Source organism: Gymnoscopelus microlampas (genome assembly GCF_963454915.1).
Source record: "Gymnoscopelus microlampas genome assembly, chromosome: 23".
NCBI classification, from domain to species: Eukaryota; Metazoa; Chordata; class Actinopteri; order Myctophiformes; family Myctophidae; genus Gymnoscopelus; species Gymnoscopelus microlampas.
Window position 1 is genome coordinate 30200799 of NC_139960.1, and position 72089 is coordinate 30272887.

The 72089-nt window shown below is 43.3% G+C and overlaps 1 protein-coding gene across 2 annotated transcripts; it reads left to right on the forward strand.

Annotated features, from left to right (window-relative positions):
- Nucleotides 1–6740: 6740 nt before the first annotated feature.
- Nucleotides 6741–42512, forward strand: mdfic (MyoD family inhibitor domain containing). 2 transcript variants are annotated; one of them, XM_084050232.1, is made up of 5 exons: nt 6741–7062; nt 8247–8342; nt 11155–11280; nt 31649–31993; nt 38414–42512. In XM_084050232.1, exons 2-5 carry the CDS (start codon nt 8258–8260, stop codon nt 38662–38664), a joined length of 807 nt encoding a protein of 268 aa, XP_083906358.1. In that variant the 5' UTR covers nt 6741–7062; nt 8247–8257; the 3' UTR covers nt 38665–42512. The 2 variants fall into 2 exon arrangements, with proteins under 2 accessions (XP_083906358.1, XP_083906357.1); XM_084050231.1 differs by having other exon boundaries at nt 6742–7062; nt 8251–8342.
- The last annotated feature ends 29577 nt before the right edge of the window (nt 42513–72089 follow it).

Below are 72089 nucleotides of genomic sequence, written 5' to 3' on the forward strand. Positions count from 1 at the left end.
CAAGACACTTAACCCCTAAATGCTTCCCATGAGCTGGTTGGTGCCTGGTTTCCTCCACTGTAGGCATGTGAATGTGTGAATGTAACACACATTGTAAACCACTTTGGATAAAGATGCTATAGAAATGCAAACCATTTTACCCAGTCTCATCTCATCTATTCTATAAAATTCAAGTAGCCTGTCTGTCTGTCTGTCTGTCGGTCTGTAAGGATTATGCCCATGGACATGCCGGATGTCACAGTACGCAAATCGCCGTTGTTGGCAACAGTTTCTGTTGTATGTTGTATGTGATGTGACCAGAGCTCAATCGGCGAGAGAGAGAGAGAGAGAGAGAGAGAGAGAGAGAGAGAGAGAGAGAGAGAGAGAGAGAGAGAGAGAGAGAGAGAGAGAGAGAGAGAGAGAGAGAGAGAGGGAGGGAGGGAGAGTGAAAGGGAGCGAGAGAGAGAGAGAGAGAGAGAGAGAGAGAGAGAGAGGGAGGGAGGGAGAGTGAAAGGGAGCGAGAGAGCGTATTTCACCCACACAATAACCCGACCATACTGGGTTCTGAAACCTGAACACGCTGACCGTTGTCAGCGTAGTAACCCCGGCAACGCTGGGCAAACTGATAATATGGCACATTTCTATAAATTATGCAAATATATGTGAGTGTGTGTGTGTGTGTGTGTGTGTGTGTGTGTGTGTGTGTGTGTGTGTGTGTGTGTGTCTTCGTGTCTGCGTATATCGAGAATCATTAGACCACTCGGCTTCAAATTTGGCATGCATATTTTGCTGGGGACCCAAGGGAGGGCAGAAACCAGCTAACTCCAAACTTTCAGCAAATGAAAAAACAAAACAAAAAGTGGAGTTAGGAGGTTTTGTTCATCATAGATAAGAACAGCTGAATGGACCTCCAAGCTCACAATGAGGTTGGAGGTCAAAAGGGGGTGGAGCCTAGAGTCAGCAAAACCAGCTAACTCCACGCCTCTTTGGTGGATTTCGCTGGTTTAGCAGAAAGTTTGAGGATCCAATGGAGTTAGCCGGTTTTGTCAGAAGCGCTTTTTAATTGGTTCAATTTTATGAAAAAAAATGGAAAAGCACAAAAATAGACAGCAACGATATGCAAATGTCACTGTGCATGTGCATGTGTGCGTTTGTGCTAGCGTGTTTGTGCGTGCGTGCGTGTGTGTGTGTGTGTGTGAAACGTCTTGTCCTTTTCTTTCGCGGCTCGTTCGACTGAGGGGTCTCTGGTCGAAGTGGTTGTCTTTTGTTCCCTCGGTTCAATGTGGGCCATCAAAGCCCTCTGAGACTGCAACAGTGATTCATACACTCCAGTTGAGTTGAGAAGTGCATGCAGTGTTGATATACAGCAGAACACTTGCATGTGCACGTGTGTGGCAACAGTGTCAGAGGCCCAGGGAAGGACAGAGACATCCACAACGTGTTGCGCTTTGGCGGACAGGCAGAGGCAGCACTCCTTTTCCTTCTCCAGCTTAGAGAGGATTAGTCTCGTCAGCGGTGCGTGCGTCGCCAGCAGCCGAGCCCCGCGCAGCTCTCTCGGCTCCCTCTCTCTCTCTCCGCTTCTCCTCGCTCCCCCGCTCAGCTCGCCCGCCACTGCCACTACACACTCCAGCAATCAGGCAGGCTGCCAAACAACACAGATGAAGTCAACAGAGGGACGCTCCTCTCTCTCCCCGTGTCTTCTGAGATGTGACTGCGACAGATGCAACGACAACACCGCCGCTTGACACGCGGTGACAGCCTGCCGTGTGTACACACTTGGACTTATTTTGAAGAGGGGAGAAGAAGATGGAGGAGGTCGCGTGCGTGTGTGTGGGTGTGTGTGTGTGTGTGTGTGTGTGTGTGTGTGTGTGTGTGTGTGTGTGTGTGTGTGTGTGTGTGCGTGTGCGTGTGCGTGTGCGTATGGCACACTATACACATGATCACACACACAAGATAATGTTTGTCAGCAGCGACGGCGGTGTCACCACTGCATGGGAAGAGGGAAAAGGGAGACGAGAGGAACACGAGACGGTGTGGTTGTTGATGTTGCGGTGCTGTCACGTTCTCGCGGGAGCATGCAGGAAGCTCAAACGATCTCTGCACAGGAGGACCCCCCCCGACACACACACACACACACAGTATACTGTAAAGCAGCATGTTTTCAAGTCGTGCTACGAAACGATTCAATCGATGGCCATGGAAGCCCATTACGCAGCAAAATCACAATCTCATTTACTATAATGCCATTCTTTCCTGGCGTCCCTATTTTTGGTCCCCCTCTACACCAGTGGTTCTCAAACTTTTTTTTATTTCAAGGACCCCTATAACTCTGAGAGTGTACAAATGGCATTGTACACAGATCCGTAACCCAAGGATCCCAGAGGGTCCTTGGAACAATAAAAGGTTGGAGAAAAAAAAAAGTGAGACTGACCATCCTGACTGCAACTGGACTCATTTTGGACCACTGTCACTGTGGTCCAGGACTTTGAGAACCGCAGCTCTACACCAAATCACTTGGCGGAAAATAGCAGATTTACAAGCTCACAACAGCACGTCATGTTGCTACAAGCGTTGAGAGCTTGTAGATCTTCTATTTTCACCTATAGTGTTCACCCGGGTAGCGACGCTAGAGTTCGCGTGGTGGTTAAACCATCGCACCTTTCATCAACGGAAACCCCTCCCACCTCCATACCTCTCAAAATCTGCGTCCGCATTGCTTCCCAAATAGGCAGGTGGAATGAAAGCACTGCATGATGGTAAACGGAGTTCCAATGGGTGGTGGCGGGGTGGGGTGGGGGGGATGGGGATGGGGTGGGGTGGGATGGCGGGGGTGAGGGGGTGTCTGTATCCAGGTAATTACTGTCTAAGGGTGCACAGAGGCCCTCTGTGATTACACATCAGGCCTGTAATGGATTCAACACTTATAAACGGAATGGAAAGAGAGAGAGAGGGGGGGGGGGGGGGGCGTGTGTGCCGCATTCTGCCTAATTTATGCTCCGCGTGCGACGGTGTCGCACGCTGAAACATCAGATACACAAGCTCACGACGCGTTGCGGATGTGCCGGGTTGTGAGCTTGTATATCGCTATTGTCGGCGTGCGGCAGAGTCATACGGCGAATTCTAAATCTGGCTTTACTCTTGCTCTTTCCCGTTGCAAGGCGAGGGGACGCGGGTGGGCAGGCAGGGGGAGGGAGGCAAGGTGCGGTGGGGTGGGGTGGGGCGGTTGGAAGGTAGGCATATCTGCAAGATGGATTACGCAGGGTTTGCCGAGTTCACCATTGACACAGATTCATCGTAAATCATTATGCCGGGGACCCGGAGTGATTTCTGCATTAGGAGCTGAAAATGGAGTTCAGCCAGTCAATGAGGGAGGGCATATTTCACATCAATCACCTCCACACTTCCATGTTACCCGGGCTTAAATCTCACTTATACTGTTACCAATAGGGTTCAATGGCTATGATGGCAATCAGAAAGACACTACACTAACAATAGCCCAGTGACTTGCTGTATATAGGGGACACTGCATGGGCCTCCCGCACCATTTATCTAAAGTGAATTATATATGAACTGAAACGGAGGGATCTAAGACGATGATGTTGTATATCTCCCAGGGACCAAAGAACTGCCGTTATCTAGGTTAAAGTTTGAGTGTGTATATTATCACGGCTGTTTCTAGGTTGTACCAAAGTACCATTTTAGTTAACTGCATGAAGGAACTGCATGTCTGTTAACTAACTTGGAAAGTCAGTCCCTGGAGCAGGTTCTCTCATATGGGATTAGCATGCTCATCATAGGGCTGTTATGGCAGAATTTTTAGTGCTTGGATTCAAACAGATACCTTTTTTTATCCGGGCCCTATATTTTTTAGATGATTTGGGCCTAAAACGAAGGAAAGGTGTATTGGAATTGGTCCATACGATCGCCTCCAGACACATGGCATTGGAATGACAATCTTGCATTTCAAACTATGCCAAACATTGTAGCTACTTTTTACTCCACTGAAATTATTTGGCAACTTTAGTTAGAATACTAGTTACTTTGCAAATTTACAAAACATACACTAACTGATAAATGATGATTTATTATTAATGCAACCCCCGCTATGCATGATGGGACAAATAGCTTAGTAGGACAGCAGAGTGCTATCTCTGAATGTGTGCCATTCAATTGGTGTTTTCTCTGGTTAAGATTTTTAACTTGATCTTCAGTTCTATAAGCTGTAGTATCAAAACTATTCACTCAATCTAATTATTAATTTCATTATTTTGCTATGATTCCCTGCTTTCATATGAAATGAAGAAAAGAAAATGCAGATAATGCAAAAATCCTAGACAACTCAGCTCTATTCAAAATGGGTCACATAGGTTAAGCTGCCAAGCAGTAGCCTACATGAAATAATCAAAACCAGCCCCACCTTTACTGCCTTTAATTAAAGTGAAGAACACATGAATGCATTACTAATGATAATCCAATACTATGATTGTGAATTCTACATAATGAGTCATTTTATGTTGGGTATTATATATTTGTATGTCAATAAGTTGAGTAAAATGATACGGTAACACTTGATATGCATCCCATGTCTATAATACATTATAAATATACTTACAATAAATCATAATCGGCTTATAACACTGATTTTTGAATGCATTATAATCACTATTATAATGCAGTATAGTATGATTATTATGTCACTGTAAGTGGTCATTGGGTGCTTTAATTACCTTCTGGAATGTAATTACTTTACTTAAAACACACAATGACCACTTATAGTGAGTTATAAGACTGATTATAATACATTATAAGATTATTATTTTAATGTATTTCAACTATGATAATACACTAAAACACCAAAAAAGGTCTGTGAATGTCCAACAATTATGACGTATTAAAATACTTGACCTTATAAGTCATTGTATAATCGTTTATAATGTGTTATGATTACCGGTATTCTTGTTGACCAAATATCCATACCTGCCAACTGATGATGTCACTAGTAGGCGGATTTCTGAACTGTCCATAGACCTACACTGAGACACAGAGTGAGTAGACAAAAGTGGTACCATATTATAATTGGGGTAACAGGATTGGTGGGCACCAAGGAAGTGTGGTGTTAAATTGGCAATTTTCCCCCCAAAAGTAAAATATTTGGAAAATATTGTTAAGTAAAGTAAAGTATACAGTATATGATTAGAATATGCTTAAACATTCGACAATTAAGGTATAATATTTATTATATATACAATTGCTACAAATTGCTACAAAAGCTGTATATCCAGTCATTTTTTGGGGCATAAGAAGTTGAAGGATAAAATTAAGTCTGATAATGATGTACCGTGCATGTTCACATAATGTATTCTTTACAATACTTAAGACCTTTTTTTCTTTTTACATTTTGGACAAAATAGCCAATTTTACATCGAGGTGCCCACCTATCCTGTATTCATAATGAGCATTGCATTAGTGGGGATCATTTATATGAGGATAGATTGAAAATGGGTCAAATGGTCCTTTAAGTAAATAATAATAATAATAATAATAATAATAATAATAATAATAATAATCTGAGTTCTTCCACCACTAGTGATACCAATACTTTTATACACTTAAGTAAAAATCTGAATGCAGTAACAACTGATACTATAGTTTGTTAATTGTTACTTTTACTAAATGGAAAAAAAGTGACTTTTCAACATTGTGGTAGGCTAATAGCTACTTAACTTAAGGGCAGTGATGTAAAGTAACTAAGTATATTTACTCAAGTACTGTACTTAAGTACACTTTTGAGGATTTTTTACTTTACTGGACTGGAGTATTTAAAATTGCAATACTTCTACTCCACTACATCTCTGAGGCAAATATTGTACTTTTTACTCCACTATACAATTATTTGACAGCTTTAGTTACTAGTTACTTTATATATTTTGATTATTATCACAAAACAGTAATCCCTTCAGGCCTATATATATTTACGCCATTTGAAAATAGCTGATCTACAAGCTCGCAATGTGAGGCATTGTGAGATTGTAGATCTGCTAAATTTTCTAAAGATTTTCATACAATTTTATACATTTGAAAACGTGTGAAATGGGACATTCTGCATAATGAGTAGACTACTTTCTACTTTTTGTACTATAAGTATATTTTGATACCAATACTTTTGTACTTTTACACAAATACATTTTTAATTACAGACTGTTACTTGTAACAGAGTATTTCTACAATGCATTATACATACTTCTACTTAAGTAAAACAATGTAGTACTTTTTCCACCACTGCTTAAGGCAGGGGTCTTCAACAGGGGGTCCGGGACCCCTAGGGGGTCCTCAGAGTTACTACAGGGGGTCCGCCAAATCTTTGTGTGATTTGATTCTTCTTTTTACCATAACCACTTGAACCCTAGCATCCCTCTTCTGAGGAGAACTTTAGCCAAAAATAGCAGATCTACAAGCTCACGACGCCTCACGCTGCGAGGCGTTGTGGGCTTGTAGATCTGATTAGAGGTATAGGTGTAGAGGGAAAAAAGAGCAGACCAAGTAAACAAAAAAAGTATAATCTGGAACACGATTTTATACACTATAAAGGGGGTCCCTGCTTCATCTCACTCTCAGCTAGGGGGTCCTTGGCCTGAAAACGTTGAAGACCCATGGCTTAAGGGGAAAAAGGAAAGAAAAGAAAAAAGAAATCAGAGTAGCCCAGTCCCTCCAGCGCATGCTGTGTAATGACTGTGTGCATCTGGCGGGGTGCTGGTTCGCTGCTGGCTGCAGGAATCCGGATATGATGAAAATGTTTTAGTCCAACAAGTATCCTAAAAGACCACAGCAAACCACCTAGCGTTGCTGCACGCCCTAGAGAAATCCCAGGGATTATTTATTATGGTTACCAGCCTTCATCGACAACTGGAATAAACGGGATCTATTGTTGTTCTCGGCGCAGTAATCGTGGGGGAAAAAAAAGTTTTGTACACAACTTTTTCCCTGAGCTACTTTAAGGCAAAAGTTTTCCCGGGAAGAAGCGTTGTTTTACCGCGGGGCTGCTAGGATGGGTGATCAGAGCCAGAGCTGAAGCATGTTTGAAAGGTAAAGGCTGCTTTATAATAATAAACACACATGTTCTGATTTATTAGCATTGATCCTGACTTGTTGTCCGTCGTACGACGGCGCCGCTCGCCGAAATTAACGGATCTACACAAGCTGACGCGCAGTGGAAAGTAACAAAGTACATTTACTCAAGTGCTGTACTTAAGTAACATGTTGAGGTACTTTTACTTTACTGTGACTGTGAATGTTTCCCCCATTTTCTGTATTTGTACTTCAATCCACTACACAGCTCAGAGGCAAATATTGTGCTTTTTACTCAATTGTAAAAAGCACCTCAATTGTTTGACAACTTTAGTTACTTTGAAGATTTTTACAAAACATACATAACTTCAGCCCGCCCCTATTTAAACTTTGGCTTTTTGAAAATAGACGATAAATAAGTTCACAATGCGTCGCGATGCAACGCGCTACATACATTTTAGACATTTATAATAACTTGAAGAGAGAGTACTTTCTACTGTTGTTACTTTATGCACATTATTACCAATACTTTTGTACTTTTACTCAAGTACATTTTGAATCCCGGACTTGTTACAGAATACTTCTACACTGCAGTATTGATACTTTTACTTAAGTAAAACAATTGAGTACTTTTTCCACCACTGAACGGATCTACTTGTAAGCTGACGTACGCGTTGTCAGCTTGTGGATCAGTTATTTTTAGCTCTAATAAGTCGCATGATGAATTGATTGACCGCGATCAATCACTGCTGTTGTTCAACACGTTTATTTATGTAAAGCCAGACGGGGAAGGGAAAAAATCCACCAAGTTTTAACGACATACTGCAGATTGACGTCACTTTCTCCAACAACTCTCTCTCTCTCTCTCTCTCTCTCACACACACACACACACACACACACACACACACACACACACACACACTGCTTTAATATGGTGATCGACCGACCTGATCAGCACCCTTTTCGCGTTGCTTTACTTTTTGTGCGCCTTTTTGAGGTGTGATCAAGTCCAGTTCACTTTCACACAGCGCTGAAGGGAAGATTAAGGGAGGAACTTATTCAAGTCTCTTTGTGTGTGTGTGTGTGTGTGTGTGTGTGTGTGTGTGTGTGTGTGTGTGTGTGTGTGTGTGTGTGTGTGTGTGTGTGTGTGTGTGTTTGTGTGGCTGGGTATGTGTGTGTGTGGGGGTGGGTGACTTGACAAGACAGCTGTCTCATGTCCAAAGAGACGGTCCTACCTCCACCAGGGCAGCAGGACCCTAACCAGGAGGAGACAAACCCCCTTCTGTCCAACTCACAAGGTAAGTGCCAGCAGTGGTGGGAAAAGTATTCACATTTTTTACTTAAGTAAAAGTATCAACACTGCAATGTAGAAACACTCTGTTACAAGTGTACAGTACAACATTTATTTGAGTAAAAGTACAAAAGTATTGGTGTCAGATTCAGAATGTACTTAAAGTACCAAAAGTAGAAAGTAGTCATTATGCAGAATGTCCCATTTCACAAGTGTGTTTTTTAAAATCTTTTAAAAATAGCAGATCTACAAGCTCACAATGCTTCACACCGCATTGCATTGTGAGCTTGTATATTGGCTTTTTTTCAAATGGCTGAAATGTATATGGGGCTGAAGTGGTAAATGTTTTGTAATAATAATCCATATCTACAAAGTAACTAGTATTAACTAATGTTTTCAAATAAGTGTAGTGGAGTAAAAGTACAATATTTGCCTCTTGTGATGTAGTGGAGTGGAAGTAAAAGTACTGAAAACTGAAATACCCCGGTAAAGTGAAAATACCTTAAAATTGTACTTAAGTACAGTACTTGAGTAAATGTACTTAGTCACTTTACACTAATGAGTGCCAGCAGGGTCATCCCTATGTTCCCTGGGTTCTATGTTCCCCTCTTACCTTAGGGTTAGGGTTAGGGTCATAAGCAGGGAACATACTGTAGATACGCTCCCTTGCCAGGACAGTTCTCTGAACTGGGTTTTGAATTGGACATTACAGTACAGGCCTATTAAAATGTGAGCTCAGCTGATGATGATAATGCTTTGCTTTTGTTGCTGTTGATCATCATCATCAGTGTGAATCATGTCTCCCTGAGTGAGTTACTGTAGTTAGTGTACACTGTGTTCCTTTCAAACGACTTTTTCCCACGCCTGAGAATATACGGAAACATAGTTATAAACACTTAGATTTATGTTGCCTATGTGGCCAAGTAGTGTGGGTGGGCGGGCGGGCGGGGGTTTATGCGAATAGTATACACTGGATGAAATTATAAAGCAGTACGATTCGCATGTCAACATGAATACATTCATGAAGAGGAATAACAACAACCTTGTAAGGTCCTCCTTTGAAATTATTATTCCTTTAGCTTTAGTACACATATATCTACTGTGCTGTATATAGCGCCATTAGCCATGAATCATGATGTTTTCCTTCTCTCCCCCAATAAAGATTGAAGTAACCGACTATAACCATGGCCAATTATAGTTTTTAATTAACTTTCTAGTTGCCCGGTGCGATTATCACATGTAAAATAAGCTTGCGTTCCCTCCCCACGCCCCCTACTCACACCCCCCTTTTTTCATTTTTCTTCAAACAAGCAATGGACCATTCACCATACTATTTATACTGAGTATCATTACGGCACTGTCAAAAAATAGCAAAGTAGGACAAAGTAAGCAATCAGTGCGACTGGTGGATTGCGAATGGATTTTCACTGGACCTTCAAAAGGCGCTCTCAGTTAAGACTGGACCCCCCCTCCGCCTCTCTCTCTCCCCCCCTCTCTCTCTGGGGACTGTGGATGTACTGAGAATAGACCAATTTATTTCTAACTGTGATCACTAAATACCGCGATGCATCACACAGCACTGCTGCCACCGCCACCACTGGCGATGCTGCTATAGGCATCTGTGCATCGATCTCGGCCGTCACACCGGGGCTAAAGATTCACCATACATCAGCCCCGGGCTGAGATTGTGCCATATCTATCTCGAGCTAGTGAGGCCTGCGTGCTCCGTTCCAACTCCACCCGCCATCCATCATTGCTTACAAAACAAGAGCCCGTTGCAGCGTCGGAAACAAATGCATCAACACTCCCGGCTTTGGTGAACGCTGTTGTTAATGTTTTGCTGAATCATTGCTCACTGTATTTCCCTTTTTTTTTCTCTCTCTCCTGTGATCTTTGCAAGGGGAAGCAAGTATTAGACTAGAGCTCCAAACACAAGAGAAACTCAGCATACTGAAACCACAAGCAGGATCTGTGAGCAGGCGTCTGGCACTGAACCAGTGAATAAAGTCATTGTGGCTGCCTTATTTACTGAACAAAGCCGCATTGTGCAGTGAATCAAGAGCCAGTCAAGTTCTGGTGTCAAGATGTCCAAAAAACAAGGATTCGAATAGGAGAAGTGACTGAAGCTGTCTCTCTTGGGTTTTCTGTGCGCAGCTATCAGGGCCCATGGTTTCGTTGCGTACTTACTTTTTCCAGTTTAGATGAATGCTGCCTTTATGGCTGTAAAAAGCGCTTGGCAGGTAGAGCACGCCCGGGAGCAGAACGAGAGCAAATAAGATCCAGAAATCTGGCGCTTTTACCTGAACCGCCCCACCATGTTGTGCAACTATATTCGCCAAGGGCCTGTGTTTTATCTGGCAAAAAGAACATCCAAGCAGTGCACAGGCCTGCACCTCTCTGGCTTGTCTAGCCGCTGTCTCTGACATTATGTCCGCAGTGGAGGTTGACCCCGTGCTCAAGAGTTTACATCTGTTTTGGAAGAAGGGCTGTAATGCCCCTTAATTTAGAACAGTCACGTTTTTAATGGGATAACATTGAAATAAACAACTGCAGGAGTTTGTTTTTCCACTTTGCTTGTCCCCACTGTTACCCCATTGCTGTTGTCTCTGTCACGCACACACATAGGTCACCCTTCTCTGTCACTCTCTCTCCCTTATGCACCATAACATAACATAACATAACATAACATAACATAACATAACATAACATAACATAACATAACATAACATAACATAACATAACATAACATAACACCATTCATAAGCTAATGTCCAGACAATTTTGCTCCTTCACTCCGGTGTCTGTTCCTTTGATCCCAGATGCCCGTGACACTGACTCATCAGGAACTGAAACGCCACCCAAAACCACATCACCCAGGGACGCCGCCACTGGAGGACCGAGTCCTGTCACAGAGGGGACGCCTGGCCATTGTGAGCCTGTACGAAGTAAGTGTTAACGAGCTGGAACAAAGCCGTGGGTAGATGACAGGATGTCCTGTGTGTGTTATTTCAGTGACAACGACAGTGACCAGCTACACAGCACAAAGACTGACACATTCACCTTGTTTAGTGAGATGACAATATGCTTATGTACAAACTGTTGGAGCTGGGAGCTTAGCAACGTTTGTGTGCTTTCGTGACATTAAACAGGCCTCGCCCGTCCAGGTGTCACATTCTGACGGCGTCTGCAGAGCAGGGCATGTACTCTACGTTCCGAAGCGCCATCGGCAGTCCAACCAAAACATTAGGCTTGGCATTTTCCAAATAAAAGTATCAAGATAGCATTGGAGCCCTGTGGCATGGCTTGTGAGCACTAGCATGCAAGCTCTCTCATTCTAGCTTAATGACCAAGACTTGGCCGGGTCTCTGCGCACGGCTTCTCCGTCCAACCCTCAGCGCTGTGTTGTGGGAGGGAGGAAATCCTGTCGTGGTTTTGGCCTCTGACTCTCTGCAGACCACTGATTGCAGTTTAGCCACAGTGTTTTGTAGGCGATACCAAATATTTACCTATTGGAGCAGAGTACCCCTGCCTTGGCTGAAGGTGTTTTGATTCGCCATGTGGGGACAGGTGGTTACGCCAGTCTTGAGAAGCACTGCTTCTTTTGCACGATGCAGTCTTCTGCATGTGTTCCTCTTGTGTGAAACTCTATAACCGCCTCTAAAACTGAGGTACTTTGGCTATATATCAGATGCTATGGGAATGGTTCCTACTTCTTCTCACTGCTGTCCGCATCTGCATCTTGTCTTAATTTTTGTTCTCATGAAATTAATATGGGAAACTTAATTGCGTTGATGGGAAACTTCTCACTGTTTTGTATTCCAAGAGCATGGAAAAGTAGCTTGTTACACCCTATTTCCACAAGCCCCCTTGTAACTCTGAAATAATAGAAGCAACCTGCTCTGTCTGGAATGTTATAACATTCACCACCATCCGCACCAACACAACAAACGGCAGTCGCCTCCCGTCACGTCAAGCTCTGAGCTCGGACGCGTTGCTTTCTCGGTCACGGGCGCGGAACGCACACTGAAGCAATAATAACTGGAGCGGTGAGTTAGTTGAGTCTCGCTCCCCCTGTGTCTCGTTATGACTAGATGCACTGTGACTTGATGCTGAACATATAGATTGCAGGTCAGACAAGGTAGCAGCCTGGAAAAGTTTTGCGCTTTATTGTTGCCTAAGAGAGGTGTCAAGCGAGGCTAATAGCGGCTGATTGCTTCCATCCCTGTGACCGCGTTAGCTATAATCAGACTTGTGTTAGCGTTTGACACAACAGCTCTTTTTGTTTCTAGGTTGTTAACTTTTTCCAAGGCGCCTTTTTCCTGCCTCTTCTATTTATTCATTTATTTATTTATTTTCTTTCTTCTATTTTTTTGATCTTCTGCTTAATGACTTGCCAGAGGCTTGTTTACTGAAGCAGCGAGGAAAAGAGATTTGGTTGCAAAACGATGGGAAGAAAAGTGTTTCTATCAGGAGGTCTCACTAAGCGTGGCAGGTGTAGTGTGGAGCGTTGCACTCGTTGCGGGAGGCGTCGAGTTCTTTCATCTCGGGAGATAAGCCTGTGACAACACTTTTGCTTTGTACAGTAAGTGATGCCCCCCTTTCAAGACACGCAACGCTCACAGGCACATAATGGCTGGTAAGCGAAGCTCCCGCGAAGAGGATTGCGCTACCACTTGTTTGAGAAAATTGCAAGAACATGAACTGGGCTTTTCAGATAATACGTTTGTACACTTATGTCACATACCGGGTGTAGTATGTAACAAATGGGGAGTCCACACATCAGTAAAATGTAAAAAAGAAAAAGTAATTTGTTTAAACTTAGCTCAAACAAAAGGCAACTGCTCTTGTTTTTAAGGTTTTAGGTTAAGGTTTTAACAACTAGTTTTTCTTTGCCCCCCTTGCTTGTTTTTAAATAATTATTTTTAAGACCCTTCTTTTCTCGTTTTTTTGCAAATGTTTGTCTTCTGTACTGTAGCACTTTGAGGTTTGTTCAAATGTAAAGTGCAATTCAAATAATTTATTTTATTATTATTATTATTGCTCACTGGAGGAGAAGAGACAGTGTTAGTTTCCCCAGTCACCCCCAGGTGAGGCCCAGTGGCTGACGACCTACCTCAGTAACCCCACTCTGTCAATCACCTCCCCTGCTGGGAATGAGCCGGCCCCAGACAGGCAGAGTGGGGATGCCGTTGCGCTACAAACCTACAGTACAAGCTCACAACACGTGGGCTTGTAGTTTGGCTTTTTTCCGTTGTTCGTCGTACAATGACATACTGTATGTAGACTTATAGAGCTTAACCCATTAAGACCGGCGGGAACGCATCTGTGTCATTTTAGATTTCTTTGGCTATTAAAAAATAGCAGATATACAAGTTCATAATGCGGCACCGAGTGCTGCACTATGAGCTTGTAGATCTGCTATTTTAGAAAAAACTTTAATATTTGTGCAAATCTTTGAACATATATTTTTTAAAGCGAACATTTTTAACTCAAATTTTTGCTTTTGGGGATTCTACAAATGTCTTCTAAATCCTAACAGTTAAAAAAAAAAAGAACTTTTGTTGCTATATATGTTCTCAAACTTTTTTCAAGTCAAGCACCCCCAAAATGATATGTGTTTGTCCATGGATCTCCCCATCTCAAAATATTTTGTTCCAGGGACCCCCAGAAGCAAAGATTTGAGTTAAAAATGTATATATATATTAATCACAATCACATTTTTTTCTAAAAAGCAGATCTACTAGCTCATAGCGCAGCACTCGGTGCCCGCGCTATGAGCTTGTATATCTGCTATTTTTGAATAGCCCAAAGAAATTTGAAAAATTACACAGATGTGTTCCCGGTCCTAATGGATTAACCCATTTAGACCTGAGGCCGATTCTAAAAACGCCTTCTAAAACCTAACCTAAGATTTCTGAAAATGTTCAAATTCTTACAAAAAAAATGAATACAAAATTATGTTGCTATATGTATAGCAACAACTAATGAGACAGAGGTGGCTCCCGGATTCAAAGGTATAACAACGTATAGTTCGCAGCAGGTCTAAATGGGTTAACCCATTAAGACCTGGAACTGTGCCATTTTTAGATTTGAGCTAAAAAGCATTATTTTACACTTTGGGCTATTCAAAAATAGCAGATATACAAGCTCATAGCGCGGCACCGAGTGCCGCGCTACGAGCTTGTAGATCTGCTATTTTTGAAAAATCATGAAAATGTGTGCAAATCTTTGAATATATATATATATATTTAAAGCGAACATTTTTAACTCAAATTGTTGCTTCTGGGGGGGCCCTGGAACAAAAATATTTTGATGGGGGTCCGCGGCCAAATACATATAATTTTGGGGGTCCTTGACATGAAAAAGATTGAGCACCACTGATATAGAAACATACGTTTTTCAGAAAACTGTTGAGATTTAGGAGGCATGTAGAATTGGCTTCAGGTCTCGGTTAAGTGGTAAATGAAAGTTAGATGTAAACTTGGCGCTGAGGGCGGTGCCGTTGACTTTGTGTCATGAAGCAGGCGGTGTCTGTGTGGATTGGTGGGTTGCCGCTGACCATGTGGATTGCATTGCTGCTGGGGATAATTGAGAGGCTTCTTCACCGCAGAAACAGGAAATCAATAGGAGATCATCTGCCTGCCCACATCCTGCCCCCCTCCATCTGTTTTCCTTCCCTGCCGTCTGTTTCTACGGCTCGCGCCTTCTGCGATGTTTCTGCTTATTTCTGTCGGAACAAGTGGGAGGCCTTACACCGCAGGGGGTTTCAAAATTTTTTTGTGCCCAAGGCACACCCCAATGGGGTCAAAGTCAAAATCTTAAAGGAGAATTCCAGTCATTTTAGATGTTTTCTTTGATGTGTCGCTAATCACTCACCAACATACAAAGGGCCGTTGATTTTTTTCCAGAGAAGCCCCTGTTGTCCATTGTGGAGACCCCTTCCCCTGGCATGATGGAGTAATGTGTATAAATGAAAATCGCCTATTTTAGCACCTCCAAAGTTCGTTTTTTTCCCACTAATCCTCATTATGCAGTGTACTGACACTCAAACATGCACTAAATGTCCCTTATGAGCTGCCGTTCATGCAGAACGACATGGAGCTGGTTGCTTGTTTCTCTCACAGTATCTGGCAACACCGAGGACAAGCTTCACGTCGTTCTGCATGAACGGCAGCTCATAAGGGACATTCAGTGCATGTTTGAGTGTCAGTACACTGCAAAATGAGGATTAGTGGGAAAAAAACGAACTTTGGAGGTGCTAAAATAGGCGATTTTCATTTATACACATTACTCCATTATGCCAGGGGAAGGGGTCTCCCCAATGGACAACAGGGGCTTCTCTGGAAAAATTCAACGGCCCTTTGTATGTTGGTGAGTGATTAGCGACACATCAAAGAAAACATCTAAAATGACTGGAATTCTCCTTTAAGGCACACCTTTATTCATAGCGGGGATAACCGATCAACAAGGTCACGATCCGTCGCCATGCCACACATTGTGAGCTTGTAGATTGGCTATTTTTACATTTCTGCCTATCATGACATGCCCAAAATAGGAATGACAGGTTGAAAGTGGTTAAAATACAGTATATACTTTTAGGGTAGAATTTGCCTCTGTATTGGGAAATGAATATATATTTAAATATTATATATATATGTGTGTGGTTGTCAAAGACTTCTTTCGTGACACCGTTTGGGAACCATTTCCTTAGCGGGAGGCTGTATATGCTGTAGGAAACATACTGTTCTACTTAACCACAGAGCAATTTCTGTTTACATGAGGCAACACAATGTTGTTCGGGGAGTAATTAAACCATGCCTCCACCATGCAAAACCTCAAACAAAGCAGCACACAAAAAAACTGCTTACAGTGCGACCTACAAAGGGATCACTTCAAGGCATAAGCATGCTATTTAGAATTTCCCTCTGCCAGTTTAGCAGGTGGAACGTATGCACAGGTATTGAGAGCTCAGCCAGGACTCGTTTATGTTTTTTTTCTCCATGTCTGTAATGGTGGGGATGGCAATTAACCGACTGGAAATTTACCTGACGAAATGCTGGCGACGGCTGGCTGTGGCTGCTTGGGAGCTTTTGGCTTCGCTGCCGGTTGGCAGGTAACCAGACATCATTTGAGAGCTCCGGTCCATTCCTAAAAGCCCAGTTGGCTTGTAAAATAGTGAGAGGGGCTAGTTAAATTTGGGGATTAGCAAGCCACTGTGGTGGCCTGTTGACAGACAGCAAAAAAAGTTCCCTGCCCTAGCTTTACCTGTAAATTCAGTCCAAAACAAGTTACAGCTGCAATCCGTAAGTTTGTTAACCGAGATTTGAACCCATGTCTGTTTGCACGAGAGACCAAATTTCTGCTGCTCACCCGAGAGGCTGTCCTCTCTCGGCCAAGGGAGATATTGCGCTTATGAGCTTCAGGCAACACTACTTGTCAACCAGTAGGTACCCTACCTGACACCATGTACATCTCAAGTAAAGAGTAGAGAGACCATCTCCAACATCTGCAGATGTACTAGTCATATTATATTTCATCCATTAAAATAAGTTCTGGATTGCAGTTTTATTTTAAATGTCCTTTTTTTGTACTGAGATGAACTGAAGTTAAGGCAGACTATGGTTTGCTAATTAGCGACATTAGCTGGTATATTGTTTTCCTGGCGTGGAAACCTGCACACTTGTGGCTCTGTGTGTGGCACAAGATTGTGCTGCTGAACGACAGCATGGATGCAGTGTGATGTCGAGTTTTGAGATGCCATGTTCCCTTGCCACTGAGCTGTCAGCCACGTTGAGCCTGTCAACAATGACAAAAATGTTAGCTTCCTGCCAGGTCTCCTGGCTGTAAGGCCCTTGTCATGCTCACTCCTTGTCCCCAGTATCCTGAGGGAGGACAGAAAATCTCATGAGTGCTAAGAGACATTCCTCAAGAGACCTCCCCGGATTTCTCAAGGAGCCGCTATCGCCTGCATCCAGGGCCACAGGCTCTTCTGGGCCCCTGCCTAGGAAATAAATTGCCACGAGGCCACGTCAAATATATAGGGATTTTTTTTAATCGTCACATTATTCACTGGATTGTCAAAATTCCTCTTCTTTTTTTCTCCAAATGCGTTTCCTCAATTGTGGGTAAAGATGACCTTACTGGTGCTGAAGAACAAGTCCTCTCCCTTTTATCTGAGGGAAATTCTGTCATGTGAATGGAAGGTCAAATAACATGGCACTTGTCTTTGAAAAGGAAGACATTACGCTGGCCTTTGTCTGTGTCACTGATTGGAGTCTTTACCAGCAGGCCTTCAAGGTTATTACCTATACACTGTCAAATACATAGTGTTCCTTTGACTCAGAGGGTGTGCAAATGGAACCAAATGGACCCAAAGGGTCCTTTTGTACACCCTTAAATGAACACGGAGGACTTTGCTGTGTAGGTGCAGAAAATGACCTTTTTAGAAGTGAATGTGACACATAAAAAATCCACTAAAAGATGGATTGTTTAATAGATGACTATCATATAATTGCATGAATCTGGCAAAAAGATGCTGCAGCAATTAAAAATGATATCCGCAGCCATATAGTGTTATGATATTGCAGCTGATTTTAATTTTTGTTATATGGCTCTTAAGTGACATAAAACAAAGGGCAAATGTTTTATCCTCATCATCTTAATACCTTTTCTGCGCAATACAAATAGAATCCAACTTCCTGAACCGTCAGATACTCTCTCAGTAATATTCCGATGTCAGCATGCCGGCTCATTAACACTTTTATTTTGTATGTGAAATGAGCGGTGTGAGTTTTTTGTTATGCAAGATTCATATCTTTATCGTAATCCTCAGACCCCTGTCTTTACAGAAATAATGTGTCTGGGGCGTATTATAAACCAAGCTGCAATTTTCGAGTGATTACTTAGCGAGGGGTCAGGGAATCAAAAATGGTATAAATAGGGTGAAATGCTAGTGCAGGGGTTGATTAAAATGGTCATTGTAATTCTACCTCTGTTGTAATTATTTTCTCATTGTCTTGCTGCAGATAGATTTCATATGGGAAATTTCAAGCATGCTAATTAGCATATTTTACCCAAAGTGCCCGAGCCTATTCACTGACGGATATTTTATTTTTTCATGGTATGAAGAGAATCATAATACTTGTGTTGAATGATTAGATATGCTACGTCCCTCCATGTTTTGGGCTGAACTCTTTCAAGTGCTTCCAAGCATTCTGACACAGTGTAACACGGGCATGTTGATTGTGAGGGAAGACTGTGTTTTTCTCTTGATTACGACGCGAATTTGGATATTCAAAAGAGTCTGTCTATCTGTCCGGGGCCCCTAGACTACTCAGGATGCACTTGTTAACGCTGTACATATTCTGAACGGTCAAGTTATTCCACCTGTGCAAGCCTTTATGTTTTAGTTATTTTGTGGGAGATTTTTACGGGAATTATACTTTCTGTGAAATGACCCAAGTTCAAATTCAAGATGCTTTTTTCTTTCTTTCTTTTTTCGGCAGAGCATAACACATAGTACACTGGCTCTCAACTTGGGGTAATTTAGGGGGTTCCAGGGGGTCCCCGGCTAAATGATTCATAGTTGGGGACCAAATGGGCCCTTACAGATCTGTAACTCAGAGAGTGTACAGGTGGAACCAAATGGACCCTCTTGGTTCTCTCAAGAGTTAAATTAACATTGAGGATTTTACAGTGTAGATTTGAGTACCCAGAGATAAAAATGTTAACAAATGGAGGTCCTTGAAATTAAAACAGTTGAAATAAGCAAGATACATATACACACAAGACTCATGAACTCAAGGGCAGCATGCTTGTTATGAAATGTAATGCCTGTGAAGTCATGTTCTTATCTAACTGGGGTGCATAGAACAGGTCAGGCGAGTAGCTGTGAGCACCAGCAGCAGCATGTTATTGTTTTCATTTCTGTATGAGATCAACTCTCATCTGTCATCTAGAATTCATTCTTTGTCTTGGTTCCTGTCCAAGTCTTGAATTGCATGGCGTGGAGTACCTCTGGCACAGAGAGAAACGCAACTTTCAGCAAAACAATCCTGATTTCTGCAATATTTGATCGAGATCTTCTTGCCGCACTACTGTCTTGAGAGAGAGAGAGAAAAAAAAAATCAGCCACTTCAAATGACAGCAGCACAAGGGTGGGATTACTTGGCCCCTAACAGGGTTTTGGCTCCAACATTAAGGTTAAAACCCTTTTCTATTACTGAGATCTCTTCTGATGTTGGACCCCCCTCCTCCCACCCCTCCAACCCTCCCATGATCCTCTTTGGCCCCTTCGTGTTTGCAGGTTCAGTGACTCTTCGCTAGGTCATTCTGTCAGGGACCCTCCCTGATCGCTGAGGGGTGACCAAGGCGGCGGGCGAACTGGCTCCCATCCAAATGCGTGCGCGCGCACACACACACACACACACACACACACACACACACACACACACACACACACACACACACACACACACACACACACACACACACACACACACACACACACACACACACACACACACACACACACACACACACACACACGCACACACACGCAGGCTGCACACATCCGACTCATAGCTGATGCCCTGGCTAGTGAGATCGACACCACACACACACACACACACACACACACACACACACACACACACACACACACACACACACACACACACACACACACACACACACACACACGCCCTCATCCCCCCCCTCTCCTCGCAGACTGGGAGCTTCAGAAAAATCGATACGGCCGTCTCCCCGTTTAAAAAGCCACTCAGAGAGAGCAGACGAGCGGCCCCCCTGTCCCTTAGCTTGATCTCCCCGGCTTAGAGGCCTTGATTGGCACCCCGAAGATGCGAGGCGCTGACCCACAGCTGTCCCATTAGCAGAGGGTTAATGCAGAGATTGATACTGAGCAAATAAAGGAACTGGGTCCGGGGCGGTGGTTTTTGATAGACTGTCCCAACACCCCCCCCCCCCACACACACTCACACTCCACTCCCCCTCACCCCTTGTCTTCACGGACCCACACAGACTGCTGTCAGCCAAGTGGAGCTGTGGTTTCTAGGAGAACATCGGTGCTTGTTTTTCATCTCTCTGTATCAAGCTAGAAGGGATCGGGTCAGTGGAACATAGGTCAGTCTTGTGCATTTTAAAGGTTTCAGATGGTTCTGGAATTTTCTTTGGACTTGTACTGTGTTAACCTTGGACTTGCACTGTGTTAAATGCGTTTAGTTACTCAGAGAGTTTACAAATGTAACCAAATGGACCGATACGGGCCCATTTAGTTTAAGAGAGTTTTGTAAACTCTCTGGAGTTAAATGTACACTCAGGATTTTACTGTGTGAGGTGTGGCTATTTTGTGTGTGTTTGCATAATTTATTTTCAGCATTCAAGAAGAGTACCATTCTTTGTTTTAGTTCCTCTGCATTGTATCAACAATAAGAAAAGAAAGGTGAATAAATAGCCTAGTACAGTATATATACATAATATGTATGTCCTGGTGTGCATCTGTGTACATCTGCTAACTCAGCCCGCGCATACAGCCTGCTGTTTGCATTTCAAACAAGACCGTCGTCCCTTCCTGTGGAACTTCTACTTGGAGGAAAAGGGAGATTTTGAAATCGGCGGAATCTGTGAGTCACCAATGTAACTGAAAATACACCCATTCCCTTCTTCCCGCCCTCCCCTCTCTCTCTCTCCCTCCCTCTCCCTTCCTCGCCCTCCCTCGTTCCTCCTCTCGCCTTCCTTTTTTGCTCCTCCCTCGTTGCCGGGTTTTTGTTTGGAGTTGTCGGTGAGGAGGAGAGGGTGGAGCAGATCTTTTTTCATTCTGGCTCCCTGACAGCTCCCAAAGGCCTGCTGTGAGTCACGTCATAGCTGACGGTTGTAGAGCGATGTGGTAGCTCCTCCACCGCATGTAAAAAAGCCCCTGAATCTATGCAGGCTTTTTAAAGACGCCGCAGCTGCGATTTCGGCTTTTTTACGGCATTCCTCTCACAGATAGAGGAAGAGAGATAGAGAGAGGGAGTGAGAAAAAAAAACAAAAGGTTTGTTGACACTCATTGCTGAAACAGTGTCAGAGAGCCAGAGAGAGAGACAGCAGCCGAGTTGTTTGAAAGTCCTTGACCTGTGGCCAACGCCACTTTAGCGACACTCAAATTAGCAGCAAGCTAAATTCCACACAACGATGAGGGGGACAGACTTCAAATGGCAGAGGGACAGATGGGGTAGAGGTGGAGCACAGTAAAATCCATAGTGTTAATTTAACCCAAAGAGATGTAACCACACATGTAACCAAATGGACCGTTCACAGGTCCATTTGCACTCTCTGGGACTGGGATGTGAATGGATGAATTAACACTGTGAATTTTACGAGTATGCCCCCCACACATACATACACATTATACACACACTTGGCATGATTAGTTTAAGAGAAAATGGCAGGTCATTGGAGGCTTTAAGATAGCAGTCTGATGTGGGAAAAATGATCGTTTTTGGAAATTGGGATTTCCAAAAACCTGATGAAACCTCAAGTCTGCCACAACTAAAACCCCCACCCTTCCCCTGCAAGTACCCCCCCCCCCCCCCCACACACACACACACACACACACACACACACAACCACCCCCCCCCCCCCCACACACACACACACACACACAACCACCACACACAGGACCACTGAAAGGTTCAGGTTGTCACGTCAAGCTCTTGTCTTTCGACTCGTCCTCTATGCCATAACATGTAATTAATCAGAACAAGGTCCGAGGGGGCTATCCCCCCCTCGACGCAATCAACGACAACATTGACAAAAAAAATTAAATGAGTAAATCACTGACGCCTCCCTTTGCTTGTCACATGGAAGGATGGTGCAGGTGTGTGTGTGTGTGTGTGGGTGGGGGAGTAGTTTGAAATGATGTTAAACATTATCATCAAGTGTCAGTTCCCTTTAAGCTGGAAGGAAGTCTTAAGTCCACATTTGAATTGTTGTCGCAGAGAGAGAGAGATAAAAAAGTAAAATTGGTTGCAATGGAAACTGAAACATACTGTATGAATATGGGGTCTTCAACGTTTTTACGAGAGAGATGTATATATTGTATGAATTGTTTTGCAGATTAAAATGACATTTTTTCATAGATTTCATAGATAGCTTCATAGACTTGTGTAGGGTTGTGTTGAATTCATGTTAATCTGTATTTTCAGACAGTTAACCACTTAAACCCTCAATACTTAGAAAACCTGTACTTGGTCTGCTCGTCCCCCCCCTACACCAAACCTCTTTGCCGAACAACGCCTTGCGCTGCGCTGTTGTTTCGGCTGATGTTCCACTAAGAAAAGGGATGCTAGGGTTCAAGTGGTTATTGTAAAAAAAGAAAAGAAAGGTTCCCGTCACACAAAGATTTGGTGGCCCCCCTGTAGTAACTCTGAGGACCCCATAGGGGTCCCGGACGCCCTGCTGAAGACACCTGATATAAACTACAACGTAAAATGGACCCTCTTGGGTGCATTGTTTTTACACTTGAATGAATGCTCAGAATGTGTTGAATTAATGCTCAGAATTGTCACATATTGACCACTTAAACGCTACAGTATATACTTTGTTGACCGGGGTCCCCCAAGGGTTAATACTCGGTCCTCTTCTTCTTTCACTTCTTTTCTCTTTGTCAAAAATAGGCGCCCAATTCGACAGAAAAATTATAATAAAGTATATTATATATATATACGTGTATATTGTATATTATCAATATGATAATATCGTCTCCAATATCAAGGTGTTTGGTCAAAATGATTCTCAGTGGCACCTGATGGGATGCTCGTGGCGAAGGGATGGAGGAGAAAATGAGATGCGAGCAAGAGACGCGATATGTGTCCCGCTGAAATGAGATGCTGCACGAGATGATCTGCGAGGGGCAAAGACGTGGACGGCTAATAGAGTTAAGAGCTCTGTCACAGAGCGTGTCACTGCTGCTGATAGGGTGTCACACACACACACACACACACACACACACACACACACACACACACACACACACACAGAGATGGTGTGTCAGTAATGCTGATAGGGTCCTGATATCGGAGCAGGTAATTTGGCTTGTCCTCAACAGCCCCATCATCATCACCACCATCATTGTCTGCCTTGGATAAATTTGTGTGTGTGTGTGTGTGTGTGACTTTGACATGGCCACGCTACATATGGCAGCGTCAATCCCTCCCCCGGCCCTCACTTCTGTTGGAACAGGCGACATCCTGCTAACATGCATCAGGTGGTTGTCCACCCTGTATAAACCTTGCACATTGAGACAGATAAAGCCGCTGTCAGGGCAGAGAGAGATCAGTTCATCGGGGCACGTATGAAAGGCGAGCTTGGCTGTATTTGATTGCGTGGGTCTGGAGGCACGTGACATGGGTTTTGTAAACAAAGACTCATTCATTTTCCTCCACGGTGCCAGAGCTCCAACGACCACAAATGGCCGTGTTCGCACTTGCAGGTGGGAAGGCGGTGGAGGTCTTTGTCACTGCGCGAGTGACTCCAGCCGGTTGCTCGGGGTGCCTGGAAGGGACAGTGTGTTCCTCCACACGCTCTATGCCCATGAAACTTATGTCTACACCAGCCGCGTAGCGTGGAATCTAATGTTGACCGGGCCAGGATCTGTATCTGTTTTGCTCTGCAGAAACAACAAAACAAAACAAACCATATTAACTAAACGTGTTAACCACTTGAATCCTGGCGTCACTATCCCGGGGCGAACATATGGTGAAAATAGCTGATCTACAAGCTCCCAATATGTCTTCTATCGCTTTTAGATATATTTTTCAGCGAAGATACTTAGTGCAAAGTGAAAACAGGAGGGAGCCTAGTTTAGAGCCCTGGGGGACTCAGCTGGTCAACAGCAATAGGCTTTAATCAGCCAGTGACAGGATCTGCATTTCTGTGCCTTATTTTGAAGTGTGTTTTGGTCTTGTGTTTCCTGTCTTCCATTGTAGTTGTTACTTGTCTTGTCTCTCCACCTTCTGATTATTGTTCATTTGTGTCACCTGTGTCACCGGTTTCTTCCACCCAATCCCTGTGTTTATTGTCCTTGAGTTCACCTGTCTCTTGTTATTTCCCAGTGTACCTGTACCTGTCTGTTTCCTTGAATGTTTGTTGGTTTGTTTGTCAGATTGTTTGTCTTTGTAAGCTGTTTCATAGTCAGTTCTTGTTGCCACTTTTGCTCTCCTGTAGTCAGGATTTTTTTGGTCTTCCTTGCATTTGGGTACAACTAGACCACCTTGACAACCAGTGCAAGTTTACAAACAAGGAAATGAAGAGAGAAACTCTCACATGATCATAAACGACCCTCACACAATGGCCCAAACCCTCACAAATAAAAGAAGGTAAAAGTAGGAAAAGAAAAAGTAGAACATCATTAAAGGAGCACTTTTCAACCTTATCTTCATATAATTGGTCCTCATTAATGCTCATAAGATGGCATCTTTTCTTACTACTCGCTCTGTGTCTCAGAGGAGGGCTGTGGACAGTAAAGAAATCGGCTTACAAATGACATTGGTAGGCAGGTTTGGTCATTTCAAACAAGATTTAGCTTTTCCATTAAGATAAAGGCTGTAGTTTCTGTTAGCTTGGAACTCCCATCGATGATGCCATTAGTAGGCACGTTTCTGAACTGTCCACAGCCCACCTCTGAGAGTAGACGGACATGGAATTGTGCCATCTTATAATGAGCATTAGTGAGGACTAATTATATGAAGATAACGTTGAAAATGAAGTTCTCCTTAACACTTTGAATGCATAATGTTGGACGGGACCAGAGATTGCAAAGAACAAAGACATCAGAGCGTGTCGCTAATAATCCTCTGTTCAGACAATTTCATAAAGGGGGAAAAAAGAAAAAAGCACATTGTGCGATGTCAGCCACAGTTTAAGGAAGTGTCTGGCCTCGGCGGCGTTGCATCGCAGACAGTTGATCGGCGGGCCCGGCGTGAGCATCAGCCCGCTCCCTCTCCGTGCGCCTCGTCCTTGCGCACAATAAAGGAAGTCCTTGTGGCAGAGTTGGGAAGGTCAAACGGTAAACGAGGCTTTGATATGCCCAAGGAAAATTTCAATCAGAGCCCTTTGTAATAACATTCATTGTGCTATTTTTTACCCCCCCCCCCTCTCTCCATTTCTCTCTCTCTCTCTCTCTCTCTCTCTCTCTCTCTCTCTCTCTCTCTCTCTCTCTGTGCAGTATAATTCCCCTGGTTTTGCGTCTATAAATATGGACAGGGGAAGATGTATAATTTCTAATGAGAAAATAGATCCCTTTGGATTGAAAGGCAGGGGCCGTCTCCAACCGCCGCTGTTTGTTGGGGAGGATAGACGATACCCGGGGCTGTTTGGGAGGGTGGTAGGGGGGGGGGGGGTGCTAGGTGGTGGTGGTGGTGGCAGGGAGGGGGGTGGAGGATGACGGTTATGCCGGGCTAGGTCACTGCACATTTACAAATTAGCATTTCAATCAGGCAGGTACACGGGCAGCCGAGCAGAAAATATACATGTTTTTCCTTTTTTTTCTTAATACAAGGCACAAGAAAATAAACAAAACGGCGACCCATAGCCGCGTTAGCGTGGAATTAGAATTTCATGGTTTCCCGGTTATTTTATTTTGTTGTGCTTTTTTTCCCCATTCAGTGTGTTCTTAACCCACACACTCGGAGCATTGTGTAATAACGGCTATTACGAGATGAGAACAAGATTTGGATTTGGCTGTTTAGTCGGCTGACATGATGTGACATTTGAATTACTGTACGCACCTCATGATGGGCATTCTAATAGGCCTAGGCAAACACTTTTTGTCGTTTCTGTCGTTCTCTGTCTCTTTTCTCTCCCGTCTTTTTCTCTCTGGGTCTTTCTCTCTTTCTCTGTGTCTTGACTCTCTCTGGGGCATTAATATTAAAAAGGGCTGGGCCATACAAACACAGAGCTTGTGGTTTGTTCAATCCGTTCACTGCCTTTACCTGTGACTCCGAGCGCGGCAAAATGTGCAAATGAGAAATGTGCGCGCTGCCCTGTTTGACCTCTGTGTTATATTTTCAGGTTCCAGACTATTTTAGAATTCTTGTTTATACAGCTCTGTTTCAGCTGACGTGCATACATACATATTCCTCCCTGGTAGGTCTGTCTGTGTGTGTCCTGTGTGTGTGTGTGTGTGTGTGTATTTGCCTGTGGATGTGTATATTGCGTGTGAATGTGTGTGCGTGCACCTGTGTCCTGTTTGTGTGCATATGTTCATGTGTGTGCTTGTGAACATGCCTATATATATATATATATATATATATATATTTATACACACACACACACACACACACACACACACACACACACACACACACACACACACACACACACACACACACACAGTATACACACACACACTACTTCCCCATGCATGTGTCTTTGGGGTGCAATTTCTCACTCCCTCCTGTAGGACCTATTTTTCCACGACAAAAACGGAGGTGTTTATGCTCAGTTTTACATACAGAGCGATCCCCCGCGCTCTCTCGGCGACGCAGCCGTGCGCCCCCCCAGCCCCCCACCCCCGTGTGGCGCAGCCGCCGAAGACTCGGTGACAAATGGCAATTATATTTGTGTGTTCTCTGCGAATCCATCAAACACTGGCCTTTTAAAAATGCTCCCCAGATATTTGAGGCTGTCAGCCACCAGTAGCGGCGACCAAATTGGGATGCAGCTTAGACAGTGGAAGAGGCACTCACCCCCTGGTTTCCCCCTGTGATGTGTGTGACAGTGTGTGTAGGGGAAATACCATGTATTATTCAACTACAAATGTACACCCTCAACTGTTGTTGATGCGCTCGAAATAGGGCGGTTACTAGTCCAATTTGAAGTGTGTGTGTGTGTGTGTGTGTGTGTGTGTGTCTGCATGCGTTTCCCTTCCTCGAAAACATGGTGTTTTAATGCAACCTGTCAGGCCGTGTGCAGACAGTTATCTCAGGACACCTGCCCAGCACTACAAGCTTTTGCGGAAAACCGCACAACTGCTCAATTTTAAATTGCTTATGATTTTTTCAAACTTGTTGGCAGTGGTCTGTATCAAACTTGGATGCACGATTGCACGGCCTGCACATTTCCCAGTGCGAGGGCCGAAACGCTGCAAATACATTACGTACAGCGTAGTGTGTCCATACTGTTAAACATTAATCAGGCTGGATCAACCCAGAGGTTCATCTGGTTTTAGCTTTTTTTCCCTCCATGTTCATGTGAAGGAGTTAATCACATGAACCCTAGCGTCTCAATTCTGAGCATGTCATAATATGATGTACAAGCTCACAGTGTGTCACAACGGGACACGTGAGCTTGTAGATCGCCTATTCTCGGCAAAGATATTTGTTGTAGAGGAAAAAAAGGACATGGACCAAGTATAGACTTCTGGGGAACCCCGGTCAACGAAATATATAGAGTTTTAAGTGGTTTAATATAATGATGTGTACATGTCACTCAATATTGTTTCAAATTGAACAAAAAGTGAAAATGTATACAGGCATTAACGACTGTAGGTGTATGGGCTTTTAGTTTGAATGTGTCAAATGTTTCAACTTCCCAAGTGATTTTGATTTCCTGCCACTTTCAAGAGAACTCAACTGATCTATTCTGATCTGCAGGCTTTACTTTGCACGTAATACAAGCAAAAGGAATTCAGTTAATTTGTACAGCGTGCTACAGCACTGTACCTTATACATTCATTGTCAAATAAAATGCTCTATAGGCTAACAGTTGGCACGATACACCATACTGAAAAGTAAAGTTTTTTTTTTTCTTTCTGTCTCAGCAGAAAAAAAACTTTTCAAAGCTTTTTGAGTTGGGAACCTTTCTTGTATGCAGCACGATCCCAACGTCGCTGTACTCTTTGCTTTGTTCCATTTCTGTCTTCATTTGTCTCACGGTGACTGTTCGAGTCCGTCATTGCCATCTCTGACACTATCGTCATTATCGTGATCAATGGTTATGAATGTGACTCGCCCATTGTCCATTCATCTCAGTCAGCGAGTTAAAAACTCTAGCTCTGTGTCCGATGGGCTGTGTCCAGGAAGCTTCTCCCCGGAAGCACACATTTCTTGCGGATTTATGCCTAATTTCTACTTAGTAGTTAGAAAATAGCCCATCTACAAGCTGCAATTACAGTAGGTGTAAATGAAGCCTTAATCTGACGTGTGTGTGTGTGTGTGTGTGTGTGTGTGTGTGTGTGTGTGTGTGTGTGTGTGTGTGTGTGTGTGTGTGTGTGTGTGTGTGTGTGTGAGACCTGAGCTGCCAATGTACGCACTTTACCTAATAACTATTTATACGTTGGCTAAATTGAAAGCTAGAATTTCTCAAAATGAAAGGTAATTACTCTTCGGCAACGTCTACTCTTGCCTTGTTGTGTATGTGTGCCTGTGAGGATATACGATTGGCTCTCCTACCCTCTAAATGAGAAAAGAGCCTGTGTTTTTACATAAGCAACTATGGGTCATTGATTTTCTGAGTTACTTTCATCCTTCAGGAGAGAGTTTGGCGCCATGCAAGCCTGCACACTTTTTTTTTCTATTTATGATTTTTCTATTCATGACCTTAAAATAAGATGTAACGAGAGACAATTCTCTCTACTGTGGTGTGGCCCATATTAGATCAATGGTGTTTATATTATAAAAATTGACCAAGTGTCAACAAAAAAGCAACTTATAATTGGAAAGAAATGAAAAAAGCAACAAAGAATAGGCCTCTCTCTAAGTCACAGGAGAATGCACAACTTAGTTAAGTAGCGGATACGTGTACTGTATGCGTGGGACCGTTATGTCCTCCAGCCTTAAAAAAGCAATGTGTTTTGTTTTCTTTTCAAGCACTGAAGAAGAAGGGGGGTTTAAGCGAGAGTGAAACATGTACCGAGTTGTGGCCAATGGCATCACAACTGCAAAAACGATAACAAGAGGTTTATTTGTTTACTAAATGGATCCCCAGTGCGGGCCGGATGACTTGTCTCTTTGTTAGCGATCCTTACAGTAGGTCTCCCCTACGACACCACCACCACCACCACCTCCTCCTCTCACACGCATGTCACGGGCAGGCTGCCTGTGAGGCTGCGTCTTGGGGATAGATGGGTCCATCAACCTGGACTTGAATCACTGCATAATGAATTCTGTCTTGCGCGGGCCCCCCGATCGTCTTAATTCAAATCCCACTGAATTCCGATCCCTAAAGTCTATATTTGTTTATCGAGGCAGCAGTGTGAGGCTGTCTTGTTTTTTCTTAATTGCATTGTTTTACATCCAACATCCTCATTTTCCTTCTCCCGGGGTGATGTGTTTGTTAAAAAATTAAATTGGAAAAAGCCCACAAGGCCCCGATTCCCACACTCTCTGATTCTTTCTCTTTTCCGCTCTCTCTCTCTCTGTCTTTCTCATTGTCTTGTAACTGTAATTGCACTTGTTGGTGGGCTGGGAGGAAGGAACCCAGATGAAGGGGTGGGTTTATGGCATCGCATTCTGCCTTGCTGCTCCACGTTTGCATGTACTTCGGAAGAGTTTCTGCTGAAATACTTTTGTCAATCAAAAGTTGTTGTTTCTGTTCTATTCCTCAGGTTTTGTTCCTGGCCTTTTCAGTCCGACTGTGTCAGGCAAAAAAAGAAAAGGGAAAAAAAAGGCAGCGTTTGGCTGAAGAAGAGGCGCATACAAAGAATACACAGAATAGACAAAATGAATAAGTGAGAGCGACTTAAAAAGGGGGATGAATAATTCACGAAAAGCTCAATAAGTCAACCCCACACGCGGAACACACACACACACACACACACACACACACACACACACACACACACACACACACACACACACACACACACACACACACACACACACGGTGGCTGTGATGTGGAAGGAAGGTAATGTGGGAGTAAGTCCCAGTAGAGCTGAATGTGCAGGTGTTCCTCTCCGGAAAATGCCACCTCCGTCGCTCGCTCACTCGCGTTCCCTCGCTTCCTCTCCTCTCTTATCACACACTCAGGTCGCTGTCTCCTGGCTTCCCATGGCAGTCACACGCACGCACGCACACACACACACACACACACACACACACACACACACACACACACACACACACACACACACACACACACACACACACACACACACACATACACTCTCAGAAGGACTATTTGAGGCCATCTCGCTACTTTGTGAGGAAAGCAAAATCATTAATGTAGCTTAGGTAGGATCTATTTTGTATATGCACACCATCATAGACTGGTTCTCTCTCTCATTCTTTGCTTCATCCTCTTTTTCAGCCTTTATCTTTTTTGTCGTTCACTTTTCTTTTCTCACTCTTACGCGCATCAAAATGCCTCTCACCTGCAGCGGTGGCTTTCTGTGTGCCTGTCACATGCAAGGTTCCTACACTGCGTCGGTCGGAAACATATATGCGGTGTGATTGGTTTTATATGATCTTACCACCCACCCCCCCGCCTCCCCCCCCCCCCAAGAACGAGTTTGCAAGTTGTGATTTAGATTCAAGAATTCGTAGGTGCATGTACGTGCTGCATCGTCTTCATCGCACGCCATTTTTAAATCAAACGTCTACAGTGAAATGCACAGCAAAGTTCTCCTAGCCTCAAGCAAGTTGAAGTCAAGTTTTATATTATATTAAGCATTAAACTGAATGTTTAATATTGTAAAAATGTCCTCATGCAGGGTTACTGGTACGGTACAGTCTTGTATAAGAAAAAAAAGTTTCTATTTAATCTACCGATAGATTACATTTAAGTGAACATTTTACATGATCTTGTGGTTGAGAACCGTCTGGTTTGCTTCCTCCTGTATTTGGGTTTGAACTTGCGTACAATAGGAACACTTTGGATACTGCCAGAGTATCTCTTAATGCTTAAGTAAAATTAAGCACCTCTCCTGGGCTTCTGTACGGTGTTTAAGTCAAGGTCACACTGCGCAGGAGAGACGGACTGAAAGAGAGGAACATGAGAGAGACGGATAGAGAGAGATAAATGGAGGCCGAGAGGAAGAGACCAATGGATAGAGAAAGAGGGATAGATCAGTGGTTCTCAAACTTTTTACATTTTTAGGACCCCTATAACTATGAGAGTACTACAAATGGAGCATTTTGGCTCCTTTTGTACACTCTCAAGAGTTACAGTACAGACCATTTAGAACCCCCCTCAAGGAACCCTGAGGGTCCCTGGACCACACTTTGAGAACCACTCAGATAGAAAGACACAAACATACACATGGCACAGAAAAAAAGGCTGTTTTCAGTAACCCTCTTCCTACCTTTCCTTCCAGCCCAACCTCGAAACAAGACCCTAAACGGCCTCCGGCACAACAACGGCACCGCCACCCCGATGGCAACGGCCTCCCCCCAACTGAGCAATGGGGTCCAGCCCGTCTCCGGGGGAGGCGCGCACGCGTGTACCTGCACCTGCGGCGCCAATGTCCCGGTGGCGGCAGGCGGGACGGGAGTCCCCAGCGCAAGGCCGACTATGGAGCAGCCCAGGCGGCAGCCCACCTCCATGCCCGTCTCGCAGAAGATGCAAAAGAAGCTCAGGTCCAGCCTGTCGGTCAACAGCGACAGCAGCCGACGCAGCAAAGGAAGCTCCACGGGATCCCAGAGGCCTCCCCTGCCGGAGGGTGAGTACCCGCCACGGCAGTTAGCACACGCAAGTGAGAGGAAATGTAGAATATGGAGGGGTATTGCGTTAAGTGCAAAACACTATAGGATTAATGCAGTGCAAACTACAGTAAGTAGAAACCAGACATGCAAGCACACTCACATTAATGCAGGGACTACCACAGGTGCAATATCCTAGACATCCAAACGCACAGCTGATGCTAACTAACACTCACCGGCTTCTCTCGCTCCTCTCGCTGCACGCCTGCTTTTGGACACAAATTCATTCCATTCAGTATCACACCGCGGGAACACTCTGTTGCCCAGAAATGTGCAGTTTCAATTTCCCGTTTTAAACCAGGTGAGCCGTTTTGTCCTTGTTACTGCGACTCCTGGAGACAGAGACTCCAGAAATGATCTCGTCCGACCTCATAAGCCATTGACACATTTTTATCTCCTCTCACCTTTTTAATGATGGGAGTGCGAGACGTTTTATATCTTTCCACCTAACCTAGGTTTTGTATATTCCTCAACAACAGCCCGGCGAGTCCCCTGTCACCATGCAGACATGACTTTGTCAGGTGCAAGTGCTGAGGTGAGTCTGGTAATGAAGGCCATTGGGTGGTCTATTACCATCGGGCTGAAAGGTGTGACCCTCTAACAAGGCCTAGGAGCATGGGGGGCCCATTAAGTGTCACGAGCGGCTCTGAATCGGCCCCTCATGGCCCATCGCACCTCTCCACGCCCTTGATGAAACCCCCCACCCTCGCTATATCCCATCTGCACCACCTCAGCCTTTATTAACAGGATTCTCATTGCATGCCCCCCCAACCACCCTCCCATGACTGTACTGCGAGTGTACTTGTCTTTCTGTGCCAAGCTCATGCGTGTGCCTGTATGTCTGTTTTTCTGTGTACTTGTGTCAATGTGCATGAGGGGGCTAGCCCACAAACTAAGATGACATTATTGAAAAACCTATTCTGGGTGGACTGAGACACACACCATAAAACAAAAGGAAAAAGCAGAGGGCAGTCGGACGTTTATTTGAGAGAGTTTTGCTTGAAATTATGCATCGACTCACCAGTTAACAAGACGGGTAAGGCAAGCAGATACAAGCACGCAGCTCATTGTCGGGATGCGTCCTCCAGACATATTCCACTGGTGGCATGTTGTCGACGTCTTAATTGGCCACGGAGAGAGGAGAGAGACCGCACAGAAGAAAAGAAACAAAACAACAGCAGCAGTCCAATAAGTCTGCCTCATTATAGCTTTTGTGTTGCTTATTTGCAGATGCGCCGGCCTTCCTTCCTTCCGCGAATCAATATGTTCGCTCTCAAGTAGTTATTTCCCCCCGGAAAACAGCCAAGCTGTTGTGTTTGAATGTTTACACGGATTAACATAATCTGTTTGCCTGTGAAATTAGCCTCCTAAACAGCATCCCCCATCCCCCTCCCACCACCACCACCACCCTTCCACTCATCACAGGAAATAAAAGGCGCCAGCTAGCGGGCCCCCCTTCCCACCCTACGCACGTTTCTTGGCACACGTTCCAATCTGCGATAACACTCCTGCTACCGAGTAATTTCCCCCTGTATTTCCTGTGTTTAGCGGCTTGGGGTCGGTGGTCTTGGCTCTTTGATGATTCTGTTTGTGTGTGCGTGTGTGTATTTGTCTGTGTGTGTAATCAATTAAGGTCTCTGAGCTCCTTTAGCTTCATTTAGGGACTATTAGGGGAACGCTCGTCTCTTTGCAGAGGCATTATAGCTTTGAGTGTGATGTCGCAGCCTGTTTGTGTACACGTGTATATATATACACACATGTATATTTGTGTGTGTGTGTGTGTGTGTGTGTGTGTGTGCGCACGCCCTAACATTATGCTTCATAGACTGGCTTGTTGTAAACCCATAGTTCCACTACCTAGGCCTGTGCCCCGTCTCCATTTATACCCATGTGGGGTCACCATGGCTTTTAACCAAATTAACCATTCAATTCAGATTAAGATTAACATAATAAATTCTTTCAAATTATCTCTCTGTGTGTCTCTCTCTCTCTCTCTCTCTCTCTCTCTCTCTCTCTCTCTCTCTCTCTCTCTCTCTCTCTTGCTTTCTCCATCCATCTCTCCTGCTCTCTCTGTCTGTCTTTCTCTCTGTCTTTCTCTCTCTATCTCTCTCTCTCTCTCTCTCTCTCTCTCTCTCTCTCTCTCTCTCTCCGTCTCTCTCCCTTTTTGAGTTTGAATGCGTTTGCACAGCTTGCCGCTCTGAGGCCCATTCTGCTTGTTTTGTGTCAAGCACGCCGCCGGCTCTCCACTTTTCTCCGCGTCTAGCTTCCCAGACACCTCCAGAGTGTTTTCCTCCGAGGCACACGGTCTGCTGTGCTTAAATCTGCTTATTCTTTTGGCCCCGGCAACCGATTCTCGGCGTCAACCCCACCGCTCGCCAAGGTGATGTTTAAGCGGCGCCGCAGGTGCGTCTCGTCTCGTTCATCCGTCCGTCTTTCTGTCCATCCGTCCGTCGACCCCTTTCCCGTGTCACGCTTCATGGAGATGCGCATGGCATCCAGCTCTCTTGCGTGCAAGTACACGATCCGCTCCCCCCCCTCTCAACAGCAGGGCTCTCCACAATTCAGACTAATCGCCGCTGTTGAATTATACATCCAAGTGAATAGCTGAGCTGGCCCTGCCTATGAACTGTGTTTATACGACATTCACAGTCTGCTGTTGTGTTCTGATGACTGCTGGCATGGTTATACCCTGTGGGGCCGTCAAAGTTTGTTACTTTGACGTTTTTTCCACCCATAGCCGGGGCCCAGCCATGGCCGGATCTTTTATGTTGTCTTCATAACATTTCTACAGCCACTTAAAAAGCATTTGAGCTATGTTGTTTTGTATAGTTTTTTTTCTTATTTTTTTTAATGATTTCTTTTCCTGGCATTTCTGCTTATTTCTGCTAGTCACAGTGAGATAGAGACAGGAAATGCGGAACAGAGAGAGGGGATGACATGCAGTAAAGAGCCTCTGGTCAGATTTGAGAGGGAGAGGGAGAGAGATATTAAGTGAAGATGGACTGGAAATGGGGGGAGATGGACAGCAAAGGTCCTCGGGACCCGCGACGCGCTGTCAGGCCACTCTAGAGCCTAGGTGTCCAGACCGCTACGCCAGCCATCCAGGCCGGCTTGTTGATATATTTATTAACTTTTTTTGTATGTGCTCTTACCGTGTCAACCCCTTACTTTCACAGATTTTACAAGTATTAAAAAAAATGTCTAACATGGGGGAAATAGCCGATCTACGTGTTGCACCTACTGTAGTCGTCGTACGACAATGTTTATAGGGCTTAAATGGTTACAATATAATATAGGACCAGACTCATTTCATGTTCCACGCGCTTCCACACACTCCTGGTCAACTTCTGCAGCCGAAAGCACTGGCAAAAAAAAGAAGAAAAAACTCGCTGTACTTTGATTAATCAAACATGAGCATCCAGCGGTCTTCTTCTGCGTGTCTTCCTCTCTCTGCACTCTCTCTCGCTCTCTCTCTCTCTCTCTCCCTTTCGCCTTTCCCTTCAACCCAATCAGTAACAGCCCCTTCTGACAGCTGAAGATGGGCTGATGAAAGTTATGCAAATGCTGCCTGTTTGTAAAGCTATTTTTCCCGCATGCATCCACTCCACATCGTGTCTGTTTAACACACCAAAGTAGCGGCGCTTGCTTGCACTGGCTTCGGGGGGGAAAAAGAAGGGAAAAAAAAAAAACAGGTAGATTGCTGCGAGAGAAGGTTTTTGGGTGCCTCTGTCATGTGAAATCTACCCTGATTTCAGTTATTTAGATGAAGCTGTACAAGGCCGATGCAGTACTCGCATAAACCGATGATACGTGGAATCATGTACATAAATTAATCTCTGTACATTTCACTTGGACTGCTAATATGCAAATATTGATTATTTTCTAAGTAATTATTTTCTTGGTTACGTTTATTGGCAATCATCGAAAAGCTGCTATTTCTCTGTTTTTGCTAATTTTACCAAATTAACAACAAACAAATACAATCACATATTGTTTTATTGTTTCTTTTCCATAATTGATTAAATTGATTAACGGTTGCATCCCTCTGTTAAAGCTTGCTACGTTTGCATGGATTTCAGAAGCCTCCTGTGGGGTTTTGTGGGGGCAACGATACACAGTAGTAGTTTACCAGTAGTGTTTATGTCTGTCTCATCTTGTGTAGTAACCATTTCATGTGGTTTAATATCCTGTTTTTTTTTTAGTAGTACACGTATATTTATTGATGTTGTGCATGTGCTTTACATGAGTTTCATTCTGAAATGAGATCTCACAGTTTTTAACAAAGTGACACCTTATGAGACGATCGATATTACAGCACCAAACCAGATTGTGATACATTTTTGAAGCTGCAATCCGTAATTTGTATGTCCTACTTGCTCAGGCAGTCCTCTCTTGGCGAGGGGAGATATTGCTTTTATGATCTTCAGGCAGCACTGCTAGCCAACCAGTACCCTAACTGACACCAGACACTAAATGACTCAATGGAAGAGTAGCAAGACAAGTGTTCAACCACTGTAGTTAATTATATTGTTACTACTCTATCATACATATTGATTCAAATAACGTTTTATTCATTAAATCAAGTTCCAGATTGCAGCTTCTAAAGGACAGTAGTGAACAAGTACTTATGTATTTATACATTTTAAAATCACATTTTGGAATGGAACTCTGCATATAAATGCAACATCCTGTTCCTGCATGGCAATGAATAACACACTAACTGTACTGTGAGTAGGAGGTTGTCAGCAGCACACAGAACAGCTTCATAAAAAGAACAAAGAGGTGGATTTATCCTGTTTTTTTTATGGTTTTCAGAATGCATTTTGAATGCAACATGCGCCTAATCACAAAGAATTCAGCCATTAAATGCATGGTGATTTGAATGGTTAATAGCCCCATTGGTAATTTAGCGGGGACCTCTTCATGGGCGTGAAGACAACAGGAGTGCTCAGGCCTAGCACACATATAAGAGGGTCTAGATGAAGGTTAGATGTTAATCAGCAAAGCGTGCGTCGCCGGGCATTAGCGCGCCAATTTACCAGGACGCCGCTAATCACCTTTAGGTGATCAAGCCGGCCAGGTTGCATGATAATGCCACAATTACTTAACAGTCCGCTAATCAAAGCAGCAGGGGTGGAATTCATTTCTTTGAATTTCCCCTGATTCTGCCAACCCTCCAACCTGGATGGATGGCCCTCGCCCCTTTTCCTTCCATAGACCTCCCTTTGTTCCTTCCAGTTACCTTGACCTATAGCAATGCATGCTTGTGCGCATATTTACCAAATATGTTGGTGTTGTGTACACCAACGTTATCATCGTTTTGTATTGTACATTTTTTGATTTTGGTAAATTTTGGTTTAGTTCAATTTGACAGATAGTTGAAATATTATTATTATTATTATGTGGGGGTTTTAGTTAGGGGCTAGATTTAAAAATTCAGAATAGTCATTACAAAGGCAGTTGACTCAGTCATGTAAACATCCTTCTCAATCAGACATGTTAGTTTGTTTTACTAAATTGATTGAATTAAAGACTAAAACTAAAGACATTTTCTGTCTAGTTTTAATTTTTATTTCAGTTAACTAAAATGATTGTTTCACCTCTAGTTTTACCTTTTGGTGTATTTTTAATTAACTCTAATAACCTTGGTGTGCACACGCTCCTGCTCACATTTCGGTCAAAGATCTTTCTCAACAACAGACCCATCAAAGTAATCAAGTGGCACACAGTTCATTGAACATTCTGTTCATGTCCAATTCCCTCCAGTGCACATTATGCATCCTGTGTATTACACAGATACTTATGAACCAAATCAATAATTTTATGATATGAAATATTGGGTCTAAATATCCTCTTGTGCTATGAAACACTCTTCCTAACTAGCTCAATCTAAGAAAGAGAGAAGATTAGACAACTCCAGACTTAAGAATCAGATTTTATGTACCATGACGTGTCGCTGCTTTCTTCCGCCCTTAATGGTCTCCTTTTTTTTCTTTTCTAGCATCGTTTCTCCAGCCCATTTCTTTCACTTTTTAACCGCTTCTTAATGTTTTCATAACTTTGTATGATTTCTTTGCCCCAATGTCACTTTCTTGATACATTTCATCACACGTTATGAAATATGCTTTATATTACAATATATTTTACTTATTTTGTATGCTTTTTAGCCACTTAAACCCTGTATTGTTGACTGGGGTCCCCCAGGGGTCAACTCAGCTCCCTCAATTTTTCCCAAACAAATGTCCTCGCCAAAAATTGACGATGTACAAGCCTATCATGACATGCCCAGAGCAGGCAGGCTATGGTTGATTTCATGTGGTTAATGATTTATTAACCCTTGTTGTCTCCCTTGTTGTCCCGGGTGGGATTCGGGCGATCAGATTGCTGCGTCCACTGCATCCTGGCCTGCCTGTTCTGCGAGTTCCTGACTCTGTGCAACATGGTGGTGACACAGGCCTCCTGCGGAACCTGCACGTCGGAGGGCTGTTGCTGCTGCTGCGCGGCCGACGACCTGGGCGACGACTGCAACTGCCCCTGCGACATGGACTGCGGCATCATGGACGCATGCTGCGAGTCCTCCGACTGCCTGGAGATCTGCATGGAGTGCTGCGGCATCTGCTTCCCCACATAGGGAGGTCCTCCTCCCTGCTGGAATGACGGAACGACAGGGGTGCTTGTTTGGGGAATCAGGGTTTGGACCCTGCCGGGGATTTTTAAACGGACCTTGAAACGAACGGAAGGACGGGTGTGATTGAACGAGCGAACATCGGTGCTGCTCTTGATCGAGTACAATGGCAAAGCAGAGAATGAGAGAGAGAGACGCATGGGTCGATGTGGGCGCTTGTGGATGCGTTGATGATTATTGAGTGTGTCATGTGTGCGTGTGGTGATATCGTGTTGTGTATATGTGCGTGGTTTTGTCTGTTGTATGCGTGTGCAATAAAGCCTACTCGGAAAGATCTGTTAACACACACTGTGCCTCTCAGACAAAGTCCGGCTTCGCAGGGGCCATGAGAAACCTTTGATAACGTAAAAAAAAAAAAATCTTCAGTTACAGTATATACCGCATAGTATGTTCGAATATGTTGTATGAACATTTCATGTTAGTGTTGTATGTTTTTCATGTTGACAAGTATGCTAACCGATGCTTAAAGTTATTATAATAGACTGCCTTAAAGATTATTGCTACTATTTCAGGAATACTGTTCAAGACAGTTACATCTGTGCCTGTGTCCTTTGACTGTCAATATTCAATATTCATACACTCAACAGCAGTATTAATTAGGGCTGCAACTATTGATTATTTTCTTGGTGATTATTCTATCGATTTCTTTTTCAATGATTATTTTATTTAAATTGATAATGTTTTATAATCGATTAAATCGATTAGTTCGATTAACTGTTGCACCCCTAGTATTAATACTCATTAGATTGTTAGTTTTCGTTATGTTGATGCTCTTCAATTAAGAGCCCAACCGATACTGGACTGAAAAAACGGTAAACTTCACTGGGAATTTAATCGTTATTAGTAAAGATTAAAACAAAAAAACAAATGGAACAATTTCTAAATTACCCCAAGCGCCATTTTCTGCGTTAAGCTAGAAAATATTTCATATCGGCATATATCAGACAACATATACACCGATAGTATCTGTGATAGGCCATTATCGGTCAAAATAATCGGTCGGTTTCTACTTAAAATACTGGTGTTGCATTTTCATTTCGTACTGTATTACACTGTACAAAAGTTTTAATGTGGGAGTTCACACACTCTCCGCTGCATACTGTAGTTGTGCAACATGTAGTTTATCACTCAAAGTGTTCACTTCGCATTGTCTACTGTAGCTTTGTAGAACCGCAAGGGGACCACGTGAAAAAGGAACGTCAAATCATAAAACGCTGACTTCTAGGGCTGCAACTATAGAATATTTTCTAAGTGATTATTCTATGGATTACTTTTTCGATTAATAAAATAATCAAGTTTTCTTTTATAACTAATGTTTTTTTATATATATAAATGAATCAACACAGAAACACAGAGAAATCTTTTTTTAAATAATTGAACGGATCGATTAACCACTTCTGCCCTTTAAAATGTATTATACAACATTGTTGCACAAAATAGCCAATCTACAAGCTCACAATGTAAGCTTGTAGATTGGCTTTCTCTATTAAAACAAATTAGTATACAGTATATATAAATTGTTTACAATTGATTAAATTGATTATGTCAATTACCTGTTGCAGCCCTACTGACATCTGTAACTTTATGAAAACCAAAGATCTAACACATTCCCGTTCCCGACGCTTGGTCAGGACACACCTGGACATCACTGGATCAACGCAGGTGTCAACCGTCAGTGTAGTCTGAGTCACGTGACTAATGACGGAATGCGGACACGATTTGAGAACAAAGCGGTAATGTGTTGCCATTAAAAAACATTGAAAACATTTTGAAAATAAATGAGCATTGGACACCTGACCGAGCATCAAAATGTGACAACTTTGGAGTGAGAATGCGTCGAAAGATCAGTTATGTAGAGAAGCTCCCTGTTTTTAGGGAGACAATGGCCTTGGGAGTTTTGGAATTCCACCTCTTACTGATGAATCTGCACACATTTGCTGCCAAGCTGACTCGTTTGTTGCCATGTGTCTGAAATGTCACTCAACAAACCTCAGAAAAGTACCTGAAATCCAGCTTCACATTCCAGCAGTATTGTGCTATGTTAAGACTGGCAGCCCAAATACGATTTATTGGAACCAGATTGTTTTTTATCAAGGCTAAAAAAGAAAAAAGCATTTGCAATTTGATTCAGTTCGGCTTTCTAAATATGTGACTCGGTCTGGACACTTGGAGATGAAGCCTGATTTATTCTTTGTCCTACAATAGTGTTAGTCGCCGAAAATAGCTGATTTACAAGCTCACAGTGAGCTTGTAGATTTCGGCGAGTGACACATACGACATTAATCACACCTACTGTATGTCGTTACATAGTTACCACAGCAACCAATACAGATCATACAATGTCCAAAGAAACAATTCGGATCTGCCTGCAGTCTGAAAAAAGCTTTAGGAGCCTTGGAAATACTGGAAATGCAGTGGAGAGACTGATATTTAATTTTTTCTTACATTGGGGTTTAACTGCACAATCCTGCCACATTAAGAAATAGATTGTTATTATGTTTTTGTTTTTATGACAGTCCTCCAATTTTAACTATTACGCTTTGTCAGTTACGTACATAATGGTACAAGTCTTCTCTGTGATGCTGTTTTACATACAATGTATCTTTGATACTGGTAATGTATGACGTTGAAACTGCACTCTCTGGTGAAGACCGCGATAAGGAATTACGGCGCACGGTGACCCTGCTAACCGCTTAAGCGGATTTTGGGTCTCAAGCCCAGTGAGTCAGAATACAAAAAAGGAATCATGAACTGTCGGGTTCAAGTGGTAAACTAATGCAGGGTAAAGGCAGTTTTATTCTCATTTTTTCCCCCTTCCTTAATTCTGTGTGTATCAAGATGAGTTTGTGGTGAATCACCCAAGCCTGAGTGGAGTCATTTCCTTCTGTCCCGGAGATCCGCTTTGATGTTGCTCGAGTGATGCTACTTAATACGGGGGCCCTCATTAGCACCGCTTGCTAAATGGCAACACGCACACACAAAAAGAAGGCCCTTCACGCCGTCAAAGATAATGTGCTGTCAAAAGTGTGCCTCGTTTTAATGGCGTGTTGTTATTCTCGGTAAAGCAGTTTGATGGGCAACTCTAGAACAGATAACATGCAAGAAATTAAACGTCATCCTCGTTAATGATTAACTCAAACTATAAGTTTGTTACGGGCTATAGAGTGAAAGGGGGGAAAGTAACTCACTATACATAATGTGAAAAATACATCTGCAACAGTGGCTCTCTGCTCCGGCCATGGGGACCCACATACTGCCGCTTACTTGTCCTTCATACCAGATTGTCAATAGCGTTCACCAGGTGTCCCAACCCTAAATGAGTCAACCTTTTTAATTTCAATGACCCCCAGTTTGATATGTATTCGGCCACAGACCCCCATTTGGTACAGTATTTATCCCTGGAACCCCAGTCTACAGTACATTGCATTGTGCACATACACACTCAGAGTTACAGATACAGTATGTACTGTAGGGTCCATTTGGTTCCTAACTATCAATCATTTAGCTGAGGACCCCCTGAAACCCCCTTAAGGACACCTGGGCGTACGGGACCCCATGTTGAGAACCAGTGCCTTATTATACGGCTCGTAAGAAAACCCAGCAGCAGTGCATTGTGGTCCCCAGGACTGTAGACGGGAAGGACTGAACCTTACCAGACAGTGTAAACATGTAGCTCGCTCTCTTCTCATACTGTGTTGTTGTATTGTCTTTATATTCTGTCTGTACTTGACCTGATCTCACCAGATATGCAAAAGTCTTCTTTTTTTTTAAATAAAACATTACGAAAAAGGTCAGTATCATATTGTTTGAAGGATTTTTCTAGCGTATGGTCCCAGCACACGGTACAGTAAATGTCTTACAACGTGCAGTCTATGGTTAAGTGAGGGCAACAGTAGCACAGCATAAACAACCCAGGCAATCTAGGTGTGTTCCCAGGGTCTTACGTTCACAGATTTCTGTGTTCTCAGGGTACTGTGTTCAGCTGCGTTCCCAGGGTACTGTGTTCATCTGCATTCCCAGGGTACTGTGTTCCCAAAGTCCAATGTCCCCAGAGTCCACCCTAACCCTAGGCATGCCCTACCCTGCCCTATTAGGACCCTGGGAACACAGGAATGACCCAGAGGTGTGCATAGTTGAGCCGCATGGCCCATACAACGCCATGTGACCTTGGTGTCCTGAATGAATGTTCTTGATTGAATTTGTATGAACCGTCAGCAGCTCCTGTGGGAAAGACCAGTTACTAAATGCAATCAGTGTCATCTTTCTATAATGAATAGTGCAGAATTTATTCAAGTCAATACGTGACTTTCTTGATGTTTCAACACCAAGGTCTTCAATTGTGTCATGCCTTGAGTCATTGTGGACAGACAGACACACAGACAGACAGACAGTCATTACAGTAGTTTTACAACCACTGGTTTACAGTCATTTCCTGGTTCAACTAGTAATATGTGGATTCATGTTCATTTCTTAATTTGCTATGTCAGTACCGTGGCTATCCTCTGCTCCTGCCTCTCATTAGGGAGGGTGCTCACGTAGCGATTTCGCGCCGCGGTGCTAACACGACCGCTCTGACACTCGGCAAGGTCAACGGGGGAGCAGGGACCGCCCGGACCGCCGTCCCGACCTCTGACCGACACCACCCCCTGTTAACCCTTCAATTAACCTCCCCACCGCCCCCCCTGCTGAGCGACGAAGACACCCCACTAGCACTGCCTTTTCTTTCCTTTATTTCATCATTTTCTTCTTGCATACTGTGCCTCACTGGAAATCACCATCTTATTTCACTAATGCATTCGGAAAGAAAAGGGAAGATAAAAAATACATATACCGGCATAAAAAAAAACTCTAATCACAGAGGCGTCCTTTTTTTTTGTTCTCTCGCCCTTCACTCGTTTTCCACTTTTGACGGAAGAAGTGGTCGAGGGCAGAGGATGTGAAGAGCGTGCATGCAGTGACCTTTTCACAAAGTCATCCACCTTTCCAGTCCCTCTAATCAATCCCCCTCCGCTCCGTGCCCCGCTGTGCGGCGGATTGTAATGTCACAATTAGAGACGACTCCATTGTTTCTGTTTGCCGTCTGAGGATTGGGAGGGGGGGCTCATGACAACTCTGACGATTCTCGAGATGATTTCTCTTACAGTGTTAACCACATAGCATCCCTATTTTGGGCATGTCATTATAGGGAAACATTTTCCCAAAGTTTTGAAAAGTTTTAAAATGTTCAATGCGTTGCTTGTAGGTTGGCTATTTTTGCTATTCGCTGTACAATGAAGTGTAAGGGCTTAAGTGTGTAAATCGGTCATGTACCGTGTGACCAGGGCCAATGTCCGTCCGTCCGTCCGTCTGTTTGTCCCTAACTCCCTGCTTCATCTCTCTCACACCTCTCCCTCGCTCGAACTCGACCACGCGCAGCCGGGTGAGATGGAAGTCTCTCTTTTCCTCACCGTGGAAAATAAACGTCTATCCTGCCCTCGGCCACGGGAACAAATTACAGCTTTTGCCGTCAATTCATATGGAAAAATAAAAGCCAGGCAGAGGGGGGGGTGTACTTTAATGGTGTTTTCCTTGTCTCACTTTCACATTGAAGGTAGACCGGAGAGGTGTATGTTGATAAGATTATAGCCATGCTATAATTATGCCTAATGTGAGTAATTAGACAGGACTAGAGGGGAATTCGGTATTATACAGCAGTAGTTCCCTTCTTGCTCCAAAATGGAACATAAGTGTTGAATGACAATGTACACAGTGCCAAACGGGATGCACATTAGTTGTAATTGGCTGGCAGTGAGTATGTGTTGATCGTGTATGAGATCACGAGTTGCATTTGGCAGCACTATACTGTACTTGCAATCTGTTGTGAGCAATTGTAAGTGTATTGCAATTATATGGCCACCGTTGTGGCGCTATCTGGAAATAGCATGCATTATCTTAAATTATGACATGCACTATCATGTACGTACACTGCAGCTGCTATAAGAGGCCCATTAGCTATATGTAGGTAACTGAATCCTGTCATTTAAAAATGTCTTTCCAACGTCAATCTACTAATGCTGACATTTCATTTTTGTAAAAAGTACACAGTGGAACAAAATTAGAACATGAACTAAACCCGTCTCCAGCTAGCAGATACTTGTTGGAGTGTTCCATCTAACTTGATGGCTGAAAATGAAGACAATTTGTTTCATTACATTGACTGTACTGTTCTCATTCAATGTACAGTAGCCACTAAACATCCAGTTCAACTCATTTCCTCATCAAATCCTCCAAGGAACAGGCCATGTGTTGTAGTTGACAAGATATTACTGAAGAAAGGGTGATACTGCTAACAGACAGTTCAGTCTGATATAATCGTTTTTAAACTATTTTTGTTCAAGGCACACCACTTTCTGTGCAGTTATACATCTTTCAATAACTAGAGTTCGGGCCTCTATGCAGCCCTCACATCTTTTTTCAAAAGATTTGTTATACATTATACATTTGAAAACTTGTGAAATGGGACCTTCTGCATAATGAGTACTTTCTACTTTTGGTACTTTAAATACATTTTGATGCCAATACTTTTACTCATGTGATTTTGAATGAAACAAGAGTACAGTATTTCTACATTGCATTGATACTTTTACTTAAGTAAAACATGTGAGTACTTCTTCCACCACCACTGACGGTGCTCATGACTACATTTGGAAATCTACCCATGATTCCTCTTTCTTGTCCTGCAGTAAACAGTGCAAAGCAGGAAGACTCCGGGACTCGCCAACGCACGTCTGTATATACAATGCAACCACAATGTACTCCTCACTCCCCTTCACTCGTGTCAAAGTTTGAAAAGACCTGACCTCTCTGTTTAGACTTGTGGTGTGCCTTTAAAATAAGATGAGAAGATCTTTCGGAAGGCCACCTCAGGAAAGAAAGAAGGGGAGAGAAAAAAAGAGCAGAAGAGGGGAGTTCAAGTAATGTCACTTTCAATTAATCTGCTCAGGTAGAGGTCCCATTAGCCTTCTCACATTGGGCCTGGTTTACAATGCAAATAGGCTCGTTACCTGAGGACTCTAATTGACTCTGACAAGAGGGCTGGAGCAGCCAGCCTACCTATGCCGGGCCGTTGTTTGTTTTTCTTATTATTTCACCCTTGCCAAAATAGGCTCCTCTGCCAAGCCGATAATCATGGTGATGGGCAAAAATAGTGGGGAAAGGTGGCAGAATGCTTATGGGATAAGATGCGAGGCAAAAGGTTTTGTATAAAATTTCCAGCCAAGAGGATGCTAAACTGTGCTTGTCTTTCGATTTTGAATTGTGAAAATGTTTCCTCTTTTAATATCTGTTTGTCTTTATTTAGATAGGAGAGTGTATAGAGAGACAGGAAACCCCAGGCTCTGAGAGGAGAGAAATGTGGGACAGGAGTTGAAAATCAAAAGAGTAAAAAAAGTCATTTAAATTCAACATTGTACCAGTTTAATCACGTTGAACCTGTTACACATTTATGTTTGGCATGTCCTTATTGTCAAAAGGTTAAAAACAATCTTTAAACATTGACAGATCACATTTTTGACAATAGCAGATCTACTTTTTCACGTTGGCTCAATGTGACATGTCGTGAGCGAAAGTAAAAAAAAAACAAGCCGCAGCCAGAGGTTATGGCTATTTGGGGGCCTTGGCATGGAAAAGTTTGGAAACCCCTGTACTAATTGACTGAGCCCCATGGGCACCCCAGGTCTTGCAAATGTGTACACTATAATCAGTATTCATTCTCTTTACAGTAGTAGCAATAAGGCTTTCAACTTATTTTTTCCCCTCAGTGATCATCACCTCACAAAGCTGTCGTGCTCATAACCTGAATGAGCTATTTGACAATGACATCAACAATGGACGCACATGAAGGGAATAGATGCAAGGGGTTTCCAAGTGAGAGATTTGTAGTCTTTGCAGCTCTCTGTCTCAACAGTGTAACTGTGCTCATATCTTAAATATTTAAAGACCCCCCCCCTTTCACCAAAGCCTTGCTTTGCTACGAGGCCCTCTGATTTGAATCTAATCTCCACGCTACCTGGAGGCTTCACCGCGGTGGACTCGGTTCACTCGCTAACCAATCGTTCCAGTTCACTCGCTAACCAATAAAGAGTTGGTTAGCGAGATCATGAGACAGACACCTACCTATACAAATAAAATCGATTGGAGGGGTCCCGGTGAGGTTCAAAGTCTCTCCCATGATGCACCTCTCCCCTCCTGGCCAGTGAAGGCCGTCTCCGACAAAACATTTTGCCTAAGAGCAACAGAAGAATCAACAGAGAGGAAACCAATACATTGAGGCCTTTTTTTGTTTCCTCTCACTGCCTTCCAGAAAACATTCACTCACCCCCATCCCTCTTATCCTAAACCACACATTTAACCACTTAAAACCTACATACAAAGTCAGGTCCGTTTTACTAAGTATAGAGGGTTTAGGTGTTTTCTGAAAAAAGTATGTTGCTATATCAGTGGTTCTCAAACTCGTTTATGTCAAGGACCCCCAGAATTATATATATTTGGCCGTGGACCCCCATCTCAAAGTATTTTGCTCCAGGGACCCCCAGAAGCAAAGATTTGAGTTAAATGTTGGCTTCAAAAAAAAATGCTATACAGTATATATTCAAAGATTTGCATTAATGTTCCCGATTTTTTTTAAATAGCAGATCTACAAGCTCGTAGCACGGCACGAAGTGACGCAATTTAAAACAAAAAATAGGGGGTTAAGGGGACCTTGAACTCCCTTAAGCAAGACATCAGCCTAAATTTGTATACTTTGAAATGTTCTGCATTACCTGCGTGTCTCTCTGCCTGAGAGCCGGTGGACCGTGGGAGAGGCAAATTGAGAGGGACGTGAGGACCGGGTGATGCCTGTTTATTTGCTTGTACAACGCTCCTTGAGCTATAAATTGGATGTCACCCCTTGTTCCCTGTCATCTTGCTGACGCAGACACGCTCCAATCTCTTGAGCAGCGCCTTTGATTGTTTGTTCTTTACACGAATGCGGGTGAATACGGGCACCAGCCGGCCTCCGGTCATCGGACATCTCAGCAGTGATTGACAGGTTGTTTTGTAGGGATGCTTGTTCTATTATAGTTTATTGGAGCGTTTACGTCCGCACAGCGCTGTCTGGGGATGCATCATGTTGACAGATTTGTTTTTCTTTTTTTGCAGACTATTGCGTGAGTGTTGGATATGAACTCTATGACACCTGGACTTTGCTGTTTGTACAAAACCTCTTCCTTGTGGTTTAATTATGAGAGAGCAGAGAGAATGAGATGCTATTGTGGAGAATGTTCTTGCTTTCTGTCAAATAAAATGTTTCCTGCCAGGTGAAGCACACAGCTTGATTTACAGGCCAGATATTGAGCGCAGCGCGACAAGAGCTTTGTTTTGGAAGCGTTTTGAAGAGTTTCTCCCGCCGTGGAAAAAAAACAACAACTCTCTATTGCCTAATGTGATTAATTATCCAGTGAACTGCACAGCTCTCTACCAATGTCAGGTTCGCCAGAGGTGAAGTCAACAAAAGCCTACACCAAAGAACAGTGAAATGGTTAGGTTGCTCCCCTAGTAGTGCTGTGTTAACTCTACACAGCTGTTCATGTTGTTCTGAATCCTTTTTATACTGTCTGACACGACTTATCATAATGTATTTCTCAGTCACAGCTTACAAAGGCCACAAATTGTTGACCTGACTGAGCGTTCTGTAAACCGGAACGGCAACAGTAGCTTTCTCTGGCCAAAGTGTTTGGTAAAGAGATATTTGTGCGTGTGTTTGTGAGGTATATTTGTGCTTCTCTGGTGTGTTTGTTTGTGTGTGTGTGTGTGCTTGCATGTTTGTGTGTACGGCTCGAATAAAACAGGCGAGCCACTCGTCCCAGACTGGGAGCTTAGAAAGAAAGACGCCCGGTAGCTTCCCGTCTTCCATGCAGAAAGGAAACGCAGGGCGGATCGAGGTCTTAATAACACCAGCCTCTGTGGCAGATATACGCGACTCAACTTTCCGCTTGGAGCGGCCTCTTCACATTGAGTTAACATGACTGACAGGCAAAGCCCTGTACACACAAACACATACAAAACCAGAGTCTCATACACACACATACAAACACATTGGCATAAATACAGTACACTTGCACACGCGCACACAAACAGCAGCACGCGCACGAGTGCACGAACAGGCGCATGCACACTCACACATAAACATGTTGAAATAAACACAGTTGTGACTGAGCACACGAGATTACACACACACACACACACACACGAAATAAACACAGTTGTGACTGAGCACACGAGATTACACACACACACACACACACACACACACACACACACACACACACACACACACACACACACACACACACACACCACAGGCTGTTACACACAAACATGCATACACTAGTGACTTCACATAAACAAGTGTGCACACACAAAACACATTGGCACAGAAAATGATTGGCTTACACACAAAATCTAACTGCAAGACAGTAAGAATGCACACAAACCACTCTTTTCTCTGTGCCGGCAATCAACCGGGTTCATGCTTTTGTTGTTAGAAACAAACAAATGCATTTTTGCATCAGATGCATTTGATTGTTTTCTTTCGTCAGCAGTGACTGTTGTAAAGACTATGGGCCCTATTTTTTTTCACACACACACACACACACACACACACACACACACACACACACACACATCTGTACATCTGTTGTTTTCGGTGCATGACAGCGACACACAACTAAGTATAAATCAGACTTAAATACAAATCTAACCCCTAAACCCAACTTCTAAATGTCTGAGCCTAGCCCCAATTTTAATCTTTTGCAATTTGTAAACCTAACTCCACAATTCTTTTTACCCGTAAAACAACTATTTTTCCTGTGAGGAACAGGAAAATTGCCCTCACAATGAGGACATTTTGGCCCTCACAAGTATAGTAATAGTGCAAACACACACACACACACACACACACACACACACACACACACACACACACACACACACACACACACACACACACACACACACACACACAGTGCCGGTAACATCTCCATGTGTTTGTTTGTTTGTCTGTCAGCCCTCCTTAATTGTCCCATCTGTCTCCAATAAACACATCTCCGCTTGTATCTTTGTTTACTCTCCGCTCGATTGCAAGGTGCAGCCGTGGTGACAGTTTGTTTATGGTGTTGATGTGGAGTAACTGAGTACAGAGGCAGGTATCCAGGAAGCAGGCGTGTTGTGTTGTCGTTGCCACGCCGCCGGGGAATTTTCTACGTGCAGGGGGGGAAAGTTTACGAGCGTGTATCGACGACACCTGCTCACTTTGTCACCTGGGAGAGGAAAAGCCATTTAGTGTAAATTGACATGTACTGTAGTCGTTTATGACTGATATTTCTCTGTTTTTAGGTGGTGCAATTACTGTCTCACAACCAGGCAGGTAGGATTTGTTTCATGTGCAGCACTTAGTAAATGAGCAACAGATATGAACACGATGCGCAGTCAAGGCAGCATGCCATACAAATACATAACAATAACTAGAAAAGTGCATTAGAAAGGAGCACATAATCTCCGCCTCTTAGCTGTTCCGGCCTGGCGGAGATAATAAAAACAAAAGAAAGAAGAAAAAGAATCATTAAGTAGTAGCAAAATCAACAATAGAAGGAGAGAGAAAAAAGAAGTACATATAAACGTGCAAATTTGGCGTAACCATATGTTCTGAAACCATGTACTATGCTACAGCGGAAATAATAACAGTTACCTTGTACAGTATTTTATACTATAGTAGCAGTAGTAATATCAACATAAAGCACAAGATACAGTACCTTATAGCAATATAGCGTCAACATTTGGCTGTCGGACAATGCAAAAGTCTTGTACTGTATGTGCAAAACCGTTAATATAATTTTCAGGAAAAGTACAAAATAACCTGTGTTCCATTGGATCCAATGTAGTTATTATTTAGTTAATGCTGTTTTTTATTTTAGAGTTAATATTCATAAAGCCCACACACTTAATGACTTTAAACCTGACATGAAAATGTTCTAAAATGTTGAAATATATGGCGAAAATAGCAGATCTACAAGCTCACAACTTGCGATGTGACACATTGTAAGATTCATCAGCTATTTCCGCTACTTTTGCGTTACACTGTCATACGACAAAGTAGGACATTCATTTATAAAAACTAAACACAAAATTATAAAATATGGAGATGCAAGGTTTCTTTCAGACAGAGACGATATTTAACATGCTCGTACAGTAGATTCAAATTCACAGAATCCTATGCATCCTTTGTGCATCCAAATCACAGGGCATGATGTGCAACTATAGACAGCCATCACGTAGTGGAAAAGCAGCAGCTGTGTGCAAAGTGTCAGAGATTATATGTTGTCATGACCCGTTGGGTGTGAAGTCTAGTCCGCTCCTGCGGTTTTTGACGACTTCCCGTTGATATTACATTGTTTTCATTGCTTGCGTGGTTGTGTTGTGCACTAGATACTAATTAATGGGGTTGAGAACACTCAGGTTTTCCTCTGATGTATTGGGCACAAAATCTCCATAAAGTTGCCCCTACTACGGCACTAGTAACCCCTAATGCACTAAATAGGTTGGTTTACTTACACAACTCGCAACGCTGACATATCTTAGAGTACACGGAGATAACATATTCCATCTGTTGTATTGAAGCCCAATATGAATAGTTCATCAGGGCTTATTAATACTGTATGCATGCCCTTCTTTAAGTGCAAAGTCCTCGGGAGCCATCTATAAACAAGATATTTGAAGCCATATCTCAAAGCAGTTGTAGGTGCCTCTTTTCTCTGAGAGAGAGAGAGAGAGGGAGAGAGAGAGAGCGCGTGTGAGGCAGGCAGAGAACAGCGCGCGGCTTGCTGAGATGGGAGATGCCACAGTTCATAATGTTGCAAGGTGATGAAGTACTGATATCTGCCCTTAAAGATTATGTGCCCTGCGGACATGTGCGAGATTTATCTCTTTTCTCTCCTCTTTTTCTGTCTTTCTCTCCCTCCCTCCGTCATCCCATCCGTCAAAGAATTCAAACACCCCAACAAAAAAGAGGGAGGTGTGTGCATGCGTGTGTATCCACCACCTCTCGCCCCCTGAAAGAATATTCATGACAATTCTGGCTCACAGGTAAAAAAAATGTATATGCAAATGGGGGCTACATTAGAGCATGCAGAGGGTTGTTAATAAATTAACACGTGGCAGAAATAATTCAGTTTAGCGTGATGATTTCTCGGGTTGCGCGGCTGTCAGCTGTCGTATTGTTTCCGGATGGAACGTGACGCTGAGACGGCAACACGAGCAGTGAACTGTGATGTTTTAGTGTACCTAGCTCTTCTCTCTCGGCACTCTTGACACAATAACTGCCTTTTTTTTTCTCCCTCGCTTGGTAACACCTACCCACCCCCACCACCCCACCCACCCCTGTTATTTTTCATTCTCGGAAGAACAAAAGGTTTAATTAAGGATGACTTTTAAAGGGAGCCTGACAGCACGAGCCACGCTCATGCACGTTACTTTCCATGTGTTTATACTGTACTGTACACATACACATGTGAAATCCCAATGTTAACTTAATTCCAAAGAATTTTGTCCATATATATAACTGTCCGTTTCCACCTGACATGAGTATTTTGTGACACAGCATTTGTGATGTTTCTGATTAGTTTACAAATAGAATTCCAGCATTTTTAGCATGTCAGAAGCATCTGTACACTGTAACTTAAATTGCCATCTGACCTTCATGAGTATCTGTTGATAGAAATTCTCTTTGTAATCCACTCCCCCCCCCCCCCCACCCATTTTGTACCAAACTTCAATTGTTTTAAGGTGACATAACATATCACATTGTCCTTGCAAAGCACATCTCAAAACAATATTGACCTTGATTCAGACCAAAGACTTGCTTACTTTAGTGCCGAATGAGACAAAGGGAGAGATGTGTTGCATCAGAGATATTATGCACATCTTCTAGTATCTGTTTGCTTGGTTGCTGTGGTTTCCATGATTGCAGAGAAGTCATCTTTGACAGGCACATTGTTGTGTGACACAATGGCACATCCCTCTCTCTCTCTCTCTCTCTCTCTCTCGCTCTCTCGCTCTCTCTCTCTCTCTCTCTCTCTCTCTCTCTCTCTCTCTCTCTCTCTCTCTCTCTCTCTCTCTCTCTCTCTCTCTCTCCCCCGCTCAGCCTGAAGCCGTAGATTTGCATAGCGTTGGACCCGGGGAGTTGACACTCCTGTTTACGTATGTAGCTCAAGGTGCGGCAGAAATGTTAGGTGTCAAGTGACTCACAGTCAAGTTTTTAATAAGCTCCATTTGTTCAATCAGCTGTTTAAACACTCCCATCCCCATCGCCTTATATCCTTAAAGACCTGACGCCCCGCTATCTTTTAATTAAGTCCCGGGCTCATGTGCCACTTAATTGACTAATCGGGGAGAGATTTTGTTTTCGCTGATTTACTTGAAAGGGTGGGAAAAACCCCCCAAGAAAGGCACCGACTAAGATTTAAATTGGTGCAGGTGAGGTTAGATACACAGTGGATGTCTCTGAAGTGAGGGTAGGGGGTATATTTGCGTATTAATGGAAATAAAGTGCTGTTAACTTCTTGCAATGCCCATTAGCTCTAACATAGTGCTTCTTATGGCCTGATAGGGCTATTCTGGTCTATTTTTCCTATTTTTGGGTTATCAAAATAGTCTCTCCCTTCCTTGTGCGCAAAACACATTTTGTTTGGTTGTGCGTTGACTTGCATTGCCGTGGTGGTGTTCCCTCCATGCTAAGTGAGAAACGTGTTGAGCAGCAGGTTATGAGGGTGCAGGGAGAAGCCCATTCTCTGCTACAGGCAGCTGAAACAAAAGACTAGTAATTCAACAGTAACTTTTTCCGGTGGTGACGCCAGGCGCTCTGGGAACATTGAACAGTGGCCGGGGATTCCATTTACTCTTCCAGTAAGGTGGGTGTGTGTTTATGTGTGCACATGCGTGCGTGTTTGTGTCAGAGTTTTTGGGTCAATGGCTGAATATTCAAATGAAGCCAATGCTTTTCCAGTTTTGGCTGACAGTGACTTATAATTTTTTTTGTCAAGTCTGTCACGTTCCCAGGTGTCACGAACGTTTTGGCATTTATACTAAGATATACGAGACGGCAGAGAGAAGCGAAGTTATTTAACCACTTAAACCCTATATATTTTTTTAAATCCCCCAGGTCTCTATTCTAACCTCTTTTCCCTTTTACACCTAATATCTTTGCCAAAAAATAGCCTATCTACAAGCTCAAAATATGTTGCAATGGGCCCCAGAATAGGGACCCTAGGATTCATGTCGTTAAGTGACTCGTCTCGCCCATCACAAGGAGGTTGTAGGTCCAATCCCCGCATGGGCCACCCTGCAATGGGGCCCTCGAGCCAAGCACCAAACACCCCCGCCCGCCCCAATGTTTCCAAGTCACTATGGATCAGCTAATGCCTAATATATTATGTAAATGCTAACTTTTTATTTTTTCTAAGAGCGGTTAAAACCAGCACTCCGTCACAGTCAACAGACTTCTGTGGACCAGAGGCCCACAGGCCCAGCAGAACGGCTGGAAGAGGAAGCACAGGGCTGGCCTTGCTGTCATGTCACTGCACGCAGAGGCTCTGATCCAATGGAAAAATGGCATCAGGGCTGGGTGATAGGACAGCAGAGTGGAAGGCCTGTAAACAATGACTCACCCTGCTAGCTGGCTCACTAGGGAGGGGAGGAACACAGCCAAATCGTGTGCGTGTGTGCGTATGCGTGTGAGTGCGTGCACGCACTTGTGCATGTGTGAGTGTGTGTGTGTGACTGTGTGCGCCTTGAGCCTCTGTGCAACCACAGACAATCAGGCTTCCGTCAGAAAGTCCCGTCTGACTTGGGATTTAACTCTCTTCCTGTAACATGGACACAGGCCTGCACACACACTGTCAAACATAAGCACATCAGCAAAATCTCAGTAGCACACAAAATCCACATGTTATCCTACCCACCCATACCGTATGCAGACATACTGACATACACATGGAAACACACAGACAAAATCATGCAGTATTTTATCTCACACTTTTTCACATTCACAACATTCACTTACTACACACTTCAACTCTGACACACAGAGGTGCATACAATTGTCTGTAATGTTAAGACTACGGTATCTGAATCTACTGTCCCATAGCCAAAACCAACCAACTATACTCATACATAAGCTATGCAAACATAACAATATACATACTGTAATCCCCTGCCAACACACACACATACATACGCACGCACACACACACACACACAAAACACGCCAAATCCAATAAATAATAAAATCCCCAGTGGCAGCACTCAGAACTACAGAGGCGCATTAATTGGGCAAAATCCGCATGAATTAAAGCAAATAAGTGTAACATGTAATTTATTACTTATCAAGCGTAGTTTAGCAGAGGAAGGCTCCGATTTCCCCCAAGATTGCTTTAACAGCTATAATGCATTTCTTAATTTACTCTGTGGAAAATCAATTTTTTTCAGAGTTCATTAGGCACCGATATGTTACAATGAGGCTCCCCTGAGCACCACAGCAACCGAAAAAAAAACATTATGCAAATTCCTTCTAGTGCATTCTGTCTGTATGTAAATAGCAACTAAGGCCAGAGACAATTCTCCATGGAAGGCTTTGTTATCCGGGCCCCCTTTGTTTCAAAAGCCCGGGCCTTGTTCGCGATAGTCTGGAAATTAGGAAATGCATATTATAGTTCGTCTGGCGCGATTCCACCAGGGCTGAGCGTGGCTCTTTTATACTTTTCACCAAACTATACTGGACGAGTCCCTTTTTATGCTGTGTTTACTCCTGTGTGTGTGTGTGTGTGTGTTTATCTTAATACTTTTCCAGTCAGTGTAGTGTGATTAACGTATTGCGTTAATCACAGGGTGAATGGAATACTTTCTTTTCTTGTTTATGAAACGAAGAAGGCATGCTGAGCCCACCTCTCTGCCATCTACCCAGAGCCAAACCATGCCCGAGCTTGCAAAGAAACCCCAAAAACAACTCCTCTTTAAAATGGGACGCTCACGTCGTAAAACAGTCATGGAAGCCGCAGAATAAGCCCGCCGAGCGCTCATTTTGCTCATCGGTTTACACTCAAATATGCATTTTTCCGTCCCGGAGCCGTTAACGTTTATGCACCCTCGCGGGACTTGCTGGCTCAAAGTCCAATTGGATTTCTCAGCAGAGGCCATATACTCTAATAAAGTACAGTTTTTTAATCCATGTTTAACTGGTAAAATAGGTTAAGTGCATATTCTTATTTACAGTAAAGGCCTGTAGCGGTAAGAGGGTGAGGGAGCATTACATTGGAACGTACACAGGCACAGAGGGATAAAGATTTGCATGTACAAATTCAATATCTTTGTTTTAATTTAGTGTAGTTTAGTCTATTTTGATCATGATTTTTTCATATGACATACAGTACAAGTCAGTCAACAATATGACTTTTGGACGAAAAGGTATGGGCTGAAGCCGAAGCTTTGAACCCACTTTGTATGGGTACAGTGCATTGCTCAAGGGCATTGAATTGCACTCTATTCTTAATAACCCTGTTGGCTGGTAAAAGTCTGGATTCTACAGACACTTTGGCCTTTGGACAACTTCAATCAAACACTTTAAGTTAAAGTTATAAAGTTATACTACTCCAAGCTCCATTGTTATTACGTAGGCCTGCCACTAAAAGGAATGCTGCAGGGTCCTGGTGACAGAGGATATTTTGGAATGCAACAATATGTTGTCTGAAACTGCATTTATTAACGTTAAACATTATAGAGTATGACTTTAATTTAATGCTGAGAGTACAATTGGAACTTGAGAGCCCAAATGGAACCAAATGGACCCTTACGGGTCCATTTGGTTCCATTTGTACACTCGCGGAGTATAGTAAGGTTTCTGCACTGTGATGAGCAGATCTACAGGGTGCATGCTGTAGGTTGGAATGTTAGGTTTCCTGTCTCCGAGACTGTCAGGCATGTTGAGTCCATCGTCACTCTTATCCTTCCTGTGGTGGAGAGACAGTTCCTGTGACACTTGCGCACGCACGCACGCACGCACGCACGCGCACACACACTTTAGTTTTCTACTGTATTGTGTTGCTCGATCTCTCTCTCTTAATCTCTCTCTCTCTCAATGTCTGTCTGTCTGTCTGTCTGTCTGTCTGTCTCTCTGTCTGTCTCTCTGTCTGTCTGTCTGTCTGTCTGTCTGTCTGTCTGTCTGTCTGTCTGTCTGTCTGTCTGTCTGTCTGTCTGTCTCTCTCCTTCTTCTCCTTGCTCTTTCTGCCCTTTGAAAAAGCTCTCATATGTTGACATCAGCACATTTGCTCATGACTTTATCACACACATACCGTATCTCCTATTAGCTGGGAGGGAATTCATAAAGATCATGCACTTGGTGACTAGTTTTAGATTTTTGGCATGGTGTTAGGTATGGGTATAAGGTTTTCAAAAACCATCACAAACGAGTTGGGCTTGCCCCCTAGTGGTTGGTTTGCAATGAATCCCATATTAGATAAGTCAGTATATGGTTGATACCCCAAATAATTGTTTTTTTTCTCCAATGGGTTCTGTTACTATTGGGTATGCTAATTACCATACTAAAAAAAAATGAAAATCTAACTTCTGGAAAGGCATCATTTTCAAGATGGCGTCCACGACTACTTCCGGGAGCTTAAAAGGCCTGTAAGTTGGGAGGGATGTGCCATCTTGAAAATGGTGCCTTTCCAGAAGTTTCCTTTCATATGTTATTTAGCAAACCCAATAGTAACATAATCCATTGAAAAATATTTTCTATCAATTATTTGGGGTTTCAACCATATACTGACCATAGACTGTAAAAAAGAATGGACAAAGCCACTCCCCTGCTTTCTACAGAACGAAAATGAAGCCGATAGTTCAGGAACATGCATTCCTCCATCGTTAATATATACAGTTGGCCACGCCGGAACTCAAACGCTATTGGTTGAGACCAGACACGTGACCAGCGAACCGGAAAAACACCCCAAAAAATGCTATTGGTTGGGTAGCTTGTCAATCAAGAGCGGGGGCGGGGAATGAATGCTATTGGTTGTGTAGGTTGTCAATCAAATCATCCCGCCCCTCCTGGAGCATAGCCTACTTTATCGTCAATTTTAGAATAAATGGGACCATAATTTAGCAAAACGCATATCATGATGATTGAAAGGAGACTTTAAACTAGCGACTGGAAGCATATAGAATTTATGACAATTTGTATTACGGTAAGAAAATCTAGTCTAAAGTTTGTCAAAAACCCATTCACTTGCGCTAAAATAAATTCTTTCTGACACTTCAGGTCGGCGCAGGGTAAAACAGCGCCACTCTGGCCATTCATAAGCTTCCGTGTTGGCCTCATCGTAAATATCCAAGCCTTGCCCCTTGATACTGACCTATCTCATATTGGATTCATTGCAAACCGCCCACTAGGGGGCGAGCCCAACTTGTTTGCGATGGTTTTTGAAAACCTTATACCCATACCTAACACCATGCCAAAAATCTAAACCTAGTCACCAAGTGCACAATCTTTACGATTTTTGACATATTCCTTCTCAGCTATACTCTCTTTCTCTTTCATTCTCTCTCTTTACATCCCCTTCTTGGTGTTTGTGTCTCTGTGTACAGAAAGGCACTGTGGTTGCCCATAGCACCGCACGTACAACAGCTATCAGCTGATTGTGGTAAGGAATCCTACTCTCTCTCTCTCTCTCTCTTTTCTCTCCCTACCGCTCTTTTCCATCTCTTCCTCTCTCTCTCCGTGCTCTGTCTCTCTCATCCCCAGCCCGTCGGCGCTGGCTGCTTAAAACCCTTGCCACTGCACAGCAGTCAAAAGCAGCGATTCACCTGCTTAACTTGCTTGGTTTCTTTCCATGAGGCAAGGCTCACTAAAAGCCCCACAGGCCATGTGTGGCCATATGGTGCTACACGAGCTGATAGATTGTACTACAACAGCATACATCCAAGATGGTGACTCCAAACAGCAGCTAATTAGCGCCATCTCCGAAGACTCCATTTACTCTCATTTTGGACTAATTAGCTTAGGTATTGTAATTTGGACTAATTGGGTTACGGTATGTAGCATAGGTATGTTAGACCGCTTTGAAGGAAGTTGCTCAATTAGGTACGCCACGCAAACTGGGTTTCGTCAAAACAAATTAATCACAGGTGACGTTAATAGCGATGCTACATTGTGCAGTGATAAAAAGAAATAAGGATGAATGTTTTATACCTGTGATGTGACAATAAAACTGATGCTTGGGTGCTGGGTGTTGTCGTAGTATGTAGTACATACTTCAGTGATTTCTTTATTGATACAAAGGTAGAAATATTGATTGAAATCCTAATTTGATTGCAAAACACTATTCAGCAAAAATACAATGTTTTTTAAAGAAAATCCCACAGCCATCGGAGCCATCTCAGCTTGTCAACTTCCTGAAGGGCACACACAACAAAGTCCAAGTACTTTGTTAGAATACTTATGTTGTTTTTGGGAGGATCTTTACCTTACTTAGGTTGATATTCATCGTGACTTTTACTTCACTTCACTACATTTAAAATAAGACAATGATATACTTTTACTGCACTACATTGAAATTGGACAACTTTTGTTACTCAAATAAAATCTGAATATAATGTTAAGTAATCTTCATTATAAAATATTATCCAGACTAATACTCACACGAGAACAGGCGCTGCCTGCTGTCCATTATTGCGCGCTAATAGTACACAATTATGTCCATTGTTGTGACTTTGGGGCTGCTTCATACTGCATGTTTGAGAGGATCATTACTGTGCCAGACCTTTATAGTCCACAGGCTTTGATTTTGAAATTGAGAAAACATAATGTACAGTAGGTATTTCAGTGTTTTCTGTGCACAGGTCCCTGGCACAGAAGCGTCTTTGTGAAAAGAGTAGTGGAGGCAGGGTGATATGGTGAAAATGTTTCTGTGATGTTTGTATGAATGAACGGTTTTAGTTTTTTGTTTATGTTTGAGCACCTGGTTGATAAGGGCACCAGCTCTTATGGTGTGTTAGAGCATCGTGATATTCAGCCTGGGACACTATTGAGTGATTGAGTGAAAGACACGACTGTGAAAAAAGATAATGAATGAGATGGAGAATCCTTTCTTTGGCCTGATGGACAAAATCCACTCAAATCTCCGAAATACCTAATTAGAGGTAGGCCTATATGGCATGTGATGGACGAACTGCACTCACCTGTTGTGCTCTTTTGTGTTGATGCGCCACTGAAAATATAGCTTTTGTCAAGCTACCCATGGTGAAAAAAGTTGAACTGAATTACTGTAAAGCTACATCTTTCTGGATGTTGTGAATCTAGCCACAAGCTACTTGTAAGCTAGATACACATGGGAGACCATTCACCTGAAATAATTGTACTGGGACAAATGATCCAGTCTCTTTATTTCTTTATTAGAAATTCTCAAAAAGTTACAATCAGAAACAAAAAAACACATTTCTGGCTGTTTTGTTTCTTTGTACTAAAAGTGATTTGTACTTTTACTTTTCATACTTGTATTTTACTTTTGAATCTTGTACTTTTTCCATTTGTAACAGCATTAGGCTAGAAGCTCTGGAGTCAGCTGCTGACAGCTGATTGTGAATTCTGAAGAATTGTGTGTCCACACTTATTTCACTTTCAGTTCTCTACGCATGTTACCCATGAACATGGTTATGGCTGTGTTGCTGGGCCACACACACACACACACACACACACACACACACACACACACACACACACACACACACACACACACACACACACACACACACACACACACACACACACACACACACAGGCTTGTATTACTAAGAGATAGCTGTGATGTTTTGTCTGTAGTGCAGGAGAAATTATATGAGGTTAGGATGGGGTCACACATCTCAACTATGGTATAGTGTAACTGAATCGCGCGCGCACACACACACACACACACACACACACACACACACACACACACACACACACACACACACACACACACACACACACACACACACACACACATCTTTGACTCAACTCTTCCAAGACGATTGTCACTGAGTCATAAGTAGTTACTCAGGCAGGAGTATTTATTGCTAAATCCCAAGTTGTGACTGTTGGAACTTTGTAACAGAAGTGTCAAGAGACACGCACGCACGCGCACACACACACACACACACACACACACACACACACACACACACACACACACACACACACACACACACACACACACACACACACACACACACACACACACACACACACACACACACACACACTGGAGATCCTTTTGACTTGACTTCCTCAGAAGGAGTGTCACTGACTCATAGACGTGTGCAGTCACCCCCAGTGCTTGTATCTGCGGTAGAGATATGGTGGCGAGTGCCAGAATGCCAAGATATGTCACTTCTGCTCGATCCTCTTCACTCTCCTGTTGCAAAATATCCCAGTTGTACTGACGGTTGGGAAAATATTCAGACAGGGTTTTTTACTATTGATAACTGGTGAAAGAAACTGACGTAAAATCTGACTGTTATTTCACCCCCCTGTGTAGCGCTCCCACTGTATACACGACTTCACCACAATCTAGTCAAAATAATGTGAGTTCATTCTTTGTTGCACGGTTGTGCTCCGGAAAAAAGCTATATAACCCTGCCCGACGAGCGTTCATTATTTTCCCTAAATACAGCGCACACAGCCAAGCAAAAGTTTTTGCATTTTTGTCAAACAAGGACTTAAGTTGTCTCATTACTTGAACTAACAATTTATGAAGTAATAAGTTGGTGTCTCACTCTGTTTAAATGAATGCTCTAAATTGCATATTTATTACATTCAAGGACAACATAAACACGTTTTTTTAAGCCATACAGTAGTAAGACATCTGCCCGTATTTGTCAAAGATTCAAAGAGGTTTTATTTCTCACTCTCATACAAGTATGTGCAGTGTTAGTGTGACATGCTCCACAGACTGTGCTGACAATATATAACAAGATATAATAAGAGGGTATACGTATAAACAAGGAAAAAGTAAAAACTTTAGCAGCAATAAAGAGAGAGTATACGTAATATGATGGGAGGATAATTTAGCACCGGGATATACAAAATATATAGCCTACAGTAGTATTGTATACTACAATACTGTAGGTATATGTGCAGGGGATTTAATCCATAAATGTTATAAGAATAAAAACTGTGTGTGCTCTGTTGGGAGCAAAATAATGTTTACAGATGGAGGTCTTTTGACGTGGCATTTTGGGCATTGTTTAAGGCTCTGATACCATGTAAAAAAAGAAAAATGTGTCTCTCTGTGGTGCACATTGTGGGACTTTCCTGACAGCAGCGGCACAAATAGTCCATTGGGTTGGTGGCTTGCTGGTCCTGGGAGGAGCTATTCCCATATAAAATTTTGATAACCCATGTCAGGATGCTCTGAGTGGTACAGTAGCTGGGTAGAAGGTTTTCTGACCCTTCTGTGAGACCTTGAATTTTCTCTGCTGTCCGGGGTGGTACAGGCGCTGCCTAGCCTTCATTGTACACATACCACAGTGTATGTGTGCATTGCCCATGACAAGTCATCGGTGATGTACACACAGAGGAAACTGCTCAACCTCTCAACTAGTGTCTTGGGGGGGGGGGGGGTGGTAGGACCTCCGTTGTTGCGTACATAATTCCATTATCATTTCCTTGGTTTCCAAGAAGAGACTGTTCTCCTGGCACCACAGCCAGAGGTCTGCCACCGCGTTCTTTGTGATCATGCAGTGATTACAGCAGAGGATTCAGCACGCATTCCTCTGGGGGCTCTGGTGTTGAGGTTGAGGGTGGTTTAGATGCAGGGCTGCCAACTTTCAGGAAAATCTAGGAGTGAGACTCATCAGGGACGCACACATGAACGCGATTCTTAAAATGTGAAATTCTCTATTTAGCTGTCTTAGGGTCTTCTTTCGTTTGTATAGACCAATTAATTGTTTACTAACATTGAGACTGGATGCGCAGGTGATTGTTTCACGCAATCAATTTCCAACCTGTTGTTTCGGGGTGCGCTAGTTTCAGCACACCCCAACCCCCTCTTGTGTGTTGGCTAGTGTGGCACGTCCTGGCGAGACCTGATAGAATGGGTTTCATTTAGCGCATACTGGTTGCACGCATACTGGTTCTTATCAGTGTGACGTCGTCTGTTAAGGGGTCTATCAGTCATTGCCATCAAACAATATATGTGAAGAGGTTAAATTGCGTGACTCTCACTCTTAAAGGGTGAGACTTGGCAGCTCTGTTTAGATGTGACTGCCCACCTGGGGTTTGTTAGTCGGCAAATCCAGGATCCAGGCACCCACGAGGAGTTCAGTCCCAGGTTAGACAGTTTAACAGACTGGTGGGAATACTATGGTTTTGGATCACTTATAATTCTTCCTTCCTTGTGTAAAATATCTCTAATCTCTTATTTTTTCATAATTTTCCTTTAACCACTTAACCCCGTATGGGTAACCGGAGTCCCTCAGGGCTCAATACTAGTGTATTTTCTGTTTTCTGTTATTGTTGGGAAAGCTTTCGCTGAAAATAGTCGATCGACAAGCTCACAATTGTGAGCTTGTCCATCTGTTATTTTCAGCGAAAGCTTTCCCCACAATGCTGATGCTGGGGTTTAAGTGGTTAATATGAATGTTATATTATTAGTGTTTTGGCAGTTATTTGCAATATCCTCACGGCCCAGCAGTGGGCCCTGGCACACAGGTTGAGAACCACTGATTTATACAACCGCTGACTGACACTGAGCCTTTGCTTGTAAGGTATTGCCATTGATATGGTACTTTAATTCTGGACCCTTAGAATGTTCCATTGGAGTACTTGAGCAGGTGTGGTCCAGTTTGTGTAGGAGAGGAACGCAATAACAAGTCTACCAGTGACCTTTGAAAGTGGACCGCTGGCGATGCATTTGATCGATTTGACAGCACGCGTCCGGTGGAATCAAACTAAACTGTGCACACAACAGAATGGACATACACACTTGACGTACTTTAAGCCGGATTTATACTTTGCCATATGATGGTGTTGCGTGCCCTAAATAGCAGACCAAGCCTTACTTTGCCAGTGGGGGAAAACACACGTTATGTTTCTACAGTGCGGAAACACGTCGTTTATATTTTTGCCCATTTTCCTGCAAGACCAACTGTTGAAAATTCAGCACAGGCCCAGCAGTAAAGATTCATTGTCAGAGCGTGCCGCCTGCGTCGCCGAGCACTTTGCTGTCGTTTTTCTTTTTCTTTTTTCTTCCCGCGCTCCTCTGCGTGTTTGTGTTTAGAGATGTTGGTATTATCGCTTCGCCTTGTTTGAATTACAGGCAGCCACAGTCGTTGCCCCCCGCTGGGAAAAATCATCAAGCACTAAAATGCCTGTTTTTTTTTCCACGGCATGCTTGTTTGGGTAATTTACGCTCAAACGAGTGTCATCCCTCGTCTCCAGGTGGTCCTATCTGCCACATCTCTGCGCGCGAGCGCCGACGCCACTCGTTTTTTGATGGCTACACCTGAGAGATTTGCCCAAATGTGTCTGTTGCCCCCCCCTCCTCCCCCCGCAGTTGTCTCACAGTGTGTTTCCGCTGTGGATTTGTTTACCAGTTAGTGTTTTCCTGTGGATTCTCCCAAAGCGACTCCAGAGGGTTTTTTCCTTCTTTCTTTCTTTCTTTCTTTCTTTCTTTCTTTCTTTCTTTCTTTCTTTCTCTCCCTCCCTCCCAAGGATCGCTTCTTTACTTTTTTATTCCTTAGATAAATACATGAATATCTTTTTTCTTTTCAACTTCTTGTCTCCAAAATGGCTCTCGGTAAACAAAGTGTAGCTCCCATTAACCTTGGGTCCCCTCTGAGAAATCCACCAGCAACTTGGAACAGAAATGCCCTCCAACAAATTTGCACACACGCGTACACACCCACGCACGTCATCTGCACGGCGCTTACACTCGCACGCACACAAGACACTCGTGCAGACACCCACACGCACGCCACGCTCGCACACTCGCATGTCCTGGAGAGCAATATGGAAATAGCTTGGCCTTCCTCCCCCTGTCCATGCCTAGCTCTGGTGCTCCAGCAGTCTGTTTTGCCTAATTGCTTTAACACTAGCCTGGCATGCTAATTGCACCCCCCCCTCCCTGTCACCACATCATTTACATGGCCTGCTTGATTTGAAATTTAATCTGCTTGAAGGCTTTGTGTTTCATGCTCACTTTAAATCCTAATGCTCTGTGGGATTGCAGGTTTGCATTGCCGAGGCTGGAAAATGATTCCTTGGTGTGTGTGTGTGTGTGTGTGTGTGTGTGTGTGTGTGTGTGTGTGTGTGTGTGTGTGTGTGTGTGTGTGTGTGTGTGTGTGTGTGTGTGTGTGTGTGTGTGTGTGTGTGTGTGTTTTGTCTTTGTTTGACGGCTATGTTGTTCATTGAAAGTCTCTTCAGTTTTGGTTTCATGCATTTGCAAATGTGGCCATTGCCCCCCCCCCACCCACCCGCCCACCCCTACCCCCTTAACTGAACTACCGCTGCGCTCCAGCTCTATGCCCAAGAGGAATTGTTTGTTAAAAATCAAGATTTGCATGAGCATGCGTAATTTGGATTCTACTGCGTAACACCCAAAGAATAATTGGATGCTGCAAAACGAAGGTGACGTGATCTGGCGTTTCAGGTCCGATGACAGTTTCGATTTTTATGTTTCAACGTTTGGGGTAAAAATAAAATCTCCCACCTGTGCTAAACCATCACTGATGCAGTGTGAGAGCTCACAGACACAATTCAATGAAAGACAAGAAAGGTTATTTGAGAGTTTCAGCTCAAAATCAGTGCTGCATTTGAGTGTTTCAAAAAAGTAAAACATTCTCACCACGTGAGAGGCCTTCACTCACTCAACCATATAGCTGCAGCTTCTACTACCAGCTGTTGTTTGGACACGATGCCGCAGTAGAGGTCAGCAGTAGCGTTGGTGGCAAGTTGAATGAAACAAGACTTGGATTAATAAAATCACCTCCATGTTACAGCTAAGCTTGTGGGGAGTACGGATGGAAATTAGCATTCTTGCTAAATCCGGTGTATTTACACAGCATTTTATGTGTGGTATTCATTAATATGCGCTGTCCCGGCCAAATAAACGTATAAATAAATAAAGACCTCTTCTCTTCTTTTCTCTTCTCTTCTGTCATACTGCCTCCGTGACGACAACTGTGCGCGGTAGAATAAAGCATCCATTGTAAACTAGGCCCAGGTCCAAGATTCCTCCAAACTCCTACATCCACAGGCCTTCTCTGAAGAAGGGACGGCATTGTCCGACGGAAAAACTACCAGGGGCCAAAAGGGCCGAGACGACAGCAGGTCGCTGATGCTGCAGACACAACTTTGTCAAACAGCTTAGTGGCGGGGTGTGTGTGTGTGTGTATGTGTGTGTGTGTGTGTGTGTGTGTGTGTGTGTGTGTGTGTCTGTGCATGTGTATGTGCGTGTGCAGGGGCAGGGGTGTCTTGTCACTGTGTGTTTTACTGTGCACCGATGTGTCCGAACTCGTGCCAGTGTGCAGATAGTCTGATGACTTGGTTAGGTACGCATTTCCCCGTGCACGCGTCTTTCATTTAGATGTACTGTATTATGTGTGTGTGTGTTTTTGGCTTGAGTTCGGTGAAAGGACAGGGGGCAGGGCATGTGTTTATCCAGCCATTGCCAATATCTCTCTCTCTCTCTCTCTCTCTCTCTCTCTCTCTCTCTCTCTCTCTCTCTCTCTCTCTCTCTCTCTCTCTCCCTCTGTCGAACTCGCTGTTAGATGTTCGCCCTCTATCCAGACTGGGCTACTGTCCCAGGCGTGATTAGGCTGGTGCCATTTTTTACCCTTTGTTGGGGTAATTTTTTCAGAGATCCGGGGGCCCATGTTATCCATCTGTCTCCTTCCATAAGGCAGGATTGGGAAAGCTGTGCCTTCAGTGTGACCTCTCTTTTAAGTACAGTAAAAGCTTAAAAACAGAAGAAAACAAAATACAGTGGTCCCATAAACTTCAAATGAACCACTTAAACCCATATACTGTACTTTGTTGACCGGGGTCCCCCAGAGCTCAACACTACTGTAGTTCCACTCCTTCTTTCCCTCAATACCAAATGTCTTCACCAAAAATAGCCAATCTATGTTGTGTACTTGTCCTTGAAGATCAATTTCACCAAAAATGTTAACCCCATGAGAGCTCATTAGCCTCACAGAGGCATGGTGACGAGTCTACACAAACACATACACAGAGAGCCAGGGGGTCATTTATGTGAAGACGGAATTAACAGACCAACACAAATCTATTGTCCATTTTCGTCTTTTTTTATGTTGAAATAAAAGCACGAAAGCACATCTTCTGATTTTGAAGGCGATAATACATATTTATATGTTTTTTTTTTAATCCTGTCAATCACGCAAGCGGTGTTGCTATGTTCACAGTGGCTGGATTGGTCTGCACCCCATTTGCATGCAAAGAGAGAGAGAGAAAGAGGGCTCTGCGTTTTGTTTTTGACTGCATGCTATGCATACTTGTTATCGACGCAGATTAATTATAGAGGTTTTGTTCTTGCCATGGGTCGAAATGTTCTTTGCGCACACTGTTTCTCTCTCTCTCTCTCAAACACACACACACACACACACACACACGCACAACTCAGAGTTGATGTTGATGCGAGATGCTGATGGCGATTCATTATTGAACAGGAAATCGTCTCAATATGACTGGAGTTTGTTATGGGGCCTCTTTGTTCTTTTCATCCATATTGCAGGGCTCCTTTGTCAGTCAGCGGAGCGGGATCTGTTTCTTCTCTGCCTCTGTGTTTGTGTGCAAGAAACAGTTTCCCTACTCTCTGTAGTGTTTGTCAGAGCAACTGTCCTAATACAAAGCCTTGTTTTTCACTTGATGGAAAAGACTAAGTGCGTGCGTGCCTGCGTGTGTGTGCGCACGCATGTGTGTGTGTGTGTGCGCGTGTGCGTGTGTGTGTACGCATGAACACTGGGCGCATTCTTTCGCTGAAGTCACACACTCATTCTTTGATACCATCTGCTCAGTGGTTGACAATCGGCATCAGTTGGCCCCACAGAACCTCTCCAAAGAAACATATTTCACTGCTTGTTTTGGTATGGTACTGTACAGACGGATAGGCATGCAGCACTGCCTGTCTGTCTGTGGAACTCTCTCTCTCTGTCTCTTTCAAATCTTACTTTACACAGTTGCACTTGAGTTGTGCGCTAGAGTCACCCCTGCAATCTCTTATTGATGTCTTTGCAACCTGTTTCTAACAACATCATTTTCTACTATATAACACGGTTTATGTAACAGGGTTTGTCTGTCTGTTCCTGTGTGTGTGTGTGTGTGTGTGTGTGTGTGTGTGTGTGTGTGTGTGTGTGTGTGTGTGTGTGTGTGTGTGTGTGTGTGTGTGTGTGTGTGAGTGTGTGTGTGTGTGTACTGTATGTATGTGTATGTATGCCCCCCTCAAAGGTAGACAGGGCGCAGCTCATATTGCTACGTGCATGATGTAAAATCCTGAAATGCCTGGTGAAGTGAAAGTGAAACGAATTAATTCGGGTCGTTGTTGAAAAGTTTCTTAAAAAATGTTGTAAAAGAAAAAAAAAATCTCTTCACTATACCAAGCATGTTTTTTGTACTTTGTAAAGATCTCTGTTTCCATTTGGCCAAATGAGATATTGACCATTACCGCACTAGGACATGCACACAAGCAGCCAGCTTGTGCCAGCTTCGTTTACAAACCGACCATACAGTCATTTACTGTCATTAGCTAACAATTAGACAGGGAAGCCACGCAGTTATTAGACTGTCCTGTTTTCCCTTCACACACTCACTCTCTCTCTCTCTCTCTCATCTGCTTTTGATTCCAAGATTGCATTCGGCGGTTAGCCAATGCTTTTAATCCAGAGCATTGTATACGATTGAGTACAACATTGGAGTGAGATTGGAATCGGGAAGCTTCAGTTCAACGTCCAAGTTTGCGAGATCCAAAAATAACGATCCGACTCATTTTCATCACTCAAGGTTCTCTGATCGATAAGGCCTGCGGCAGCCTTTTGTGGCCACTTGACTTTTTAACACCACTTGCTTCGTGTAAAGCAGTAGTTTTCAACGTGGACCCCCAGGGTTCCTTGAGGGGTTTCCAGGGTGTCCCTGGCTAAAGTATTGGTAGTTAGGAACCAAATGGACCCTTATGGCTCTGTAACTCCACGAGTTTACTCTCTCAGAGTTAAATAAGGATTTTACCATGTAGATTGTGTCCCAGGGATGAAAACTGTCTGAAATGTGCGTTCGTGGCTTAATGCATATCAAACTGGGGTCCTTGAAATGAAAAAGCTTGAGAGTCATTGGTTTAGAGAGGGAAACAGAACACATCCATACATGAGTATGTGTCATTGCGTGCACGCTTGTCTGGCTGAGTGTCGGGGCTAGACGACCGCGATTAGAACGCCGCCACACGCCCCCGGAAAGTGTGGCATTGTCGTTGTTGTGTGTATGTGTGTGTGTGTGTGTGTGTGTGTGTGGGTGTGTGTCATTCTCTGCCGATTTCATGCTTTGCTGATGGAAAATTAGGCCCCGGCGTACCGCTGGATGAGGAGGGCGGTGTGTGGGGGGCGGGGGGGGGGGGGTATGGATGCTGTTATTGCCTCAGGACACTCCTCGACAACAAGAAAACTGGAGCACAGGGGAGGTGGGGGGTGTGCGTGTGGGGGAGCGGTGATGGGGGGGCGACTGTGTCACTTGCTGCTAATGCACTCTAAACAAGATGACGAGATGCACGTAATCCCCAACGTGATGCTGGGATGGAACATATCCCTCTCTCACTACCCCCACTCCACCCCGCCTATATCACTTTCCTGCACTTTCTCTCCTCTTTCTTCCTTTACCCCCTGTCGCGTTGTTATGAGTGTAGCAAATCATTTTAGATGCATTCTGGCTCTTTCCTCCTTTCCTCGTGCATTTTGAATGGCGTGTGAGACACAAAAGTTAATTTGCATTCTTTGTCTGCATCAAATTCCTTTTTTTACCACCTCGCTGTCTGTCGGCCAATGAGCATGAGAGGATACAGAGCTCAGAGGACCGCAGGCACTTCACCCGAATCGTTGTTGCTCGTCTACAGATTCGCTGTGCTGTGGGTGCAACAGTTAACTCTTTGACTGCCAGAGTGTTTTCATAAAACTCGGGATTTCTCGTTCTGGCACTGAGGGCATTCAGAAAAAACTTGGGATAACTCGGGGCTTGTCACTGAGAGAGTTAAATGAATGAATTGATTTAATCGATTGAGATAATATATGGTAATAAAATTATTGATCCGTGTTTTGGGCATGTCGTTAAGGCGAAAAGTAAAAAAAAAAAAGAACTGACACGTTGAACTTTAACTTACATTTTCTAGACATTTTCATGACATTGTTGTGCAGCGAAGTATCAAATAATGCTTAATTGCTTAATTGGTTGTTCTATTAATCCAAACAGTAAGCGATAGAACAATCGTTAACAACATAATGCCCTCAGGTCGTCGATACAGAGCCTCGCCATTCACCAAAAGGGGCTCAGCTAGCTTTGTACTTACCTCTTTCCAACTGCTGAATGTATAGGATTTTGTCCAAACATCACGCAAATCGGTACACATTATATCTATAGTCATGTGATCAAGACCATTCCATCCTGATTGGCTAAGATTGGCATCTAAAGTTTGCAGGACTGGTATGTTTTGAACTAAATGCCTCAAATCATGAATGCAGCGCCCGATTGCCGTGGAACATCACATTGGCCTGGTACAGCGCCACCAGGAGGCCAAAGTTTTAGTCCTACAGATATTGTCATCACGCAAATCGCACATTTTTCTAGTTATGTTTTGTAGTGTTTTTAGTAGGCCTATATTGACTTGTGTCTTTATGTTATTTTTAACCACTGCACAAACAAAGTTCCGAAAGGAAAATAAAGTGATTTAAAGTTTGAAGTACAAAGATAATAAATAATTGCAGTTGTAGATGTGGGATTTAACCACTTAAACCCTATTTCATACTTTGCTGTATGACTGTGTCATATGGCGAAAATACCACATACAAGCTCACACAAGCTCTACAAGTTTTTTTCATTTGAATGGTTTTGACATTTTTCACCTAAAGTACTGTATACTGACACGCCCAAAATAGGGATGCCAGAGTGAAAATGATGAAAGATAGAGTGATAAATAGGTTTTTAATCCCACGTTGTTATGTAAGTGGGGTACGTGCATATATAGGGGGTGTGTAGATCGGCACATCGATCGTGTCATGGAGATCAAACGTTGTGCAAACCAACATGACACTTATATCATCGATGCTCTGTGAAGTGGAAAACAGTTTGATGTTTCCTAAAATGTATTCTGACCTTTTTTGTTTTTTAATATGCTTGTCCTTGCCACCCTACTGTATGCGCTCATTATAACAGTTACTGTATGCAACAGAGTCCTCTTCAGGCAATTTGCCATAAAACCCAGTTTTCTGTGTGATCTTAAGTCCTGTCCAAGCTACTAGCATTTCTCCCTAATCCCTTCAATCAGTGTTGGATTTGATGTTGGAGGAGATACGAAGTGGAAATAGGAGCTATGTTTGTATTATGTTTTAATCTGGTGATTTGTTATAGTTTGTACCCCTACCAGTGTTTAAAGCTAACCACTGTACATGTATTATATTGTATATTTAACCTACCCAACCATACAGATTTGTTTTTGTCATTAAAGTATTTATTTATTTTTCAACAAATAAACATGACATAACAAACACAAACCAACAACAACAACAACACAACAGTGCAAATAAATTAAGAAACAAAAACAAAAAACAAAAAACTTAACCAACAAAAAACAGGTAAGCATACCTAAGCTAAGCGGACAACACCCCCTACACCCCTTTATTATCAGTTGTGATTATATAGCAATTGTGATTTGTTTAAATACATGATCAATGCAGCAAACCCTTAATATACAACCATACAGATTTGTAAAAACTAATCATTAAAATTCCGGCTTTAATTAGATTCTTCAGAATCAGAATCAACTTTAATGTCACATCCCTGGTTTACAAATGTAAAGAAGTGGGTGAAATTCTTAAATCCAAATTTATTTTGCAGGCCATAAAGAAATTGAATTGAATTGAATTGAATTTAATTGAATTTAATTGAATTGAGTGGAACTGAACTGAACTGAAGTGAATTCCATGTAAAGAGTAATTTGTGGAGTGTGACGGCCCTGGTTCTAGAATCGACTGCTATTCCTCTGTGAGTTTAGTGG

Excerpts from the sequence above, each read along its gene's own strand:
- mdfic (XM_084050231.1), top strand. Across the intron at positions 8,343-11,154 it reads CCTTCTGTCCAACTCACAAG|ATGCCCGTGACACTGACTCA; the intron begins GTAAGTGCCAGC and ends CTTTGATCCCAG. Across the intron at positions 31,994-38,413 it reads GAGGCCTCCCCTGCCGGAGG|ATTGCTGCGTCCACTGCATC; the intron begins GTGAGTACCCGC and ends TCGGGCGATCAG.